The sequence below is a fragment of the Pinus tabuliformis genome, chromosome 7 (genome assembly GCF_031772625.1).
Source record: "Pinus tabuliformis cultivar Carrire ecotype Pingquan chromosome 7, CPIR1, whole genome shotgun sequence".
Lineage (NCBI taxonomy): Eukaryota > Viridiplantae > Streptophyta > Pinopsida > Pinales > Pinaceae > Pinus > Pinus tabuliformis.
Window position 1 is genome coordinate 2,037,238,595 of NC_142293.1, and position 72,089 is coordinate 2,037,310,683.

Here is a 72,089-nt window from a genome sequence, read left to right on the forward strand (position 1 = left end):
GACATAATTGCCATTTGAAGGCATATTGGGATCTAAAACTTCTTAAGAAAGAAATTTTTTGAAAATTAATAATTATAATAAATTTGTCACACCACCACTATGAAACACCTCACTGTGTTGCATCGTATCATCATGTTGCACCTGTCACTGTGTTGCACCCATTCACTGAGCTACACCAAATCACGGTTGTGCCCATCATTGTGCACTATGTTGCCCCATTCCATCATTGTGGACTATGTTGCACCATCATATTGTTGTACCCATCATTGTGCACTATGTTGCACCATCATACTATTGTGCCCATCATTGTGCACTATGCTACACCATTCCATCACTGTGAACTCTGTTGCACCACTCACTAATGTCTCTAACACCATGTTGCATCCCACTGTTGCATCTAAACATGTTGCTCCATGCACCTTACTGCACCATGTTGTTGCATCCATCACATCATGTTGTACCCCTTTACATTATGTTGCAGCATTCATCATCATGATGTCTTCAAACTAAGATAGCAGCACCAAGATAGTCCTAGCTATGGTGCTATGGCCTACGGCCTAGCACATAGCAATGTTGAAGAGAATGTCTTCGAAACTTTACTTTCATCAAACCATGAAAGAGTACACACACACACACACATATATATCACCGATATACATTGCAAGAAGGCAAGATTCATATAATGTCATCATCTAAAGTCATTCCTTCGAGAGATCACAAGGATATTGTTCCTTGTTGTCACACGGAATCAGTCAAAAGTGCGGACACAACCGACCTTCCTAGAAGTCTAAGACATTCTAATGACAAACAAAACAAACTGGAGCTATCCTTCTCTAAACATGCATTATGATATGAGAAATCAAGTGTTTCGTTCTTACCTTTGTCCAAACGCTGTTGTAGAAGTCCAAGCTTTGTTGATCTGGATGAGTTCCTCCTTTTCTCCAAAACCTGCAATCACCAACAGTCAAACAATTAAATAGCACCTGATTATAACATAAAACAAAGCATATTCAACATATAGACCAAGGAGTACATGAAATAACCCATAAACAACAAGTTATTGAGAAGAATGGACCAATTTGCATTAAAGGTAATCAAAAGGAACCATTACAACCCGAGCCTTGGTGTTGTGCAAGCTCCTTCCAGGGTCCACAAGAGTCTTCCTCTACTTTGACAAAGCTCACCCACTTCCAAATAGAACAAGCAAAGATGGCAATCTCTCCTCACAAGCTTCTAAATGGGAGTCCTAATTCCTGCAGCATTTACCCTTAGAAATGTATAGCTTTCAACCTCCCCTCCTTCTGGCCCAATGCCTGTATTTATAGTGCTCAAGAGGAGGTTAATCAGGTCCACCATCAATGGGATAATCCCCTCTTTGGGTGGGATAGCTCCCTTATTGATGGGATAAGTTCCTCTTTGATAGGAGTGCATGAACCATCTGGAGGTGCCCAATACACGTCGAACAACCTTCTAGAATGCTCTAGAAATGACCACAAGTAACTTTTTAAAGATGAAACTTGCGCATTCTAACCTTTACAGGGGGACGCACCTGTCCCTTTACATACAGAGCGTCTTTGGACGCAGCTTTTGTGAACATTGGGAGCGTCCCCTTGCGCATTCTAACCTTTACAGGGGGACGCACCTGTCCCTTTACATACAGAGCGTCTTTGGACGCAGCTTTTGTGAACATTGGGAGCGTCCCCGCAGGTAAGGTTGAGAGAACCTGCGTCCCCAGAGATAAATACATTTATACAAGACTTTCTCTCTTTTTTGGAGTTTGACATGGAGAGCAGAGGCATAAGACTTGCCTAAGAGGGTAGCATGACTGTTGATTGAGCCATACTAACTGTAAATAGTCATGGTGACATTTTTTAGTGTAACACTTGTCATGCAAATAACAAGAAGACATATCCATTCCAGGAATGTATGAGTCCAGACTTTACATCTTGTTGCGGCTAGGTGTCTTCAAAATTGTATATAGGATTGTTGTAGATAACATCCTTAGGACATCGAATAGCCTTCCTTTTGACAGCGTCTTAAGGTCTCTTATTAGACCTGTTTTTAGGGCACATGGACAGCGTTGGATAGGATGTATATATGTCTCCTCTTTCTGCTAATAAATCTTCTCACAACCCTGCGGCTAGGGCACATTGACAGCGGATTTAGGTCTCATAGACCAGCGTCATAGGGTCTCTTAGACCTACGTTTAGGACAGCTTAGGGTCTCGTCTAGACCAACGATATAGATGCCTTCTCTTCTGTGTTAAAGCCTACTTCACCATCACTGTGTTAAGAGTCTAGGGCATCCTTATATGACAGTGTATGGTAGCGTCTTAGGGTCTATGTTTAGGGCATGAACTCTCTTCTAAGACAGTGTTGATACTTCCTCCTTTAACTGTGTTTATTAGGGTAGTGTTAGAAGCTAGGTCATCTTCTTTTAGGGTTGCGTAGATTCTTCTTTCCCATGGCGACACTCAGATCTAGAGCATCTCTTCATTAGGGCAGCGTTGTCTCTTAGAATCTCTCCTCCCACCAAAACCCAAGACAAGTGGAGAGGAAGAGATCACAAGAAGAGTGTGTGAGCAAATGATTAGCAACCCACCTCTTTTTATATTAAAACATTGAGCACATGTGGGGGAAATTTGGTCACTCACTGACCTTGACGAATTGTCCCATAACACAAATAAATTCATATCTCCATGAATACATGTCGGAATCAGATGATCTTTAGATCAATCATACACCTCTCGATGAGAAATCCAAGAAAAATAACAACTACCATGAATAAGTAGACGCACATGAAGTTTGGCCCTAGTTGCCAATTTTAACACTCCCTCTCAACTAGGGAGAACTCCATTTGCTAATCCATCTACCAGACTGTACTATCTCTGCCATCAGTGCCCTGCACTACTTTGCTCTGTTGAACTAAAAAGAAGAAGTGATTGAGAATGTATCATACCATCCTCTATTGACTCGAAATCAGTCCCATATAAAAGAGAGTGTCTTATATCACTCCTACTAACCGAAAGTCAGTCCCAATGAAGAGAGTGTCATACCACTCTTACTGATCCGAAATCAGTGCCAAATAAAGGGAGAGCTATATCACTCTTACTGATCCGAAGTCGGTTCCAATTGGTACCAGATCAATATCATCCAAGCATAGGGAGTCACTATCCATCATACTATTGTGCCCATCATTGTGCACTATGCTACACCATTCCATCACTGTGAACTTTGTTGCACCACTCACTGATGTCTCTAACACCATGTTGCATCCAACTGTTGCATCTAAACATGTTGCTCCATGCACCTTACTGCACCATGTTGTTGCATCCATCACATCATGTTGTACTCCTTTACATTATGTTGCAGCGTTCATCATCATGATGTCTTCAAACTAAGATAGCAGCACCAAGATAGTCCTAGCTATGGCGCTATGGCCTACGGCCTAGCACATAGCAATGTTGAAGAGAATGTCTTCGAAACTTTACTTTCATCAAAACATGAAAGAGTACACACACACACACACACACACATATATCACCGATATACATTGCAAGAAGGCAAGATTCATATAATGTCCTCATCTAAAGTCATTCCTCCGAGAGATCACAAGGATATTGTTCCTTGTCATGCGAATAACAAGAAGATAGATCCATTCCAGGAATGTATGAGTCTAGACTTTACTTCTTGTTGCGGCTAGGTGTCTTCTAAATTGTATATAGGATTGTTGTATATAACATCCTTAGGACATCGAATAGCCTTCCTTTTGACAGCGTCTTAAGGTCTCTTATTAGACCTGTTTTTAGGGCACATGGACAACGTTGGATAGGATGTATATATGTCTCCTCTTTCTACTAATAAATCTTCTCACAACCCTGCGGCTAGAGCACATTGACAACAGATTTAAGGTCTCATTGACCAGCGTCATAGGGTCTCTTAGACCTACGTTTAGGACAGCGTAGGGTCTCGTCTAGACCAACGATATAGATGCCTTCTCTTCTGTGTTAAAACCTACTTCACCATCACTGTGTTAAGAGTCTAGGGCATCCTTATATGACAGTGTATGGTAGCGTCTTAAGGTCTATGTTTAGGGCATGAACTCTCTTCTAAGACAATGTTGAGACTTCCTTCTTTAACTGTGTTTATTAGGGTAGTGTTAGAAGCTAGGTCATCTTCTTTTAGGGTTGCGTAGATTCTTCTTTCCCATGGTGACATTCAGATCTAGGGCATCTCTTCATTAAGGCAGCGTTGTCTCTTAGAATCTCTCCTCCCACCAAAACCCAAGACAAGTGGCAAGGAAGAGATCACAAGAAGAGTGTGTGAGCAAATGATTAGCAAGCCACCTCTTTTTATATTAAAACGTTGAGCACATGTGGGGGAAATTTGGTCACTCACTGACCTTGACGAACTGTCCCATAACACAAATAAATTCATATCTCCATGAATACATGTTGGAATCAGATGATCTTTAGATCAATCCTATGCCTCTCGATGAGGAATCCAAGAAAAATAACAGCTAACATGAATAAGTAGACGCACATGAAGTTTGGCCCTAGTTGCCAATTTTAACACTCCCTCTCAACTAGGGAGAACACCATCTACTAATCCTTCTCCCAGACTGTACTATCTCTGCCATCAGTGCCCTGCACTACTCTGCCCTGTTGAACTAAGAAGAAGAAGTGATTGAGAATGTATCATACCATCCTTTATTGACTCTAAGTCAGCCCCATATAAAAGAGAGTGTCTCATATCACTCCTACTGACCCAAAGTCAGTACCAATGAAGAGAGTGTCATACCACTCTTACTGATCCGAAATCAGTTCCAAATAAAGGGAGAGCTATATCACTCTTACTGATCTGAAGTCGGTTCCAATTGATACCAGATCAATATCATCCTAGCATAGCGAGTACGGTACTAACACTGTCATACCACTCTTACTGATCCGAAATCAATTCCAAATAAAGGGAGAGCTATATCACTCTTACTGATCCGAAGTCGATTCCAATTGATACCAGATCAATATCATCCTAGCATAGGGAGTACGGTACTAACACGATGCGTCCATCAGTACTACTATGATCCCTATCCTCATTTCCCTACTCATTGGCCATATGAGAGGTACTTCCCATGAGTCCTAGAATGCATGGGTAGGATGTCTCAATAGGATAAGGATGTACCACTCATCTTGCCTACATCTCGCCAGGGGTATCCTAGGGAAGGTTGAACCACTCACCCTGTACACAATAAATCACTAGGGGAAAGTTGAATGCCTCACCCTATCACTGTGTCTCTGCAAGAGAAGGATGAACCACTCATCCTGCGTACATAGCAGACCACTAGGGGAAGGTTGAACCACTCACCCTATGGTTTCTAATCACTCCAAGATGTACCCCCAAGCCCCCCGTAGCTCCCAGAGCTCAATGTCCATATCATAGAGGACCCTTAAGAGAGGGTCTCTCCATGACTCCTAGTCATTCTTGAAAAGTCAAGAATTTGACCTTTCCCAAGGGCTTCGATAGAATATCAGTGACCTGCACATCAATCCCAATGCGATGGAGCCTTCTTGCTCCTCGATGTACCATATCCCAGATAAAGTGGTACTTGATGTCTATATGCTTTGCAGCGATCATAAAACATGGGATTCCTCAACAATCGAATCCCCCTCTAGTTGTCACATAAGATCATGATAGTATCCAGCACATGTCCAAACTTCTCACTGAAGGGCTTCCACAACCAGAGAACTTCATAGGAGGCCATACTCACAGCTATGTATCTGTCGTCATTGGTGCTCAAAGCAGTCGACTTCTACTTCCTGCTCATTCAGGATATCGAAGCAAAACCCAACTAGAACCAACACCCATAAGTGCTCTTGCGATCCTCCACACTGTCGACCTAATCAGCATCATAACAATCATGTAGCTTCACATTTCCAGTAGTGTATCTCGATCAAATGAGAGATTGTGCCCTGAAGATATCTCAAATGATTCTTGACACCAATCCAGTGAGGCTCAACCATATATGAGCTCAACCTGCTAACTGTAAAACATATATACGGACAGGATTCACCAAGAACATCAATGCTAGTATGAGTTTATGAAACTCAGAGACATTTCCCAAATCATGTCCGACATCACTACTTTATAACTTCTTAAAGTTAGGCTTCATCGAGGTAGTCACGGGCTTGCAATTCACCATTCGAAATCCGGAATCCAACTCCCTCTTACTTTTGCAAATGATAGGGTTTGCACCTGTCAGAAAAAAAGTCGTCCTCATAAGGTACAAGTATGAGAGGTCTAACATCCACAACCTTCAAGCAATGGTTTGGAACAGCTTCACTCCCAGTGAATCTCAGCTGAATCAGATAGTTGTTTATCCTTTCATACCAAGCTTGAGGTGCTTGCTTCAAGCCATAGAGGGATTTCTTCCACCTGCTTACATGAGATTCCTCATCATGAATCTCAAACCCCTCGGGTTGTTCCAAACCTGTGGACTTCCTACACGAGGGGAATGGTCCCCTTGTAAGATTTTCCTCCGATACATCTTGGACATGCACCTCCATGCTCTTCTTGAATTCAAGCTTCCCTTTCACCATCTGACTCACATCGGGTAGGGCCTTATAATGAAGATGGGCAAACCTCTGGTGCCATTGAAGAGATGTGTCACACGACATGGTCCCCAATGGACTTCTTGCAACTTGATACAAATTTCCAACCTGAATCCATGCGTAAAATCATCCTTGAAAATTCCATTTCCAAAAATGTACCTTTCCATCGATGAAAGCCACCTTAAAACCTTTAACTTCCATCGTCGAAATGGAAACCAAGTTCTTCTTGAGATCAAATACATACAGAACTTCTTGTAAATGAATCATGTTACCCTCATTCAATTGAGGGGTAACATTTCCTACACCCTTTCCAGGATAGGTGGCATTGACTCCAAGTATAATCCCCACGATTGTTTCCAACTCTACCAAATTAGAGAGAGCTTCCTTCTATCTGATGAAGTGCCTTGAAGCACTACAATCAATAAGCCATATTTCCCAAAGACTCTGGAGGAGTAGTAGTGGAGAGGGCCAATATAAGATAATACTTCTTTAGCTTATCAGAAACAACATTTGATTCTTCATCCTTGCAGTTCCTTGCTTTCTTTGAAGAGTCGTCCATTTCCTTGATGCCCTGTATTACCTGTCATTCCTTCGATCATTGAAGACCTCCAAGGAATGATTGTTATCATCATCAAGTGATGTGTCTCTATCATTCAGACACTCCTTCGCACACTGGCCAAACTTATTGCAAAAAAGGCATCTGTCTTTCCTTCCACCCTTAGATCTAGACTTCCCATTGAAGTGATCTTTAGGTAGGCCATCAGATGCTTCCGATGCATCAGTCGGATATTATTCTCTGCTTCGACTTCACCCTTGGTGAATTTGAAGAGGGATGAGGAACCCATTGAGTCTTTTTTCCTTTCCAACTATCTTCGATGATTGCTCTTTCACTCTTGCTTGGGCTTTGTCTTCACCTCAACTCTGATACCATGTTAATTTTAAGTATGTTCTATGTTGAGAACAATTTACTTCATTTGTTCACATTAACTCAATTTCAACTCCAAATTAGCAATCACATTTAGCATTATAGTAAAATGAAAATAGAACATAAACATAAATCATAGAAAACAAGCCAAGACAAGTGGACACAAGATGTGGCGCTAGCCAGGGAAAAAACCCCAATGTGGGGAAACCCTTGATCAATTCTTCTTATATATTCTTCAATAGTTCAGCAAAGAGAGAGAGATAGTACATATACATCTGAAGTCAGCGTCTTGACTTATCAAAATAAAAGCAGAAATCTTCTCTAAGAAGATGTCACATGAGGTAGTTGATCTGGACACAGGTGAAGGCATAATGCTTCAATTGATCCTCCAAAGTGACTCCATCACTATGCAACACCTCATTGTGTTGCACCGCATCATCATGTTGCACCTGTCATTATGTTGCACCCATTCACTGCGCTGCTCTTATCACTGAGCTACACCCAATCACGGTTGTGCCCATCACTGTGCACTATGTTGCACCATTCCATCATTGTGGACTATGCTACACCATCACACTGTTGTACCCATCATTGTGCACTACGCTGCACCATTCCATCATTGTGCACTATGTTGCACCATCATACTATTGTACCCATCATTGTGCACTATGCTGCACCATTTCTTCATTGTGCACTATGATGCACCACCCACTGATGTCTCTAACACCATGCTGCATCCAATTGTTGCATCTAAACATGTTGCTCCATGCACCTTACTGCACCATGTTGTTGCATCCATCACATCATGTTGCACCCCTTTACATTATTCTGCAGCATTCATCATTGTGATGTCTTCAAACTAAGATAGCAGCACCAAGATAGTCCTAGCTATGGTGCTATGGCCTACGGCCTAGCACATAGCAATGTTAAAGAGAATGTCTTCGAAACTTTACTTTCATCAAACCATGAAAAAGTACACACACACATACATATATATATCATTGATATACAATGCAAGAAGGCAGATCCATATATTGTCCTCGTCTAAAGTCATTCCTCCGAGAGATCACAGGGATATTGTTCCTTGTCATGCGAATAACAAGAAGACAAATGTATGAGTCCAAACTTTACTTCTTGTTGTGGCTAGGTGTCTTCTGAACTGTATATAGGATTGTTGTAGATAACATCCTTAGGACAATGAATAGCCTTCCTTTTGACAGCGTCTTAAGGTCTCTTATTAGACCGGCTTTTAGGGCACATGGATAGCGTTACATAGGTGGTATATATGTCTCCTTTCTGCTAATAAATCTTCTCACAAGCCTGCGGCTAGGGCACATTGACAACAGATTTAGGGTCTCATAGACCAACGTCATAGGGTCTCATAGACCAACGTCATAGGGTCTCTTAGACCTACATTTGGGACAGCTTAGGGTCTCTTCTAGACCAACGATATAGATGCCTTCTCTTCTGTGTTAAAGCCTACTTCACCATCACTGTGTTAAGAGTTTAAGGCATCCTTATATGACAGTGTATGACAGCGTCTTAGGGTCTGCGTTTAGGGCATGAACCCTCTCACCATCACTGTGTTAGAGTTTAAGGCATCCTTATATGATAGCGTATGACAGCGTCTTAGGGTCTGCGTTTAGGGCATGAACCCTCTTCTAAGACAGCGTTGAGACTTCCTTATTTAACTTCGTTTATTAGGGTGGCATTGGAAGCTAGGTCATCTTCTTTTAGGGCTGCGTAGATCATTCTTTCCCATGGCAACATTCAGATCTAGGGCATCTCTTCATTCCCCTAATGACAGCACCCTATTGCCGCTAGGAAAATGCATAAAACATGCCTCAAGAAGAGAACCCTCACATCGTCCAAACATACAGTGTTGTGGCTAACCTTCATGCCTCAAGAAGAGAACCCTCACATCGTCCAAACATACAGTGTTGTTGCTAACCTGCATGCTTCAAGAAGAGAACCCTCACATCGTCCAAACATACAGTGTTGTGGCTAACCTTGCTGACTAGAAAAGCATGCCAGACTGTTGCCCAAATGTGCCCAAAGGTGCGCATTTCTGAAAAACCTCCATAAAATCTGATCTGAGATTCTGGTTTGCTGGGTGGAGATTTGGAGGTTGACACTGAATAAATGGAAGAACGTGCAAATGAGATGTGCGCTCATGACAGTTTGGAGAACGACAGTGTTTGTGAACCATTAGCTGGCCAGATATAGGGCTTGTCAGATATATATACATCCTCAGTAACTGTGTAGAGCTTGTCAGATATATATAGCCTCAATAACAGTGTAGGTCTTGTCAGATATAGATGGCCTCAATAAGAAATGTTGATTGCATTAGATAGGAGGTGTTATAACGCAAACCTTGCTTCTATATGTGATTAAAGCGATATATCAGCAAATCGTTTTCCCTATATGTGTGTTGAGTGTGAGGAATTATGTTGATATTTTTTGGCCTATGAATTTCTTGGTTATAATGTTGTATAATAATGTGTTGGTGTAAGCGTTAAAGTCTTACTATTTTGTTGTAGCTAAATAGTTATAGGGGAAAGTTTCTACATTCCTACCTAGGTAAATCCCTTGAAGAATCTAGAATTTATGGGGAGTACCATCGTCAAAATGAGGGAAAGGGAAAGTGCTCAAGAAGTTTTCTCCACTACTATATAGCCAGGAAAAAAATTTGTAGTAAATAGAAGCCAATTGCAGTAGATAGAGGAAGAGCGTTGCCGCACAAACCTTGTTATATATGTGATAAAATTAAAAGACAAGCAAACTGTTTTCCCTGTACGTCCGTGTTCGAGTGCGACGATGCTATGTTGATATTGTCATGCCCTCCGAGTCCTTGGTTATACAGGCTGTATGCTACATTTAAATCAATGTTAATCTAAATATTAATTATATGATATCTGTGTCACAATTTCCAAGAACGTAGAATATACGATTTCAAGAACAAAGAATGAGAGGACTTTCTCTTACTGCTACATAGATGAGAGAATATTATGGGGAAAGGAATGCACCCTTGTGTATCTGCGGGCCTGAGATATGCTAAGGTGAAAGCAAAATGTGCCCATAAACTCGCAGATTGCCAAGATGGAAGTTTAGTGCCCAGTAATTGTCTCTTAGCAATCATTGTTATGGCCATGCTTCTGCCGAAGAGATTGCATTGAAATGCAGAGTTGGAGAAGGAGAATCTAGAAAATGCTGGCAGCTCAAGAGATTCCTCGTCTTAATGGTTATAAACTAACCCTGGAGATCGAGTTAACTCACCAGAAGTTAGGTTGGCTTTCGAGTCTGAACCCACAGATGCCAAGATGAAATAATACCACTAAGACATTTTTGACAGCAGACTGTGCCGAGCCTGCTTGGTTGCGTGTGAAAGAATCAGAATGTGAGTCTTCACATCATAAGAGAATCAGAGTGAGAGTCCGCATGTCATGTTATTCGATATTTAGAGGAAAGGAACCCCTTGAGAAAAACCACCCGGGATGAAAATGAAAGAAAATTTACCCGTGGTCCCCAGCTGCATATTTGGTCATTACAAATATCACCCGGTCCTGTGAGCTACCATTATTTTTTCAGCTAAAATGATGAAAAACAGAAACAAAAGGGGCGTGTATGGCAATTTGCCAAAGTAGATAACGGGAATAGATATTTGCTAATTTATTTTGTTATTACCAGAGTTGTTTATCGTTATATTTTACACATCATACCTTATCCTAATTGCATAAATACTATTTTCTGGATGCAACTAAAAAAACGAAGCAGCCGCATTATCTGATTGCGCTGATTGGATTTACAATGAGCCAATACCAATAACGATTGGTTCATCAGCAAGCTATAATATAATAATAAACCTTTTCTTTCGTACCAAGAGCATCCGTTATCATGAGTATATAGTTTACTGTCATATTGAAGAGCTTAAGCTCCATGTCTATGCATGGTGCACAAGTATCAACAGACTATTTGGTAGAAAAATGTGTATGTAGCAAGATGTTGCTATAGGGAATCATAAAATCATTGGTAGATTAATTTCACATAAGTCAAGTGGATATACTGATAAATGACTGCACTAGAACATCTCATGAAAAAAAAGCCCATTCATAAGAGTGCATTTATTGTGAAACACTGGCCATAGATTTGATCATAATAAACATGTAAACAATGATCATAACATTACAAGGAGATGAAACAAAAGTTTAAACAATGAATTCCAACAACATTTACCCACTAGATTAATAGTATAAACATTAGAATTTACCCACTAGAATTGAGGTATAAATAACAAAAAGAACCAATCTTTTGCGTGTGTATAGTTTGTTAAAAACATGCCCGAAATTTCATAATAATGCTAATACCTCGCATACTATTTCAGGAAAGGAAATCAGTAAACATCAGAATTTTCAAATAAATTTTGTCTCTACAAATCCGAAGGTAGCAAAACCTCTCAAAGCCCACTTTGTGGAACAAAAGTTGCAAAACGCATAGTAGTTCCGCTGAAAAAATAGTTGCAACTAACAGTTTAATAAAAACAAAGGTTTCTTTATCAAAATCGTGCATTTGCTTCTCTGAATCTTTATTGCAAAGATATAATCATACTCCAGCCCTATAATGGTATAATTTACCAATCACATGCAAAGCAGTGACAAAGCCAATGAATCCAAGGCTCATCACTAACACCACAGTTGGTGTGATTTTAACTCCGGGAGCATCATCAGTATAAAATCTCAGCATATTGCTGCCACTGCTATTGCTAGATCCAGCTGCAGCTCCTGACAATCTCCTTCGCCGCATGCCTGCAGCTGCAGCACTGCCTCTAGGTGGATCACCTGTTCTTGCCACCATTTTGGACCTGAAAGGCTATCACGTGCAATTAACACCAACAATCAGAGCAGACACAAAAATACTTGAGATAGTAGTTCTCCAGAGATGAAATCAATTAAAGGTCTATTTCCCCTTTTTTGTTGGAACACATGATAAGGAAAGCATGGGATAAAACACAGCATCGAGGAAAAAAATAAAATTTAACATGGTCCCGTGTCTCTATTAATTCCCAGAAACCATTATAAACAAGTCAACAAAAATATAGACCCTTTGAGATATTTCTTGATTAAAGTACTTCCCTGATTCTAGGACAATTTCTCACCCGTTTCAACCATATCATTCAATTACTGATTCTGATTCTTAGAGTTTTGTTAGAATCGCTTTTTAATTCTAAAACAGAATTTGATTGGGAGCTCGTAGTGACTAGTTTCTTTGCATTCAGTCCAGTGATATAAGAAGACCATTTTAAGAATTCGTAACATTAGTCCCGGTATTATTACTAACGGAGCTTTGACCATCCAGACAAGTAATGAACGGGCCTTTGAGATGCATACTACAATATAGAAGCCTCACTTATGCATGGAATCACAGTTACCAGAATCACCTGTCTGCACCCTATGATGGCACCTCGCTGCACCCAGTACAGGTCGGAACAACAGAATTGGGGATCCGAATTGGATTCACCAAAAATCGCCAAAACATTTTGGAACCGTCTCCAGCTACCGGAAAAGTTTTTGCAGAAGTATTTATGCGGTGACTTTACTATACACCTCAAAGTGATTTTCTGTGTTTATAACCTGTAGGTTCCAGATACATAATAAGGTCGTAACAAAAAAGATAAGTAGAGGCCACTTCTCAGACACAATGGAAGTGGGCATGCCATGCAATTTGAAGATCTGGTCAATGAAAGATTGAGCCACAAAAGCTGGTGTAAAAGGGTGGGGTAGGGCGCAAAAATGAGCATACTTAGAAAGCATGTCCACAACCACCATGATGACTGACTTGTTCCCGGATTTCGGAAGACCCGTAATGAAATCCATAGAAACCTCTGTCCAGATTGAGGCCAGGATGGGCAATGGTTGTAATGGGCCTAGGGATTTGACTGTTTCTCCTTTGTGGCGCTGACACACATCACACTCAGCTACAAAAGTAAGAATGTCCTTTTTCATGCCTGTCCAAAAGAATGAACGTCGAGTGCGAGCATAAGTCTTCTGAGAGCCGAATGGCCTGCAGTGGGAGATGAGTGCAACTCTGCCAAAATGCGACTTTTGAGGGTGGATGTTGGTGATATCACTACTTTGTCCTTGTAGCAAAGAATCTCATCCTGCCAAGAGTATCCCGCTGTGGAATTTGGATCCTCCTGCAATTTATTAATGAGTTGGGAGAGCACAGGATGTGAAAACCATTCCTTGCGAGCCTCTTCAATCCACTCTGGAATGGGAAGAGAGATTGCTAGCAGGGTGCTTTCCTCTTCAAATTGGCGTGATAAAGCATCCACTGCGACATTTTCACGCACTTTCTTGTAAATTATCTCATAATCATATCCCAACATTTTGGCTAGCCATTTATTTTGTTGTGGCGAGGATAGGCATTGCTCCAAAAAATATTTAAGGCTTTGATGGTCTGTGCGGATTTCTAAACGCCGCCCCAATAAGTATGGTCGTCAGGTATCCACTGCATTTAAGATAGCCATCATCTCCTTCTCATAGGTAGATTGTCCCAGATTTGTCCCACTTAGTTGTTGGCTAGTGAAGGCCATGGGTCGACCTTCCTGCATTAAGACAACCCCAAAACCCGTACCTGAAGCATCACATTCAATCACAAAAGATTTGGTGAAGTCTGGTAGTGCCTAAAAGAATGTTGAATGAATTAATTCCCAAAGAGCAAACAGCTCAATGATAATACAAAGATATTTACAATAATAGAAACATCAGGTTTCTATGTACAAACAGTTTCATCTAAGAAACTGCTAAAAGAATAAAATTAGCAACAGCTAGAAGACTGAGCATTAAATACTAAATAGACATATTCTAATACCCTCCCTTAATGCTCAATCTATTTACAACACCAATAGACCCTCGGAATTTTACAAATTTATCAGGACCAAGCGGCTTGGTGAAAATGTCGGCGAGCTGCTCTGTTGTGGGAACATATTGCAACTGAACTGAGCCGTCTTCAACCAACTGGCAAATGTAGTGGCAATGAGTTTCCACATGCTTTGTTCGTTCATGAAAGACTGGATTCTTGGCAAGTTTGAGTACGCCCTGATTATCACAAAACAAAGAAGTAGGCCCTATCTGAAAAACATGCATATCTGCAAGCATACGGCGAAGCCAAACTGCCTCACAGGATGCCTTAACTGCTCCCCGATACTCTGCTTCTGTTGAGGAGAGAGCCACTGCCTGTTGCTTCTTACTAGTCCAAGTAACAGCACCAGATCTTAGACTAAACACATACCCAGCTGTAGATTTACGGTCATCAACCGAACCGGCCTAGTCAGAATCAGTGTAGCCACTGAGAATAGGATTGGAGCTGCGAGTATATAAGAGGCCATAATCAGAAGTACCACGCACATATCGTAGCACCCGCTTTGCAGCTATCCAATGATCAGCTTTAGGAGCTGACATAAAGCAAGAAATGTAGCTTACTGCAAAACTGATATCAGGTCTGGTAGCAGTAAGATAGATGAGACTGCCCACTAATTGCCTGAATAAAGTTTCATCCACAAGAGGAGAGGATGATTGTGCTGAAAGTTTGAGCCCTGGTTCCATAGGAGTCGTCGCTGGTTTGCAATCCTGCATTCTGAACCGTTCCACAAGATTGTTGGCATACTTGGACTGAGAGAGAAAAATCTGATTTTCAGTCTGCCAAACTTCAACCCCCAGACAGTGATGAAGAAGTCCCAAGTCTGTCATCTCAAAAGTTCTGCATAGATCTTGTTTGATCCCATGGATCAAATGTGCAGAGCTGCCAGTAATGATGAGATCGTCCACATAGACAACAACAAATAAGATATCAGCACCAGTATGCTTGATGTACATGTTTGCATCAGATGGGCTCCGCTAAAAACCCTGATCTGTCAGATACTGATCAATTTTCATGTACCAAGCCCGAGGAGCTTGTTTCAATCCATAGAGTGCTTTAGCTAACCGGCACACTTTCTGTTCTTGACCAGCAACCTTGAATCTTGGAGGCTGCGTCATGTAGACTTCTTCCTGAAGATCACCATTTAGGAAAGCACTCTTTACATCCATCTGATGAACTTTCCAATTGAACTGAGCTGCTAGGGCAAGAACAAGCCTTATGGTACTCATCTTCGTTGTAGGAGCAAAAGTCTCCTCATAATCGATGCCTTCCTTCTGTGAGAACCCTCGAGCCACAAGACGAGCTTTATACTTGTCTATGGTTCCATCAGCTTTGTATTTTACTTTATACACCCATTTGCAACCTATGGGCTTTTTTTTGGCAGGAAGATCAGAAAGAGTCCAGGTGTGATTCTTCTGAAGACTCTGGAATTCGGCTTCCATAGCCTGTTCCCACTCAGATGTACCCTTAGCCTCTGAATAGGTTTGAGGCTCAAAAATACTGTGAAGGTTAGCCATAAGAGCAAAATTGACTGTAGACTGTTGTCTGTTCTTATGCCTAGAAGTTCTACCTTCAAGGAGCTCATCATCCCGGAGATCACCTATGGTTTTAGCCCACCATTTAGGCCGAAGAGAAGAAGAGCCAATATCAGGATTAGAGGAACCAATATCAGGAGGAAGAGAAGAAGGCTCAAGAGCAATAGGAACAGCAAGAGGAGGATTAGCTTCTGGAGGAAGCTCAGATAGAGTAGTATCAAATCCTGATGCTACATCATCCCTCCCATCAGGTGGACTGACTGGGAGAAGAACACTGTGAGGCGGATCCTCAGAACGCTGCTCAGAAGAAGAAGACTGAAAGAATCCTCTGTCTTCATCAAATACTACATCTCGACTGAAGCTAAGTCGACCAGTGGCTATATCTATCAGCCTATAGGCCTTGTGATGATCACTGTAACCTGTCATCATGAGTTTCTGACTTTTGGAATCCAACTTAGAGCGCTTAGCAGATGGAATCCAGACATATGCAACTGAGCCAAAAACTTTGAGATGACTGATCTTAGGCTTACGACCAGACCACACTTCTTCAGGAGTCTTCCCTTTAACAGCCTGAGTAGGGGATCTGTTAAGAAGGTAAACAGCAGTAAATACTGCTTCAGCCTAGAATTTGTTTGGAACACTCCGGTGTTGTAACATGCAACGAGCCATTTCAACAACCGTGTGGTTGCTACGCTCGACAACATTGTTCTGCTGGGGAGTGTAAGGTGTGGTTAATTGACGTTTGATGCCATGAATATCACAGAAGTTGGCAAAAGCTGAGGAACAAAATTCCCCCCCATTGTCGGTCCTAAGGGTCATGATATTACAACCAAATTCGTTTTCAACTAATGTTTTAAACTTCTGAAAGGTACTAAGAGCATCAGATTTATATTTTTTAAAAATACACCCACATCTTTCTACTGAAGTCATCTACAATAAGTAAAAAATATTTGCAAGCAGTGATAGAAGCTGTATTCATAGGACCACAAATATCAGCATGAAGTAACTGAAGTACCTTGGATGCGCGCCAAGATTCTCCATTTTTGAATGAAGACCGATGTTGCTTTCCCGCTTGACAGGCGCTGCATACCCCCAACTGCTGAGTCTGAATATCAGGTAATCCTGACACAAGTCCCTCCCGAGAGAGCTGAGAGAGATACTGCATATTGAGATGCCCATATCGCTGATGTCATAGAGTACTGATGGGAGAGACACGTGCTGCTAGAGCCACTTCTGGAAAGTCACCGGTGTCAAGTAGCCTGTATAGACCATGGTCCTCTAGGCCAACAGCAACTGTTAGACTGGTCTCCCTGTCAATGATGGAACACTTGTGTGCACTGAACACAACATCAAGCTGAGGAGAATTCCTCATAATCTGACTGACAGAGAGCAGATTAATCTCCATACCAGGAACATAGTATACATTTAGAAATATGAGCGTGCGTCCACCAGACTGAATTTGAACTGTACCCCTGCCAGCTACATTGTACTTTTCACCTCCACCAAATACCACTGAATCACTGAAAGGTGAGAAGTCAATAAACCAGTCACGCCTGTGAGAGAAGTGGCGTGATGCACCAGAATCAATGTACCATGCAGAGGAAGGAACATGTTCTGAAGACCTTTTAGCCATAAAGGCGTAAAAGGCAGAATCTGTCTGCTCGGAATGTTCTGCAACATTCGCTGTCTGATGTGGCCCTCCCTGTTTCTTTTGTTCAGAAGCAATCCTCTGTCGGGAATCTTTCTTCATGTGACCGAACCTGTGACAGTAATTACACTGTACACTTTTCTTCCTGGCAGGATCAAAAGACTGAGGCGAGCCTTTCTGCTGAAACGACTGAGAGGACTGATATTTTGCAGCAAATGCATTTTCCAAGGGCACTGATGAAGTACCACTACCAAACTGCTGTTTCCACCTATCTTGCTGCAGAAGTTTGGTACATAAATCTGGAAACTTCAGATCAACATTTGTGGTTGTAATGTTGAGAGTTTCGATGAAGTGTTCATAAGATTTCGGTAGACTTTTCAGAGTAATGACTACCATATCTTCTTCCTCCATGGTCCGACCAATAGCTTCGAGCTGATCTCGAATGTCTTTAATTTTGTTGAGATGTTCCTGTAAAGACATATGGTCATCCATCATGATGGAGAACAACTGATTTTTGAGAAAAAATGCTCTGCTTTTGTCAGATGTCTCATGCAGTTCTTTCAACTGTTGCCAGATTTCGGCAGCGGTCTTGCCAGAAGGAATCTGTGGTAACTGATCATCAGCGACAGAGAGCTTGAGAAGCATAACAGCCTCTCGATTTCGATCATCAAATTTATCTTGATCGGTCCCAGCTGTATCGGGACGAAGCTCTTTGCCCAAAATGAGCTGATCAAGACGCCTGTATTCAAAAATGGTCAACATTCTTTGTTTCCAAATGTTATAGTTGCTGCCATTAAAGCGTTGATTTCCTTCTAACATCAGATTGGTGAGCGTGGCCATTTTCTTAAAGAAAATACAGAAGTCTGATACACAAAAAGAATGTAGCTGCCTGTTTATCCTGATGTAAATCAAAACAGATTTTGTTCTGAAAAAAAATTACCCAGCAAAAATATCTCTCCCTGTCTAAAAAATAGCAATACGGCTGTAGCTGTACCCTTCTTTAGGCAAATACCACAGGACAGAATTTTAATGAATGTAACAGGTCCAAATCATAAGATAAGGTAAGCACAAGTCTGACTGCTGCAATGCCCAGGCTATAAACAGGTAATTTTCCTTCAAATCTGAGTTGTAATGGAGGCTGTCAGGATCACTATGGAGAAAAAAATTCGCTGACTGGAAAACCACTGCCGGCAGACAAGACTGTTTGAAAATTAAATACGTAGATTGAAAAAAAGGAAATGGACCCACGTCTTCTTCACGACTTCACGTCCACAGTTCTACGGTATATCAGCTACGATTTTAATTTTTCACGGCTCACAAAACAACAACAAAAAAAAATGGACCCACGTCTTCACGTCTCAGCTACGGTTTAATTTTTCACGGCTCATAACAAAAAATGAACCCACGTCTTCACTTCTGAACCCACGTTTAATTTGTGTTACGGCTTCACGTCCACAGTGCCGCGGTATATTAAATCGACAAGCAATTTCCTCTAAATCGAAGATCGAACAGCATAGACATGTGAAGTATATACTTACTTAAGATAGTTTGACCATGAAAATTGATGGGTTTGAGCATACCGAGGCGAGAATTGAAGCACTCGAAGCCGAGAACGCAGAGGTAAGAGCAAACGCTAGAAGCCGTGAGGGTTCAAATATCAATATACGAGAGCTTGATTGAATACCCGAGGTGTATCCACAGGTTCCACAACTTCGAAGAAAATAACCGGATTCGCCAGCCAAAAAAAAAACCCGCTCCCACGAAGAAAATAACCGGATATGCGTGCGATTTCCAGATATCGTGACAGAAGAACACTGAGATGCCATGTTCCCGTGGTTATCGTCTCAGCTGAGGATTCACCGTGAAAACGCTGGTACGAGACTAGGGTTGAATACTGAGAATTCACGGGCCACAAAAATAAACAAGACTTCAAAACAGATAAACTGTTCAACCGACAAATCGACTGCTGCCCCCGGATTCACAATGCCGGATTTAATTTCAAGAGAATTTCACGATCCCGAGTACCGCCACAAAGTTAATTCCTCATAATAAAGATAATGCAGGAGAAGAATCCCTTTCTGTATCGAGATTGACGACTGTAAGCTTTTATCACAATGAGCAAAGCCGAAGCTAAGACTCAGTGAAGGCTACCTGGCTTACAGAGGGCTCGACCTTAGAAAGAAATGAAGAGGATAGCTGATCAAGAAATCTACAGACCCTGAGAGCAGTTTCGAAATGAACTCCTGAATTTTTCAAACTATGAAAAATTATTTCGAAAAAAATCCCTGTGCTCTGATACCATAAAAGAATGTTGAATGAATTAATTCCCAAAGAGCAAACAGCTCAATGATAATACAAAGATATTTACAATAATAGAAACATCAGGTTTCTATGTACAAACAGTTTCATCTAAGAAACTGCTAAAAGAATAAAATTAGCAACAGCTAGAAGACTGAGCATTAAATACTAAATAGACATATTCTAATAGTGCCAATACTGGAGTGGAACACATGGCATGTTTGAGAGCTATAAATCCCAGTTGCACTTCATCATTCTAGAGGAATGAATTTTTCTTGAGAAGGTGAGTGAGAGGTCATGCAATGCGACCATAATAGCGGACAAATTTGCGATAGTAGCCGGTGAGACCCAAAAATCCTCTCAAGCTCTTCAAGGTCTTTGGTTGAGGCCAATCCTACATTGCCTGGATCTTTTTGGGGTCCACCCTGACACCTTCACGCCCCACAATGTGGGCCAAATACTCAACTTCTTCCATGCCAAAAGAGCACTTGGACATCTTGACAAACAATTTATGCTTCCAAAGTAGTTGCAAGAGCAGATCTACATGCTGAAGATGTTTTTCCCAAGTGAGGCTATAGACGAGGATGTCATCAGAGAAAACAAGGACAGATTTTTCGAGATATGGTTTGAGCAAGTGATTCACGAGGCTCTGAAAAGTGGATGAGGCATTACAGAGACCAAATGGCATGACCAGGAATTCATAATGGCCTTCATGAGTTCGGAAAGCAGTCTTTGGAATATCTACTTCTTTCATGCGAATTTGGTGATAGCCCCAGCGAAGGTAAAGAATTGAGCACCATTTAGTTCATCCATCAAATCATCAACAACCGAGATGGGAAATTTATCTTTGACTATCAGCTTGTTGAGGGCCCTAAAGTTAGGGCACATACGCCATAGCCCATCTTTCTTGATCACCATGACCACAGGCGATGAATAAGGACTAATGTTAGGACGAATGACACCTGCTTCCAGGAGTTCCTTGATGATTTTTTCAATTTCATTCTTTTGGGCGAAAGGATATGTATGGGCGCACATTTGGTGGTTGTGCCCCTAGGACCAAAGTAATGCTATGATCATGTTCCCCTCTCGAGGGTGGAAGCTCATGAGGCTTGTTAAAGACTAGCAGATGGTTGTTTAAGACCTGTTGCATCTCAAGATGAATATGCAGAGAAGTGGGTTCGAAGGCCTAGATGGCATTAAATTGGGCTATAACACCCTGGTGGCCCTTTTTTAACAATTTTTGCATTCTATGCGAGTTAATGATAGAGAGAGCACCTTCTTGGAGTCCGCAGAGGGTATGTGTGTGGTCACTATGCTTAAAGCTCATATAAAACTCTTGGAAATCCATTGTGATTGGGCAGAGTGTAAGGAGCCATTCAACACCCAAGAGAATGTCACACCCACCCATGTTGATGGAAAACATGTGGGTCTTTAGGTGATAATCCCCCATTTGAAGTTTGACATTTTCATAGCGGCCTTCACATTTCATTGTCCCCCCCATCAGTAATCTAGCCCTGGAAATTAGAGACGACTCTGACAAAACAATGCACTGCTTCAGCGACTCTTTGATGGAATAAGTTATGCGTACTGCCACTACCAATCAAGACTACTACAAGGCGATGCTTGATAAAACCTATGATTTTGAGAATCTAGGGAGAAGAAATCCCTGCCAAGCATGAAGCGAGATAACTGGTTCTTCAGGTGTAGCTAGGAGCTCATTGTCCGGCTGGTTGTCCTCATATTCCTCCTCTAGTCCCTCAAATGGTGGGGCTTCCTCAGATGAACTGTGATTAGTAGCATCAATTTGAAAGAATTTGGGTTCCTTGCATTTATGCCCCGAGGAGTATTTCTCATCACAATTGTAACAGAATCCTTGCTTTCTTCTTTCCGCCATTTCCACTGGTGACACCTTTTGAACCTTAAGTGTTTGGGTAGTGCTCGAAGCCTGGGTGGGCCTCTAACGCGCATTCTACTTCACGAGCTATCGTGCAAGCTTCCAGCCATGAGATTGAAGGTTGCAATCGGACGTGGGCTTGTATGGCATCTTTGATGCCACTGACAAAACATTCCAAGTAGAATTCATCTCCTAGACCTCCTATGCGAAAGGCTAATGCTTCAAAGGCTTTAATATATTCTTGCACTGAGCCTGTCTGTTGGAGCTTAGAAAGACGACCCAAAAAGTTAGATTCATGGTCAAAGCGATCAGAAAGGGCTTTTGAGAATATCGACCAAGTCACTGGCCTTCCATAACAATGTTGATGCCACAGCCACCATTGCCATCTTTCTTGGTCCAAGTACAAGCTTCCCACACTTAGCTTATAGTCGCATCATCTCTGATGTGATTCAATGTGAAATATTGCTCCATTTGTGCTAGCCATGTGGCCAGATGAGAGCCATCAAATTTATACATGTCCAGCTTGGGTGGTCGAGGCTGGGACTGTTGGTGGTTTCCATAGAAGTGAAGAGAATGGCTAGACTCGCCTCAAGGTTTTCATTATAATCATATGCCTCTGATTGTTCCCCCGATTTGCCCTTTGTGAGTGTGTCATGTAAGTTTTGGATCTACTTCGTTAATGCCTCCAATTTGTGTTCAAGGGTGTCTATCTTCTCATTGGCCATCACTTGAGCTCTAGTTTCTACCATGCACAGATCCGGTGTACTCTGTCGTTACTGAAAAAATATTTGGGACCACACAAAATTTTTGACGCTTACAAGTGAATGGTGCCATGGTACCACCTTGCTCAGCTCGTCGACCTGATTCTTATGGTTTAAGTCTCCTATAAGCGTCCCGGGAGGATCTCAGACTCTTTTTTTTACACTCCAAAAGGAGTTTTACTCCTCGCTTAAGAATACTGCAGTAGTCGATTCCCAAAAAAGTTAATTCTGCCCAATGTCCTGCAAGAATCACGCCTAGGTATAGGAGCCACACAAATAGTCAGATCTGTAGGCGAAACCCTGACCTGCAGAGTATGAGTAGGAATGCGGCAGTGATCGAACCCTGGCTGCTAGATCTGAATGGTTGATCTGATTGTTGCGACTATTACAGAGCCCAAACTGCTAGATCTAAATGGTGAATCTAATAGATCTGATTGTCGAATCTGATAGATCTGAATGGCGAATCTAATAGATTTGAATGGCGGATTTGATTGTTGCAGTTGCGACTGAACCCAACCTTCTAGATCTAATCTGAAAAAGTGAAGCGTGATCTAGAGAGAGACAATGGAACTATGGTCTCAAGGAGTGTCAGGTGCTACAGATCGCAATATACATAAGGGTCCGACAATAGTACTCGGCCCAATCTTTCAAGCCACTAACCAAGGAGGATCAACCGTACCCTTAGCCGTACAACTCGACTACCCTATCGTACGCATGAGTAATCTCCCCGAGTGTTGTTCTCGGTGTACTATAGCAGCAAGATGGCCGACAGTTTATCTATGGCAAGGTTTCAAGAGAACTTAGGGGGCTTCCGAAATACCCAGAGGGTACTTGGAAGACAGTCTGTGCGCAGTTTTGTCTAATGTGCTACTACTCGAAGGGGTGCCCACAAGGGTTACAAGGGAGTCCAACAAGCGTGACCACCTCTTGTATTTCCTGCGTGCATGCCTCCTCATATCCGCAGGTTTGTGCTCAAGGACAGATCCCGTGGTTTAAAGACGTCGGAACACGTCTCTAGCCAAAAAAAATTCTGCTAAAAATGGAGATCCCACCGGCCCTAGAAAGTGCTCTGATACCACTTGTTATGCTCTTAACCTGCGAGAAGATACCAAAATACCAAATATGCGAAGAAATATACCCAGAACACAAAACAATAAGAAATAACATGTATTTTATTATTTAGGCAAGAAAGCAATGTTCACTTGCCTCTTCGAGGGGGCAACCTCCAATAGAGTTGGGCTCAATTACAAAATAAGACACAATGCTCCTCGAGGGGAGTCTCTATCCTTTATATAGGATTCGTACATGTAATACCATGGGTCAGTACCATGGTTCTTATTAATACCATCTACTAATACCACGGCCCATTTGCAACTAACTGTGGTCCCTTCTCTAAATGCGAGTCAACCACTTACAATTATTAATATGGGCTTTATTGACTCTTTAACTAACTATAACTATGACTCAACCCTATTACATAAATACGGGGGTTAGGGTTGGACCTTAACAAGCCCCCAACACAAATCTGGTGACTCGCCCCAAGTCACTTGGCTAGTGCAGAGATCTTGTCACGAAGACCTCCCAACTCCACCTAGACGACTTCAACCTCGGCGATACACTACGTCGCAGCCTGCTTAACCTACTTGACCAGTTGCTCCGTCGCTAGTCCAGCCAAGGCCCCAATCTGGCCTTCAGTACTACCCCCTTGCGTTGAGTTGCATCCACCTGTTCCTTTAAGGCCTTCACTTCCTGCAGCTGTGCCAACCTTTGCGTGATGGCGACAGAGCGCGTTGTTGCTTTAACCTCATCATACTTCTGTTGCAACTCTCATGCCTCAATTTCTAGTCTTTGCAGGTTCGGATCTTCCTGCAGATTGGTCACTACTTCGAGTGCTTACTCGAAGAGCGCAATGCAATCCTTCACAGCAGTGTCAATAGCTGCAACGACATATTTTACAGCGATGGCGCGCTACTCTCTAACTTCTGGTCAGTGTTTTACAACCAGGCCGAGTTGACTCGGAAACGGCCTGGTCATACCGAGTCGGAAAAAAAAAATGCGACCAGGCCAAGTAATCGGCCAGTTTGGCCGAGTCAGCTATGACTCGACCTAGTCATCTAATGACCAGGCCGAGTCATAGCTGACTCGGTCAACCAGGCCGAGTCCGCATTGACCAGGCCGGGTCAATAAAAAGCGGCTGGGCAGCGTTAAACATGTGAATTTAATTCAACACTTTATAATTGGAGGCATGTGAATTTAATTCAATGACATGTATTTGATTGTGAATACAAAATCTCAACTGTAATTTACAGAGAGGACACAGTGGGTTGATCTGATTGTTTGTTGTTTCTTGTACAGGTATTAATCACTGTATTTGAAGTCAGTAAAAATAAACTGCAGAAATTCTACCTTATGTATGCTGATCTCACTTCTGATGCTTCAGTGCAATCGATGAATTTTGATTTTCAGCTGTAGCCAGTACAAAAATTTAGGACCTTGTGAAAGAGATGAATGCTGATATTGGATTGTCTTGTTCTTGATGATGTCAATGTCAAAAAATTGGCATAATGCTGAAAATGGCTCACCATTCAGTGATGATAGAACTCTGATGTAGTTATTGTGCAAGTTGTCCTGGCTAGCAGTGATTTTTTGGTTGTGTGCATGTCTGGAAGGGCAGATAAGTGTTACTACTAAATTTATGGTATCCGTGCTGGGCTGGATAATTTTGTGCACAGAACATGAGGTTTAGTTTATCCAATTTGTCCTTTGCCATTTTTGACATTCTTGGTTTCTCATTTAACGATTAGAAATTAAAGAGAATTTATTGCATTTGCTATGTAATAGAGTAGGGAAGAAGGTATCTGAGGATAATATGGAGTAGAGTAAGGGGAATATTGCCTAATTCTGGTAAATTTCTTTAATGTTCAACACAGAATTGAAAACTTGACCTTTGGAAAGATCCAGAGGTTGAGCATCGTAAAAGCAGAGTCTTTTTCCCACATTTTCTTATGTGAAGCATCATAACCATAATCAATTATTGAATCTCGAGAGTTAAGCACATAAGTATACAGACATACATAATTGTATGGCAGTTTGTTCTTGTGGGAACTTTGTGGGTTAAGATTATGCTAATTGATGTTATGGATAACTCTGATAGATTAAACATAGTTATAACTTATAAGTTGTCTAATGGGGTTCAGCTAATTTACGCTAGAAATGCATAGAGAAAGAGAGAAGGAAAACACAGATTTAACTAATCAGATAGTGTTGATCTAATTGACAGCCCTTGGGGTAACTGCCAATCCTCCTCTTAGTTGTTTGACTTATTAGTATTGTCCCTGTTATCACCCAAACTTGCAGCCCTTAGTGCAAAGCCTTCACATGGTACCACGTTCAAGTTTAACTCACAGGAGTTGTCATTGTCACCTCAACAACTACCTACCCTTACTTTAGGTTGGGTAATCCAACACAAGGGGTTACTAATCTCAAGTGTAACTCATAGGAGTTGTCATTGTCACCTCAACAGCTACTTCCCCTCACTTTAGGTTGGGTAATCCAACACAAGGGGGTACTAATCTCAAGTGTAACTCACAGGAGTTGTCATTGTCACCTCAATAACTATTGCCCCTCACTTTAGGTTGGGGAATCCAACACAAAGGGACCTTCTCTAACAGCAACCAGGTTCCCTAAGTCTAGAATACAAGGTTTCATAAGTTACTACCCACTTGCATCGACTTCATATATTAGTGATTAGCACTTGAGTTGATTCTTTAAGTATAAGCTCAGATCATGAGCCTACTTTGATCATATGTTGTCTTCCATCTATATTATAATGCTATGTGTTTGGAAACATGAATGAAAATCTTTAAAATTATGTTTAAAATATTTAAAATTATGTTTTTTTATAAAAAAAATAAATATTTAATGTATTTTTTACAACGACCGAGTCATTGAAATCGACTAGGCCGAGTCATTACCGAATCCTGGTCGGAGTCGGAGTCGATCCTCGGCCTGGTCGGAGTCCTGGTCCTGGTTGTAAAACACTGGAGAAGGGAGGTGAAGGTTGGGCCCTCAACTCAAGTTCCATGATCTTAAGGTTTAGTTCAAACTGAACCTTAGCCAGCTTTATTCGTGCCTCGCGGGCACCTACAGCAAGCTTCCGGAGCCTTGTGTCGACTGGCGCATCTTCGAGGATGTTCAACTCTGGAACAGTCTGGCATGCCTCAGCCACCACAGCGGTTGTGCGCATATTCTTTATGTGATCTTCTTAAGAAGATCAATTGCGAACGATTTTTCAGCGAACATATGTGCATTGTTCACCTTATGCTCGCTGATAAGGTTCAAGGCGCGTTGTTCCCAAGCCCGTATTTCTGCGATCACACCATCAAGCAGGGTGTGAAGAGCTTCACTTGGAACCGCAGCCAAGTTTAAACCGACTTGCTTGATGGGGCTGACAGTGGCCCTGTCAGCCTCTACTTTTGCAATCATTGCTAAATCCGGTAGTGCGACAGCCCAAGGACCCATTGTACGAACCATCTCTGTTGTGTTTGAGGTTCTCGATGCCAAACTGCTCGACAACGAGCTGCCCCACCCTACTGTGGTCTGCACTTGAGTAGCCTGGATTTGCAGCTCGTGTAGACCTATTTGAATGGCGACCAAGGCTTGTTTTTGTTGCTGCTCGAACTGTCACAGCAGTTTTGCGGTCGCGTCCCTCACTCCATCACCGATATCGTTCAAATCAACATCTGTCAAGCTGATTGGGTCCAGGGATGATTTGATGGCCTTGGACTTCTTCTGCAGCCCTACTTTCTCTTGCTCCCGTGTGCGCTTAACCCGGAATCGAGTAGTCTCTGGGTTTGCTCCTCCCTGCTTTGAGCGCGGCTCCTCCTTGTCTATCTATGGAGAAGGCGACTTTTGACTCCTATCAAAGTCACGATCGTCCTCTTCCTCCTCCCCTTCTGCCTGCGTTTTCGCCGCACGCTCTGCTTTAGCTTTGTCCTCAACTTACTTCCTTCATTTTTCGGCCAACTGCTCCATCTTTAACCTAGCCTCTTCCTTCTACTTTGTGGTAGACTGACTAGTCCCAGCTGATAAGTCTAAGGCCTTGCGCCACTCTGCAGGCCAGCTCTCCAGAACCGTGACGATTGCATCATCTGTCGCCAGGTATGGAAGATCATACCATTTCTGTGTGAGGTCCTTTCGCACTCTAATGGACACACAGTGGAAGTTCACCTTGAACTCCACATACTCTAACAATTGCTCAAAGACAGTATGCAAGAGTTTCGCTTGCGGTTGATGGCAGCGCAGATGCTTGATTCCATGAGAATCCGCAATATCTTGTTGTCCTTGATCCTTTGGGGATCCTTCATGGCCCAGAGCGAAGTGAACTTCGCTGCTTCTAGCATCTCCGGTGCAATTGGAGGAAACTAACTGTCCTTTGGTAACGACTCAACCAGTACAATCGACAGCAACAGTCATGCGTAGTGGAAAGTCTTGCTTTGATCGTGCACTTTTCTGCAGTTCGCGGGGAAATCGCTGCAGAGGTAGCACGCCCAGTTAAATTGTACGCCCTCCGCGCACTAGGCTGCTAAAGAAACCACCGGCGCCGGCACTTCATCTACGTGACACTTCATCATAATCTTCCCCGCCAAAATTTGAGTGGCTACTTTAACTGCGGGATCGGTTATGTTGGAGATGGAGTAGCTGCGCGGCTTCGTGGAAAGCTTGAACTTGTCCTTCACTCGTTCAGCTAGGTCACCCTCACCTGAATTTCTGCAAAATGCCATGGATGGATTCAAGTCTGAGTGTGGGAGCAAGGTGATCTTGTGGATCAGCATGTTAGCGATTGGGATCGGATCTCCTAACCACAAGCACCCATCGCGCACCAAGCATAATAGTTGCTTGATCACTATCAAAGTTATGGGCGCGCAGTTGTAATGCAGCACCCAGAGAAGGTTCAACAATACTGCCTTCTCCACCCCTTTTATCCACTTTCTTGGCTCTAGCGTAGTCACACCAGAGTCTTTATAGAAGACACGGTGCATGAATGTATTAGTCGCCATGTGGGGAAATGCTTTGTATCTGCTAAATCACAATCCTCCACCTTCAAAAGGGGGATACACGCCAAGCGCGCTCCTTCAAATGTGATTCTGTGTGGCAGCAATAGGGTGAAAAGTGATTTTGTTCTCATCGATGTCCTTTGGTACTTTCGCCTTGCCTCGGTGCGGAGGGATATATGGTGGCAGTTTGGAGATAGGGTCTGCCCCCTCAATGTCAATGTCCCCATGTCAACATCTTCTATGCCCACACTAATGTCCTCGATGTCCTCGTCGAGTCCAGGTCTACTACCTTGGCCTTCTCCTGTGCAGTAGCCTTTTCTTTCTTATGGTGTTTCCTCAGCGACTCACGCACCAATTGCGTTGCTTTCTACTTATCTTTCTTCATCTTGGGTCCTTCTTCGGGCAGCGTAGGCCTCAGCCTGGGCAACCTTCGCGATTTGTGTACTTCTGCATGCACCTCTACACTCACTACCTCCAGGGCAGCTCCTTCAGATGCCATTGCTTCTCCAACACTTGCAGTCTCCACGGGTGCCGACATAATGCCTGTTAACAGCTCCTGAGTTTCTTTTGGCAATTTCTCAAACACTGAACACGCTACCAGAGCCTCGAAATAATAAACGTTCATGTGCACATGACAGCTCAACACATCAATTCTCAAAATGCCAAGTGTTTTTCGTTGGTCGGCCATTTGTAATTTATAGGCAATTTCGAATTTGAATCTGATCATTCCCCCCAAAATCAGTTCATATATGCTAGAGTGGCGACAGATTTTCAAAGATCTTGCTCTTAAATTCCAACTTAATTTTCGCCCCCTGCTCCATTTAGCCATTTTCCCACTGTCAAGTCATGAATAGCGACCATAACAATCACTTTCCGGCTGCCCTACACGGTCTCTCCTTTAATAGCGCAGCTCCCCTCGCACTTCTGCTAACACTATGACAATCCTCTATTCTGTGCAATAACCCAATCACCCAACTCTACAACCAGCCCTACGCCTCCTTTTAGCTACCTGGAGCACTAAGATTGTGCTTCCACCATGTAGTCATCTGGTCGGACCCCCGGTGTATGGCTTCAATCGGCTACCATTCACCCTTCCTGGGAATGGCTCTCCATTCAACTTTACCAACTGAACTGCTCCACCATCGGTAATCTCCTTGACGACATAAGGCCGCAGCCAATGCATCCTAAATTTTCCTGGAAATTTATCAAACTTGTTGTCATATAATAACACTAAATCATTTACCTTGAAGGTGCGCAGTTTGATGTGCCAATCGTGCCATGCCTTTTCGCGTTCCTTTTGAACTTGTTCATGGAATCCAGCCAAAAACCTATCTTCTTCTAGTCTGCCAGCTGCGCAAGCCTTTCTTCCATGGCTTCACGATCAACCATTCCTGTGAACGTCATTATGTGCAGACTACGTACAGTGTATTCCATTGGCATCACAACTTCAATGCCATAAACCAACCTGAAAGGCGTTTGTCCGGTCAGCTTCTTACAAGTTGTTTTATAAGCCCATAGCACTGCGAGTACGCGCACAACCGAGTCATTTCTTTATGTATTTCAAATCTTCGTTACTGCGTTTTCCAATATCTTATTAAACGCTTCTACCATTACATTAGCTTGAGGGTGATATGGCGTGCTCTTTAGATGGTAAACATGAAATTCCTCCATCATTGCGTTGAACGTCTCATTAAGAAAATGCGTACTGCAATTGCTCATTAAAATTTTTGGACAACCAAACCTTGTCAGCACGTACCCAAAGATGAATTTTGTTGTTGTCGCGCTTGTACAGTCCTTCATAGGCTGCACCTCCACCCATCTGGTTAAATACTCAGTCGCGTTGATGACGTATCGCGCACCCATCTTCTTTACTAGAGGTTGAATTGGTCCCACAAAGTCAATCACCCAATTCTCAAAAGATTGCAACACTATCTACAGATGCAGCAGCAACTCATCCCTTCGTGATGGTTTGCTAGTCCTTCGGCATGCATCGCATGCCCTACAATACGCTTTTGAATCCTTATGCAGTGTCGGCCACCACAACCCAGCACGTAGAATCTTTTGCGTTGTTGCCTTGCCCGCATAATTTCCTCCCGCGGCTCCTCCATGAGCTTCAGTGAGTGTTGTTTCGTTCAAATTCTGGGACATAATGTCGTAGTGTTTCATCTGATCCCATTTTATACAAGTGTCCTGCAATGACAGAAAAGTCTACCGCGTGCACCACCAATTCCTTCTTTTGATGGCTAGTATTATCCTTCTAGAGCCTTCCCGTCGTCAGGTAGTGTATAATATCTTCAAAGTGACTGTTCGCGACGCGCACCGCAGATAGTTGCACGTCAGGTAGTCCTTCCTCCAAATTAGTAGGCTCCTCTCCTGTTTCAATGCGCGACGGATGATCCGACCCAGCATTCAATCGTCCTGGTTTCACAATAACTTCAAAATCATATTTTTGAAACAACAACATCCATCTACATATTCCCCCCCCCCGACAACACAGGCTTGTTCACCAAGTACTTCAATGTACAATGGTTTGTATACATCTTAAAGTGTCCGCCTAGCAAGTAGTGCCTAAACTTCTGGAGCACATATACTATGGCCAAACCTTCGTGCTCTGGTGTTGAATAATTCTTCTCAACTTTAGATAGCTTCCTACTTGGAAATGCTATGGGATGATCCAATTCTCCCTCACCAGCCTGTGTCAGCACTGCTCCTAGCGCAATACATGACGCGTCCACATGCACACGAAATTCCCTCTTCCAATCTGGGAAGTCTAGGATCAACGCAGTGACCATTTTCTCTTTGAGTACATCCAAGCTCTTCTAACATTCCTCATTCTAGCAAAATGTAGCATCCTTTTTTAACAGTTTCTCCATCGGTGTGGTGATCTAGGCATAGCTTTTGATGAACTTTCTATAGTACCATGTATGCCCCAACATTGCACGCAACTGTTTCACACTTCTTTGTGCCTCCAAATTGATTATAACTGCGATCTTCATCGGGTCTACCATCAAGCCTTGTGTGCATACTACGTGACCCAGCAAGATCCCAAAAGGGACACAGAACAAACATTTCTTTAAATTGAGTGCAATCCGGTACCTACAACATGTATCTAGCATCAAGCGCAGACTTGTTATGTGGCGCTTTACCAGTCCAAACATTGTCCAATCGTCAAAGTATACCTCCAGAAATTTGTGAATGAAATCTTTGAGCGCTACGATGACTACGTGCGAAAAGATCATCAGCACGTTCTTCAGCCCAAATGAGTTTCTTTTGGCTCTCACTATCAACAATGAATTGTAGCGGGGAACCCTTTACCCACATCTGAGAGTGGATGAGGGACTCCTCCTCTGGATCTTCAGGTTCCCCATTCTGGATCTTCGTGGTGGCAACGGTGGCGTTGAGCTCCGCATCAATAATATGCTTCCCTTTGTCATTCCCCTTGTCGAGTTCTAACTCAGAGTCGTAACATGCATCTGATTCTGAGACCTTCATCTCAGCGACCAGTGACTGCTTGGCCCAACACTCACTTGTGTTGTGAGTGGAGCTCTTATGGAACTCACCACTTTCTCGTGTCCTCCTTCAACTTCATGGTGTTTTTTTCTTGCTGATTTGACCGGCTATCCTGGGCCGCCCCACCTTGGCTTTGTCCTTTGTTCTACAGTTTGGAGCCACCTTTCCCTTGCTTCAGATTCGCAGATCCAAAGTCTCGCTTCCTCTGTTTAAACTTTTTCTCGATATTGACGGCATATCAATACGTTGTGCTAAGCAAGGAGATGTCCAGGAACTCTATCTCATCCTGCATGTACCTAGGTAGGCAGTTGTGGTACTTGAGTACCAAATGTTCCTCAGAATCCTTGATACCCAACTTCATGCGAAGGGTATGAAAAACATTGGTAAACTCCAGCACAACTTGGATAAGCGATTAAATGAAAAATTAAATGCCTCAAAATCAGCCGTTGGTTGTTTCAGAAAACGGTACAAATTGTTCATTCACTACGAGAGAATGTTAATGGTGAAACAAAAAGTGGTAGGATGGCATCCGCGCAGAAGGAAAGAAACTGGAGAAACTGGAAAATCAGAGTGGAATAAGAAAGTTTATAATTTTCCAACTTTATTATTGTTGTTATGGGTTAAAAAGCCAGCAAAATAGGAAAAGGAAGAATCTGTTACACAATAGTTTGTTAATTTGTAATACATGTTAATTTTGCAATCACTGTTTTTATGGGTTAAAAAGCCAACAAAATAGGAAAAGGAAGAATCTATTACACAACAGTTTGTTAATTTGTAAAGGATGGCAATTCTCACCGCCAGCTTCAAAGGACGAAGAATCAGAAGCAGAGGAGGAAGAGATCCCTGCAGAGAAGACCGAGGCAACTCAAGAAATGGAGAAACAGAAAGGAACCACATCAGACAACAAGGCAGAGATGACAAGCGTGGACCACAGCATAGGTGGCACCAAGCGACATCACCACTCAGATACCTCAGATTCAGACAAAGAAATTGGCTCACAGAAAGCAGAAACACAGTTAGTCATTGCTTCGATCGAGCCCACTCAAGGAGAGTGGCGTAAGGTCGAAAAGAAAAAGGGGCGAAAAACTTGAACTGTCGGAATTTTCAGTTTTCTGCCTCTTTTCATACTCTCTTCCCTTTTCTCTTTTTCTTATTTCTTTTTGCACGTTAGTCTTCTAACGTTGCGTGGGGTGCGAAAGCACCCGAGCCCTTGTGGCAGCTCACAACATGCTTCATTGTATCAGCAGATGTAACTTTTCATTATCTTTTTAATAAAAAGTTACGGTTTTTTCTTCGGAAAAAAACAGTTTGTTAATTTGTAATATACATGTTAATTTTGCCATGACTCATTTTATGGAATTTTAGATATTTTTAAAAATGTTTATATTTATTATGAAAGATTTTAGATAAATTAGTTTTAAAATTAGAAAAAATATGTTAGATTTAAATTTAGAAATTATTGAAGGGAAGTGAAGTTTTTATATTATCTAGTTTATTGGATGTTATTCAAAATTCAAAATAAATTTAAAAAAATGGGCTGAAAATATCCCCAACACAATAAGAAATTTTTTAAAATGATAGTTTTTAAGATGTATAGTATCGAATTTTTTTCGAATTAAAAATTTCTTATTCGAATTTTTATCGAATTCGAACTTGGTAACTATGGTCACAAACTCTCTCGCCATGTTGCAGACCAACCACAGCAACATCGCTTCAATAAAACAAAGAGATAACCGAAGCATCGTACAACGCAAAGATTAAGGAATATGCATAGTTACCAAGTTTGAATTCAAATTTGATACGATACAATAAAAATTCGAATAAGAAATTTTTAATTCGAAAAAAAATTCGATACTATACATCTTAAAAACTATCATTTTAAAAAATTTCTTATTGTGTTGGGGATATTTTCAGCCCATTTTTTAAAATTTATTTTGAATTTTGAATAACATCCAATAAACCAGATAATATAAAAACTTCACTTCCCTTCAATAATTTCTAAATTTAAATCTAACATATTTTTCTAATTTTAAAACTAATTTATCTAAAATCTTTCATAATAAATATAAACATTTTTAAAAATATCTAAAATTCCATAAAATCAGTCATGGCAAAATTAACATGTATTACAAATTAACAAACTGTTGTGTAACAGATTCTTCCTTTTCCTATTTTGCTGGCTTTTTAACCCATAAAAACAGTGATTGCAAAATTAACATGTATTACAAATTAACAAACTATTGTGTAACAGATTCTTCCTTTTCCTATTTTGCTAGCTTTTTAACCCATAACAACAATAATAAAGTTGGAAAATTATAAACTTTCTTATTCCACTCTGATTTTCCAGTTTCTCCAGTTTCTTTCCTTTTCTGCACAGATGCCATCCTACCACTTTTTGTTTCACCATTAACACTCTCGTAGTGAATGGACAATCTGTACCGTTTACCGAAACAACCAACGGCCGATTTTGAGGCATTTAATTTTTCATTTAATCGCTTATCCAACAACTTATCCTTGAAACCCGAATCGAATCTCGTCGAATAATACAGTATTCATATCGAATTGGCGAATTTTCGAATTTTTTAGCCCAATTCGGACGAATTTGGTAACTATGGTTACAAGCATACCTCTTTTCTCAAATAGAAAAGTGATAAAACAGTAAGATATGAATCCCAGGAATAAAACTGGTCACTGCTACAATAAGTGTTGAAAAAATGCTGCCATTAAACAGGGCTTTAAGGGGGTGAAAAAAACCCTCCCATCAAAGGCACCCTCACAATGTTCTGTAAATGCCCTTAAAAGCTGTCATAATGACTATTAGACCTGCTATTAACAAATTTGCAGGATTAGTGAGTACGCTGCTAGCTACTATTGTGCCTCCCATGAGTACTAATTACTACCATAACAGTGTCTCCTGCCCACAATGCTGTTAGGACTCTCAGGAATAAGGCACACAACATTGCTGTCTCTCCAATCATAATTATTGGTTTTAATTTCACCAATAATAGAGCATGTAACTGTGTCATTGAAATTTATCAGATTTACCTATGATAGTGTGCTTATCATACTGTTAACTGTTGTCAGAAAAACAGTCATTACTCCCTAATGACAGCACCCTATTGCCCCCTAATGACGGCACCCTATTGCTGCTATGAAAATGCATAAAACATGCCTCAAGAAGAGAACCCTCACATCGTCCAAACAAACAGTGTTGTGCCTAACCTTGCTAACTAGAAAAGCATGCCAGACTGCTGCCCAAATGTGCCCAAAGGTGCGCATTTCTGAAAAACCTCCCTAAAATCTGATCTGAGTTTCTGGTTTGCTGGTTGGAGATTTAGAGGTTGACACTGAATAAATGGAAGAACGTGCAAGTGAAATGTGCACTCATGACAGTTTGGAGAACGACAGTATTTGTGAACCATTAGATGGCCAGATATAGGGCTTGTCAGATATATATATATATATATCCTCAATAACAGTGTAGGGCTTGTCAGATATATATAGCCTCAATAACAGTGTAGGTCTTGTTAGATATAGATGGCCTCAATAAGAAATGTTGATTGCATTAGATAGGAGAGTGTTATTGCGCAAACCTTGCTTCTATATGTGATTAAAGCAATATATCAGCAAATCGTTTTCCCTATATATGTATGTTGAGTGTGAGGAATGTATGTTGATATTTTTTGGCCTATGAATTTCTTGGTTATAATGTTGTATAACAGTTAAATTCACAATTCAATCTTTGGACCTATAACAGTTTAATTGTGTGTGTGTAATATTGTAGTTATTAAAGAAAATTTATGTATTGATTCTATAAAACTTTTGCAAATCTGGTATATGCCCGAGAACTGTAACCCTTGAAAGAAGGGACAGTATGGGGGAGGTTCCAGTAATGAAACAGGAGGGAAAAGAAAATTGCCTCTGAAGCAGTGATAAGAAAATATCACACACTGGAAGCAGAATGAAAACCAGTCCCGTATCACCTACAGGAAAGTGTGCCTGTGCTAGAGAAGACCGGGCAAAATTGGTACTGCCAGAACAAGATTGGAGGCCTAGAACCTCTCTACCCAAACCTGTTTCCATGACTCAACGAGGTGGTATTTTTCGTGGCTACAACCTGCGGAACCTCCACCGAGTCCTTGACACGGATAAATATTAGGCCGATAGGTAATAGGAAGGGAAACAGACCTTATGGCCGAGAGGGTTAACCGTGAACCACAAGTTCTTGAAATCATAACTGTTGTTACAAAGATAACTCAATAAAAACAAAATAAGACCTTGAATGCGAAATATTATATGAATACAGTAAGAGTTAATTGACTATAACTAGTTTCGGAAAATAAATTTTCTGTTATGTATAGGAGAAAAACCCTTGTTAGGTGAACTGGGTTGTCGAAGGGGTCGAGACCAGGCTGCCGAGTGCACAGCTACCGAGTCCAATCCCCTTCGAACCTCTGTTCAACTGAACCAGACTAAACCACAATTTCCATTCTTAAAATTGTCGTTCCATTCTTAAAATTGTCTAAATTCAGGAACTGAATACATTCAACAAAACATCAAGAATTTAAAGCATAAAATTCTGTAAGCATATATATATATATATATATATATATATATATAAAGCATTCAATGAAATACCATAAACCCACAGGACATCCAGTTTCAAAGTTAACAAGTAGGAAACCCTCTTTGTCTGAACAAAAGTTTAGCAAAACTCACCAAAAGGACGCCCACAATTCTTAACCTATAAACTACCCAACCTCAAGCAAATAAACACTTGTTTATAGTCAGGATATAGTTACAGCAGTGCTATCGGTGACCAAATTGCCTGAGGAGCAATACCTATCACATACAAAACAAATAGACAGTGGGAACCAATTTCACAGTTAACGAGTAAGAAACCCTCTTCTGGGTCAAAATTTCCAAGAAGCTATACATTTGTCTAAATAACAGTTCAGAAAAACTCACAAAAGAGAAATCCACAATTCTTAACCTATAAACTACACGGCTGGAAGCAAATCAACACCTGTTTATAGTCGGGATATGGTCGCAGCAGTGCTACTGGTGCCCAAATTGTCTGAGGAGCAATGACTGTCACATACAAATTGGGGTGAGAATCGTAAGGAAACTAAATTAAGGGATAAGCTGTAATTTAAAAAGCAGGAACAAAATCGTAAGTAGCTCACTGCCTGTAATAGGAAACTATGTCATTTGCACCTGAAAATCGTGTAGGTTACCTTCTATTAACCCTGACGTAAAACCGAAGACCACTCACCTGTATGCTTCCTGCAATCCAATCGAGGGTTCAGAGCGAGCCCAGAAAAATAAACCACAATCGAGGGTTCAGAGAAAGCCTAGAAAAATATACCATAGACCAGTCACCTGTATGCTTCCTGCAATCCAATCGAGGGTTCAGAGAGAGCCTAGAAAAATAAACCGCAATCGAGAGTTCAGAGAGAGCCCAGCAAAATAAACCATAGCCGGAATTGCCAATCGTAAAGATTGAGACCTGTCTAACCAAATGGGTGAAAGGACCTACGTTGGTTCACCTAGTTAACGTGGGGAAATGCCAAAACAACAGAGCCGCCGACGCCAAGTTGCAGAGCTCGGCCATGACGAGTAGCCGAGAGCAAATGAGCCAAACTGAGGCACGACCTCCCGCGTGTGGAAGAAGGTGGACCGTCGGATTAGATCCGGAAAAGACAACGGTTTAGATGTACCCAGTTGTTCACCAAGATGATCGACAGATGTCACCCTCACCTCCTTGGCGAACCTTCGGGCAAACCTTTTGGTGCAACTTAAAACCTTCCGGCAAACCTTATGGTGCATAGTTCAGTTGCAATGTTTTCAATAGCATTTCAAGCATGGTATGCCATCCCTTAACCAAAGTATCGGATTACCATAATAATTATTGAAAGAAAGCATATACTCCTAAGTGTTTAAGCATATGGTAATAATTAAAAAAAATTATTACTTATTTTTTATTGGGTTAAACTTTTAAGTTTTACATGTTATGGGTGGATACAAACAATACCATCAATTATGTGCATATTTATATTTTTATTGGGTTGCTTTTAGCATTTTACTAATTATAAAACACCCCAGGTAAGTTGAATAGAAATGCTTCCATAACCAAGAAAGGGGATGCATTTGTAAAATCCCAAAAACCACAATGCATCACCAATTCATTTGCCTACTTAGTTTTCGGAAAGAAATGGGAAATGAAATCATTATATAGGTTAATAAGGTTATATAAATTAAATAATTGATAAATATAAATAGATATTAGTTTATGACTATATTTAATTAAGTTTATTATATTATTAACTAGATCAATTATTTAAATTTATAATTTTTTTAAGAGTTTAGTATAAAAAAATATCTATATATTGAAATTCTTCATTTGCATATTGAAATTCTCCTTTTTATATGAATTTAACTAAGCTCAAATTTGGTTTTTTCAATTTTTATGTTTTGGTTTTTAAATTAAATGTACATTACTATTTTTACTTCAATTCTTGTACATTTCTTTCCTATAAAATTAAAAAGAATTTAATATCTAATATTTCAAATCAAATGGATAAATGAGTTAAATAAATAAAACTTAACAAATTACTTGAAGTTATAATTAAATAATATATATATAATTACTAAAGATATTTATTTCACTCTCAAAGAAAAATGGTTGATTGTGTTAAGAATCTCAACGAATTTCAAGACATTTTTCCAAAAAATATAAAATTAACATTGAAAAATATAGAAAGTAAAGTAAATACATGAATTTAAGTAATCTTATACATTATATTTTTTTTTAAAAACAGCATTCCATTTTAAAAAATTAAAATTTTTATAAAGTAAATACATGAATTTAAATAATCTTATACATTATATTTTAAAAAGAAAGCAACATTCCACTTTAAAAAATTAAATTTTTTATCAACTAATTTTGCATGAATTAACATTATATATTATGAAATATAAACTAATTTCCTATATTTAATATTTTTACAACATCTTCTATTGAATGAGCATGAACCTTTAATAATTCCTCCTCATCAACCAACTCTTGCATTGGCTTAAATACTATCAAAACATTACTTAACTTTCAAGGATAAGATAGTGAAACATGGATGAATTTAACTAATCTCAATTTTGGTTTTTTCAATTTTTATGTTTTTGTTTTTTAGTTAAATTTACATTACTATTTTTACTTCAATTCTTGCACCTTTCTTTCCTATAAAATAAAAAATTTCTAATATCTAATATTTCAAATCAATTGGATAAATGAGTTAAGGAAATAAAACTTAAAATGTTAGTTGAAGTTATAATTAAATAATATATATAATTATTAAAGATATTTATTTGACTAAAGATGGGGATTGAAATATTTAAGATATTTCTAATATCTAATATTTCAAATCCATTAGATAATTGAGTTAAAGAAATAGAACTTAAAATTTTAGTTAAAGTTATAATTAAATAATATATATATAATTATTAAAGATATTCATTTGACTAAAGATAGGGATTGAAATATTTAAAATAGCATATATAATTATTAAAGATATTTATTTCATTAAAGATAGAGATTGAAATATTTAATTTGTATAATTTATTAATAAAATCAAATTAAATGGATAAATAAGTTAAATAAATAGAAATTAAAAAGATAATTGAAGTTATAATTAAATAATATATATAATTATTAAGGGTCTAATTGAGCTAAAGTAAATTGAAAAGAAATGATGAGATAATAACTTTATTCAATTGGTCAAAATTTTTTTATTTTTTATTTTATTAGATTGGTAAAAAAATATTTTCTAAAAAAGGTTTCAAACATAATTAAGATTAAAAGTAAAATCAAAACGTAAATGTTCTAGTTCATGAATTAGGATATTTAAAATACAAATTCATTTTTTTGAGGACGAAAAAGCAAGATTGTATTATATAAGGTATATAAAGAGTCGCAGTATTACATTTGCATATAATTCTGAAAAAGATCCAAATAGGTCTATCAAGAGTTGCATGAGCGAGGAGCATAAACTCAAAAAATGCAAGACAGACTTGCCAGAAAAAACTACAGCTCATAAACTGTCATCCGGCCACCAGCATTATGATGACCATAGCATTGGCATAGGGGGATTAAGAGTTCATTTTTTATTCTATTAGCAAGGGGATCCTTTTTCTTGTTGATGCCCCATATTTTATTCATATTTAAAGTGACATTAAGATCCCCTGCAATCAGCAAAAATTCAATGTCAAAAATTTATGAAGCGAACAGTTGCTCCCAGAAAGGCAATCAGCAAAAATTCAATGTCAAAAATTTCTGAAGCGAACAGTTGCTCCCAGAAAGGCAATATGTTCTTGTAGGGCGCATATATATTCAAAATGTTTATTGGACATTTACGCCCCCTAATTTGCGCGGAGATGAGGATGCCTGCCAGACATCTATATGCTTTTGCTTTGATCCAATCAGGATCCCATAACACCGCTAAGCCTCCAGAAAGGCCATTAGCTTCCAAAGCAGTTATGTGCCATGATGGAAACATCTTCCTGAAATAGGAAATTGCAACAGAAGAGGCATGCATGGTCTCTTGAATTAAAATGATTTTGGGACTTGCTGAGAGGAAAAGATTCTTTAAAGCCAAAAAAAATTGGTCTGCCCCAGACCTCTTATAATTTGAGAAAGAGTATAATTTGAGAAAGAGACGAAGTGAGTAAGAATTACGAAGGTCCAAAAATTATTAATTAAATTCCTTGAACATGCTAATTATGTTAGATGGATAAAATGGAGGGGTGATTAATAATTAGAAAAACAAAATTAAAATAAATTTAATGTGTAAAACCTTGTAAAAAAATAAGAAAATTTAGGAAGTGGGAGAAGATTAAATGGATGGTGGGTTTTTTATTAAATGGATAAATGAGTTAAAGAAATAGAACTTAAAAATTTAGTTGAAGTTATAATTAAACAAGGAGCCACTGCCATGGCAGTAGTCCCTGCCGAGGTCTGCAAGGACAACACAAATGGATTGTATACTATCTGATTTGAAATGGGATTTGAAATGGAACTGAAATAGTTCACGTAGAGCTGTCAAATCCGGTGATGTGCGGAATTTGATATGCAATTGGGTTTTATTCGAAACCTATGGATTTTGTTTTAGTTAGACCTACTGATTAGCTTAAACAGAGCTTATGAAGGGTGCAATTTTTCCTTTTCCTTTTGCTTTTGCGGTCACAGATTGTATTTCCATTAACTTATTTACATGGTGTTAGGGTAGGGTTGCTTATTGAAAAGACGGAAACATAGGTAAAATAATACCAAATACAACACAAACCTATTGTCATGTAAATTTATTCTGAATTAAATTAAATACAGGACAGAAACAGAAACATTTCAAGCCATGTAAAAAACTAAAAATTCTTTTATTGTAAATGTTGAAAAAAAAAAGATGTAACATAGCATCCACAAGTACTGTAGACTTTAAGTGTTACATTATTATTTCTTATAACATATTAGTAGAATAATTGAATACACACACACACACACACACACACACATATATATATATATATATATATATATATAAGTAATATCAAATTTCAAATACAATTATGTAATGATGCATAACATAAATACTAAAATTTATTGACAATTTATAATAAAAAAATAAAAATAAATTAGTTAAGACAATTATTTGGTAAAATTGAATACACATTAAAAATAAACTAGTTAAGACAATTATTTGGTAAAATTGAATACACATTTTCACTCGGAAATTTAATTAATTTATAAAAAATAATAAAATTTATTAAAAATTTATAATAATAAAATAAAATAAACTGGTTAAGACAATTATGTGGTAGAATTAAATAGACATTTTCACTCCAATCCAAACAACAAATATTACTAAAGTGAAAATACTAAAACATGGTCTTACTTTTCTCATCTACTTTTCTATTCATTCATTAACTTTATAACTTTATATACCTATGGCACTTAATCAGTAACATAATTGCGTTGCCAACTTGAGACGGAACTCTCATTATATTATTATATACTTGCATATATTATATTATATTATAGATACTTGCCCCATTGGCACAGTTATATATACAACACGCGGCACCATAAGCTCTATCCCATTTTCACTGAGGTAGGGAATTTCAATGTTTTAAGCCGAAGTGAATTTGAAAGATGGAGATTTTCACTTCGAAAGATGGAGATTACAATCTTGAACCATAGGTTTTATATGATAAAGACTTTCCAGCCTTCTTTCCTGAACCCTTACCCACATTATCCAAAAAACAAAAACTAACAAAACAAGATGGCTTACAACAAGCTCATTATGACTAAAATTTGAAGCGACAACAGAAATTTCAATTTCCATAAACATTTCAGCTTAATATATTAATAATACATTAATATGTAATATTTAGAAAAATAAAAAATATCAATAATAAATAAATATTTCAGCTTAATAACTAATATAAATTCAATTTCCATAAACATTTCAGCTTAATATATTAAAAATACATTAATATGTGATATTTAGGAAAATAAAAAATATCAATAATAAATAAACATTTCAGCTTAATATATTAAAAATACATTAATATGTGATATTTAGGAAAATAAAAAATATCAATAATAAATAAATATTTCAGCTTCAACGTGAAGCAAGTTAAACATTGAAATGCATAAATAAATATTTCCTCTTCAACGTGAACCAGGTAAAACACTGAAAACATAAATACATGTTTCTATTTGAACGTGAACAAGGTAGAAAACTGAAATAAATATGTAAAAATTGGTTTGAAGTAGCAATGGAGTTTAAAATATTGAAAGTACATTTTCTTGGTAAATGAGTGGAAATTGCAAGTTAAATAGTTCTATTACAGTAAGACCATAATCTGAAGAATTACTTGCGAAGTGCAGAACTTTCGCAGGGGAAAAACCAGAATGAGTGCTCATGTACACATGCGTACGAGTAAGTTACTCTTCCAAATTTCATGTTTTATAAAATATTTTAAGCAATGCTAAAAATTTTAACAAAAGCATTTCAGTATTTTTTCATGATAAAAATATGAAAATTACATATTCAAGTGAATTCTACCTGCAGTCAGACGTGGTTGGAGATGAAATATTTTGAATGGTTATTTGGCCATTCGGACCCGTCTCTGCCTTTTAAATATTGGCCATGTCAAACTATCCTCCAAAGGAAAGGTCGGGCTCTGCTTGTCGTGTGGGAGTATGCGGCCACTTGCATGGACGATCCCCATATCGCGGCTGATGGTTTCACATATGAGTACAGCACCATCAACACTTGGCTTGAAAACAAGATCAATACGTCCCCAATGACTAATAACCAGACCCTAGACAATAAGTTCCTCATTCCAAATCATGCACTTAGGTCTGCAATCCTAGAGTGGAAAATTAAATCTGGATTCAACAATGCAGATTATGACACTAAACAATACTTGGAAAGACATAAAACTTCAAATGAAACCACCAAATTTCAGAATAAAAGAGATTTTCCATTCATAGTCAGGCTTGCAAAGGTTAATAATGCATATTTTCAATAATAATAATGCATATTTTCAATAATAACTCTTTTCAAAATAGAAAGATGATACTATTTACCGCAAAAGGCTCGGGATTTTGGAATGTTTGACACATTGTCTGCTATGATAGAAGGTTAGAAACAGAAGCATATGGACAAACCTTAAATATGAAATCGGAAAAACCACCTCCGAAGCATATATCAAAGAAATAATAATGAAATGAGAGTGAAATTAATTCCTGATGAATTAAGAAAACACTTTATATAGTGAAAGCTTGAGTGATAGAAGCAAAACTATTACCATGAATAGACGAAGGGAACAGTGCAAAGAGTTACATGCCATCAAATAACCATGTTAAATGTTTGTAGAAATTCAACATTTTTTTATGGTGAATATTACATTAGATGGGGAATGCTTCGTTCGGTCTGGGAACTTACAAGTTGTAAAGGTGAAGCTCCGCGCTCTCTGCTCCTCTGCTCCTCAAGTTGTAAAGGTGAAGCTCCGCTCTATGCTCCTCTGCTCCTCAAACTAGCTGCTCCACACTCTCTGCTCTGAACTTACTCCGGAGAATTAGCTGCTCGATGCTCGACACTCTATGCTCTGAACTTATTCCGCACTCCTGACAAGGCATTTGTAGACCACCATGGACGCCTCTGCATATGCAAACAGCTGGCACTTGCAAGATGCAGGACACTGCATGCATGCCACGGAGAATAGGTAGCAAAAACTTAGGACAAACTAATAATGAATGATATTTTAATTTATTTTAAGACTTGATTTGCAATGAAACATTATATAATAACATGACATATATGTTAAACTACGCTATCTTAAAATATAAATATATGTAATTATGAAATTTAATTTTTGCATCCTTGTATGCCATTTAAAATATGCTTGGTTATTTATAATTATTTATTTCACATATTCACATTGATGTTAAAATAGGAAATAAATTTCCTAAACCTTAAGGATCAACCATATTTCTTCCGCTTACTAATGGTAAAAATAATGGATAGAAAAATATCAACTATTATTATCAAATGTATACATATACAATAAATTCTCATTTTGCATAATAATTGAGAGATATATTAAAAGAAGTAATTTTTTAAAAAAGAAAGCATAATAATTTTTTAGTTTGGCCCTATAGCACCAAAAATAAATATATTGAGATTTAAGTGATTCTTGAAAATCACCACAATTTATAAAAGTGATGCTCCAAACATAAAGTTATGTCAATTAGAGAAGGACAACACCTAAAAATAAAATAATAATGAATGGTATTTTAATTTACTTCAAGACTTGATTTGCAATTAAACACTATAGAATAACATGGCGTATATGTTAAATCACACTATCTTAAAATATATGTAATTATTATAGAATTTAATTTTTGTATCTTTACATGCCATTTAAAGCACGTTTGGTTATTTATAATTGTTTATTTCACATATACACATCAATATTAAATAAGAAAAAAAATTCTAAACCTTAAGAATTTAATCTACCATCAACCATACTTCTTTCCCTTACTAATAGGAAAGTTTATTACTAAAGAAATAATGAATAAGAAAAATTCAACTATTATCATCAAATATACTTATATACAATAAATTCTCATTTTTAATAAAAATGAATAAAACACATTTTTCAAAATTTTATAATTATTAAAGACATAGTTTAACAAATATATAACAACAATGTAAAACTAGAACCTGACACTACGAATTTTCTTACGTTTATATAATTTCCATTATCTTCGTCTATAAATTACTTATTAGCAAACTACTTATACAAATTACTCAATCTTTATCTGTAAATTACTTATTGGTAAACTACTCATTTATGACGCGCACCCTAAATAATTGGACCTCAAATTTAAAGTAATTTTTGTTCACCCTCAAATACGTTTGAGAATAAAAAATTGTTCCACAAAACGTCAAATTTCCGCGACCCACACTCCAATTTTCACATTCCACCGGGTATTCCGGTCCACCGATATGGCTCTGATGTACATTGCCTGAATAAGTGTGTACCCGTATATGATTTTCATGGAAAATATTTTTGCATTTAATTAATGATTTGAAAGATGTTTTCTTTGTTACAGTTTACTATACACAGATGTAGAAAACAGACTTTTCTACAATATATATTTTTTTGTCAGTTACAAATTTGATAAGAATTGGGTAGAATCCCAACTATGGTCGAAATATAATCAATTTTTTGAGCACCCAATTGTTTTGTTCCATTTAAATAAACTTAAATTATAATAAAATATGAAATTGTAATTCAATAAAAACTCTGCTTTTCGAGTTTTGCAGAATATTTCGGCTCATTCTCTCGAATGCACCAGAACACGTTAAAGATCTTGAGAATACTAAATGAGAATACTAAATTAGGCATTTACCGTTATTTACGGTTGAGTTTTTGAGTAAGTTTTTCATGTTCAATATCATTAATATCGCCGGCAGTAAATAAAAACAGTTAAAGAAAAAAAAAATGATGCATTTAAAGCAGAGGAAATTAAAGCACAAAATGGATGCATTTCTCGTTGAGTTTTTTATTAAGGTTTTGGTAATTTCACCTTGAAGCCACGGTGCTAAATTTATGCTTTAAATTAACAGGTTCTCCATGATCCTCTGCAGGTAGATCCCTTGCAGCGAGCGTAATAACACAAAATAACAAGTAAAGTACTTCTCCGAGTTAGCTGCATCTGAAGTTTGCCCAAATACATAAAGATAGTCTGAACTACAATGCCATTGCCTTCCACAATGCCATCTTGCAGACTCAAGAGACTCAAGCTTGTAGATAACAGAGCACGTCCAAAGACTGCAATTGTAATCTTGCAGACTCTTCTGAGCACGTCCAAAGACTGCAATTGTAATCTTGCAGACTCTTCTAGGCACGGGGCGACTATCTTTTACCATACCATACCAGAGTTGCATGCTAATAGCCATATGGAAGGGCCTTGCATGCTAATAGCCATGTGGAAGGAGCCTTGATATACATGTGGAAAGGACCTCGAAAGGGCTACTAAAGGGCTACTAGCTTCGAAGTATATTGGCTCTCTCTCTGAACTTTGGATAAAATTGTATTGCCTCAGTATTCACATTTTTCCCTATCATTTATTAAATTTAATTAATTATTTTATAAATTGTCATAGGCCCTTTTTTCATTTCCATAGTTCTAAAAATATTCTTTTAATAAAATAGTCATACTTTTTAATTATTTAAAATTAAGAAAAAACTATAAATTTAAAAAGCAACATTGTAGGTTGTTATATATCCTTTTTTTATATAGTTAAACATTAAGGGTATGATTGTTTTTTAAGATGTAAAATATATTAAAAATATATCAAGGTCAAAGAGGGAAAAATAAAAATATAATATTTTAATTAATTAAAATTAAAAAATTCTTTAATAAAAAAATAAAATAAATTATATATTATTTAATTTTAGAAAACGTACAGTAGAAGAGTCAATTTGATGATCTTTACAAAATAAAAAGTAAAATTAATATTATACTTTTACCATTTACTATTTAAAATTTAAAAAATAAAATTAATTATATATTTTTACGATTTAAAATTGGAAAAAAATAACTAATTATTCTCTAAACATGAAAGTTTTCCATACCTATCTATAACTCAAATTTGCCCCTATGATTTTTTTCTACCATGCAAAAGGGTGCAAAATCAAATAAACTTTTTACATCAAAATCCATTGAACAAGTGATATGGATAAAATAACCACAGCGTACTTTGGATAAGATGAGATTGTCTCAATATTTTTGCATCGGGCAACGTGAAGGCTACAATAAGACCTCAATAATTTGCCGAACCAAAAACTTTGGATAAAATTTTGTTGAATAAAATTGGGAGCATCAAACTTAGGTTAAAATGTGAAAACACGGAAAATAAAACCGGTCAAAGTATCAAATAATGGTAGGTCAACGATCGATCGATCGCTATTAGTCCCAGGCAGGGACTAATAATATATATAATTATTAAAGGTCTAATTAAGGTAAAGTAAATTGAAAAGAAATGAGGAGATAATAATTTTATTTCATTGGTCAGTACCAATAAACCCCAATAAAGAAACAAAATTGCATAAAATTTGACTTCTTTCTTCTATGTTATTGTTTCTTATGCCATCTTATGCCATTGCCTTACGGTGTTTCTTTTGCAACATGTGGTGAAAGATTGTAAAGGAGCCTAAACCATTCCTGATGCCTAACCTTGATGGGTTTTCTTCCTTCAATTCAAAAACAAAAAACCTACATAACACATATCAAACAATTGTGTTTATATAAAAAGACACAGAGAAGTAGCAATTAAAATGGGTACCTTGAACTGAAGATTGACAACCAGCGAACTGAACTGAGGGCGATGTACAGATATTTTCTGGACAACGATCTCAATCTATGAACAGGCCTATGAGATGCATACTACAATATAGAAGCCTCACTTATGCATGGAATCGCAGCTACTAGAATCACTTGTCTGCACCCTACGATGGCAGCCCGCTACACCCAGTACAGGTTGAAACCACAGAATTGGGGATCCGAATTGGATTCACCAAAAATCGCCAAAACGTTTTGGAACCGTCTCCAGCTACCCTAAAAAGTTTTTGCAGAAGTATTTATGTAGTGACTTTACTATACACCTCAAAGTGATTTTCTGTATTTATAACCTTTAGGTTCCAGATACATAATAAGATCGTAACAAAAAATACAAGTAGAGGCCACTTCTCAGAACTAGAAAATTAGGATATATTTCCGACACCTGATTGGGTCATTTCAAAAATTCACAATTTTGTAAAGGTAATTTTTTGTGAGACGATTGTATATTTTTTCCTTTGATTTTACTAATATGGGGAAAGAAACAAAAGGGATACAAAAGCAAGGGAGGTTAAGATGCAAAATGTATACTTGTGAGTAATGTGGGAAATTATAATTTCTAAGCAAATAATTTGCAGGATAGGAATCTAGGGCTTTTTTACAAACCATAGCTCTCCTAAAATAACACATACCAAGGGAGTAAAGAGCTACAGATATCAAAATCTGGAACCTAGAAGCGCTTGGATATGTACAAATGTTCAACATTTTCATTATTCTCTAAATCTTACACTGGTTTGATTCCCAACCGCTGAAGTTAAGGGCTCAAATATAGTTGCACGCTTATCAGGGACCTATGTTATCAGTTTTTTGAATATGCAGGTGCATGGTAAAGGGGGTACACAATTTTTTCAGAGATAAATTGAAAAAAAAAAAAAAAACACATAAAATTGGCTACGACGATTTACGTAACATAAGTTAATTCTCAAAAGAAAACCTACATAATACATTTCAAAACATTTTCCTCCTACAAATCTGCACAATAATTGGAATTCTTCTTCCTCCCCACACCACAAAAAACAAAGATGTGAAAGATTGTAAAGGAGCCCAAACAATTCTTGATGCCTAACCTTGATGGGTTTTCTTCCTTCAATTCAAAAACAAAAAAACCACAAATGCAAATCAAACAATTGTGTTTATATAAAAAGACACAAAGAAGCAACAATTAAAATGGGTACCTTGAACTGAAGATTGACAACCAGCGAACTAAACTGAGGGCGATGTATAGATATTTTCCAGACAATGATCTCAATCTATGTTGTGATATGATCGATTAATGATTCACGTTCGTTATATACAAAGTTTCTTACCGTGGTATTGCCTCCAAACCCTCGCTTGGGTTTATTTTCACACCAATTTAGTTTGGTCAACGCTAACCAATGTTAGTTCTTGAGGTTAGCTTAAAGAATCCTTTGCGTCATAGGAGTAAGCCTATTGGCCCAATGTAATGTCAGCTATCCAACTTGTCATGGTTCTTGATTAACACGTGGACATTTGTGGAACCACTATATCTAGATGAACTATTTGATTAGGTTAAGAGTAGCAATTGCCCCAAAAGGTGCAAAGAGAGGCCAATAGGATTGTTAATTTGGAATTGTTAAATTGTAAAAATTATACTTTGGTTTGAAATAATAATTATTGTATTAAATTTAGTTGTTTAAATTTACATATACTCTTGGTATGGATATCATTTGGAAATCATTTATCTAGGTCTTATTCTTCATCGTTATTTAATAGTAAACCAAAAAAAGATAGTCCATGACCCAAAAACAAAAAGACCAAATTAAATATTTTTAATATTCAACTAAAAAATCTAGCCCATAACCCATTTTTTAATCCAAATTAAATACTTTTGGAAGATCTTTGCCACAAATCAAAGAGTGTTTTTTGGTAGAGTTAGGATAGTTGGGATTGGAAAAACATTTAATTCATTAGAAATATAATTAATATTATAATAATAATTTTTACAAACATGTTTCTTTCCAATTTTTACGTAATATAATAAAATATTAAACCATAGAAACATGTCAGTAAAGTGTACCCTGATGGCTTGTTCACTCTCACATATTAAACCATAGAAAAAAAATGATATTCTGTCATAAAAACATGTCAGTAAAGTGTATCGTGATGGCTTGTCCTTCACGTTCTCTTCCTCACTCTGACAGCCTAAGCCATGGCTGACTTGGTCATCTTGTAGAAGCTACTTGATCCCTCTTATGGTGCTTGTGCTCATGATTCACACTATTAATTTTATACACAGGTCTTAGGATAGAGACCCAACAACATCTTTTTATTTACCTCTTATTCTTGTCTTTAGAGATTTTAATTTTAAATGATTTAAAAATAATAATAATAAAATTGCTACACCTATTTAAAAATCATGCATGAATATAGCAACAATATCTAGCAATAATAACATAAAATATGCCAAGCAATTATTGTTATTTAAAATTGTTATTACAACATTGTTTTATTAACATTTAATGAAATGAATGATTTTATCAACAATGTTGATGTGTGAGTTTGTTGTGTTGTTGGTACATACAACAACAACCATTGAACATTTAATGAAATGATTGATTTTATCAAATAATGCGGATGTGTGAGTTTGCTATGTTGTTGGTAGATACAACAACCACCATTGAACTTTTTAAATGTGATACTTATTCATGTGTTTAGTAGCCCTTGAGTAAATCTTATTCATGTGTCTGGTAGCCCTTGAGCAAATCTTATTCATGTGTTGGTAGCCCTTGAGCAAATCTTAGCATTTTTAGCTTGTGGAAAAAACAAAAAAGAATTGTTGAGGATTCCACCACATATTGAAAATATTAAAAGAAAAATATTATTTATATTTTCAAGTTTTAATTTATGTTGTAATCATCGCTGTTATCTAAAGTTTTAATATCACTTTAATGACTAGACAAGAAAACCATACAATAACATAATAGATCAAAGTGTTACTTTGTAAATCAAATTAAGTAAATTAATTATTGGAAATGAATCATTAGATAAACTCAAAATTATTATTATTAATATTAATATTGTTTATATTTTTTAAAGTGCTTTAATTATAAAAAATATTAAATGGGTCTAGTTCACATGTAGAATTACACTTCTATAATTTATATTTTAAAATTGTCTTTATAAATCACCTTGAGAGATTTGACAAAATGATTTCACTTTATTTTGCTATATGACTTTAAAGGATGGTAGTAATGGCAAGGGTGCTTTAAAAAAAATATTATATTGATATGAAAACATATTTATCAATTGCTTTGCAGAAAAAGGCACCACCATCAAATATTCCAAAAATCTCATTTTCAATAATAATTTAATAGTAATCCTATTTCCAAAAAATAATTTTAAATATTAAAAAAAAGAGCCACCTTCGTGTAACGTGCGAAGAGTCTCATTTTCAATAATAATTTTATAATAAATCTTATTTCCCAAAAATAATTTTATAATAGAATTTCATATGAGAGCTAGTTTTTGGGATTTTTCGTTGTGGGTTTTTAGCCATGATGAATGTTACAAATATTACACATGTTGGACTTCGGAGATGGACACCATCGATGAGACATATGTTCATTATGAGCAGAATAAGTAAAGTATTGTCGGTTGTTTTATTACCTCTGCTATGGCTTTCATATGTTTTATATTGGATCTCTGTTCTGTTGTTTGTTTTCATGCATTGATTATTATAGTTAGTGGATTAATTGTCATAGACACATACATATAGATGGGTGGGCGAGCTCCTTATGAGGAGAATGTAAGGCCATTTGATGAAAAGATGAATGTTGGATCGACTACTAGAGCGATTAGTCTTAAAGTGCATTTTGTTGTAATGCTATGAATTGATTTTATATACCGAAGTGGCGAGGTTGAATTGTGATTCTTTTGATTTGTTTTTGCCTTTGATTTGCAATGGTTTGTTTGGTTTTTTTTTTTAATATCTCTTAAAAAATATGATGGATTACGCTTTTGAAAGTTTGTTTTTGGGAAGTTAGTTGGGTTGTAATTATAAATAAGTGAATGAATAATAGTGTTCTTTTCGGTTAAAAGCTTAGATTTGACACTTGTTTTATTTTGGGTAATGTTTGGATTCAATGCGTGTGGATGATGAGTAATGTTTGGATTCAACACGTGTGGCTCATCTCCATTATCTAGGGCAAATGATGAGATGAGAAATCTAAATTTGTTCAGATTATTCAATCATTTCTTTCGTGTCTTGAAGATGAGCCATTACTATGATTTGATTAGTTCCCCATTAAGATGTTGGCAATTTCTATTAATTTAAAATTTAAAAAACATAAAACCTTCACTTTTTGGTAAGTCTAGTAGGTACCTGTGGTCCATGCAAGCCGTTTGTTTAAGGACAGGTTGACCTCGTCATCGGATCGAAAGTCGAGAATCATATGCAACACCACCTTTATCGAATTGGTCAAGGAAGGTCACTTGTTGTTCCATAAATAAGGGTGACAGAGAACAAAATCCACACCAAAATTTGATCAATTCATTACTAAACACTGCAATTTATAGAGGTTTTCAGCCACAGAGGAGCAATAACTGCGTCGAATGTCTTTACTACCTAACAGTGATTAGCGTCGTCTGAACAATGAGCGGCGCCGTTCGTGATTACTACCTGACACCTCCCCTTAATCACGATATACTTGTTAACTTGCCTGCTAGTCTAAGTCTCAGCTAGGCTTACAACATAATTTGGCTTTTCTACAACCCACAAATTACTTCTACACATTTCAAATTTAGCCTTTCCAAGAGGCTTGGTGAATATGTCAGCCACATTTTCATTTGTATTACAATATGATAAGTCAGTTTCTTTTGATTGCAATTTTTCTCTTACAAAATGATGTTGTGTGTCAATGTGTTTAGTCCTTGCATGATATATAGGATTGTTTACCAATTTGATAGTGCTTTGATTGTCACATCTGATTATTGTAGGTGCTTGTTGTGTTTCTCCAACATCTTCAAGTATCCTTCTAAGCCATACTGCTTCACAGTTAGCACTGCATAATGCTTTATACTTAGTTTCAGTGGATGACAATGAAACAGTTGGTTGTTTCTTACTGCTCCATGATATTGGTCCTGAACCAATATTGAACACATATCCAGTAGTAGATTTCCTATCATCTAGATTTCCAGCCCAGTCAGAATCAGAATAACCTGCCAATTCAACATCAAATTTGTCAGTATACATAATACCAAAATTAAGTGTTCCTTTCAGATATCGAATGACTTTCTTTGCTGCCTTCCAATGGCTTTCACAAGGCTTAGCCATGAACTGAGTAAGTATACTGACAGAATATGCTATATCTGGCCTGGTAGTGGTGAGATAATTTAGACTTCCCACCAGTTGACGGTACATAGTTCCATTCACCTCTTTGGTTCCATCGTCACTACACAATTTGACATTCTGTTCTAAAGGAGTAGATGTTGCCTTGCATTCAGTCGTATTGGATCTTTTAAGGATTTCCCTTATATATTTGCTTTGTGTGATTAGTGTCTTACCAAATTCCCTCCAAACTTCAAGACCTAAACAATAATGCAATTCACCAAGATCCTTCATCTCAAATACATGTGACAACTGATTTTTAATTTCTTCAATCAACTTGCATGCATTTCCTGTTATGATACGATCTTCAACATATATAAATATTAAAGCAACATTCTTCCTTCTTCTTCCTTGATGTACAAGTTAGGATCATTTTTGCTTCTCATAAAAGAAAGAATCAATTTTCACATACCATGATCTTGGTGCTTGTTTCAAACCATATAAAGCTTTCTTTAACCTGCAAACCAGATGCTCCTGTCCCTGTTTTACAAACCCTTCAGGCTGAACCAAAAAAACTTCTTCTTTTAACTCACCATTCAAAAATGCAGATTTGACATCTAACTGATGCATTTTCCAATTATATTTTGTAGCTAGTGCAATCATGATTCTAATTGTGTTCAACTTAGCTACAAGTGCAAAAATATCTTCATAATCAATTCCCTCCTTTTGTGAATATCCTTTTGCAACCAATCTAGCTTTATGTTTATCAATACTTCCATCAACATTAAACTTGGATTTATAAAGCCATTTGCATCCTATGGGAACTTTGTTTTTAGGTAATTCTTTTAGTTCCCATGTGTCATTCTTCATTATAGAGTTATATTCTTCATTCATTGCATCTCTCCATTCTTCATATTCTTTAGCTTCATCATAGCTTGAAGGTTCTACAACATTCATAACAAGAGACATTAATGCATAATCTTTATACCCTATAGGTACTTGACTTTGACGTGATGACCTTCTTCGAGTTTTACTTCTTTCATCTTTCTTTCGGCTTTGTGGAGTCTCCTCTCCTCCCCTTGGAGTGTCATCACTGCTTGATGCTACTTGCTCTTGAACTTGTAACTGTTCCTGTGCTTGTTCCTGTTCTTGTTCAACACTTGTATCTAATTTGACATAATCATCAATATCATGCCATACACTAGTATTATTCGTTTTATCACCTTCATTTGCATTCTCATGAAACATCACATCCCTACTTGCAAGAAGTCTATGAGTACTGGGATCAAACAACTTGTATGCTTTCTGATCATCACAATAACCAATAAATATGCACTTAATTGACTTTGCATAAAGTTTTCTTCTTTCATCTTTTGGAATATGAGCAAATGCCTTGCAACCAAAAACTCTTAAATGACTCACTTTTGGTTTGTACCCATAAAATGCTTCAAAAGGTGTTTTAAGCTCTAAACTTTTGGTTGGACTCCTATTTTTCAAATAAACAACAGTATTAATAGCTTCAGCCCAAAAACCATTAGAGATATTTTTACCTTGAAGCATACTATGTGCACATTCAACTAGTGTTCTATTTTTCCTCTCAGCAACTCCATTTTGCTGAGGTGTATGTGGCACTATAAATTGTTGTAGAATCCCATTGTTTTTACAATATTGATTAAATTCTCTTGATTTGTATTCTCCCCCCTGATCGGACCTCAAAATTTTGATGCAATTACCAGTTTGTTTTTCCACCATACTCTTAAACTCTTTAAAGTACCCAAAAACATCACTCTTCTTTCTTATGAAGTAAACCCATGTATACTTAGATCTATCATCCACAAAAATAAGAAAATACCATGCTCCACCAATAGATCTAGTTTGCATAGGTCCACACACATCAGTATGAATTAATTCAAGTATTTCCCTTTGCCTTTTTTTTTATGTATAGGAAATTACTCCCTATGTTGTTTGCCAAGTACACATGCTTCACATTCAACATGATCATTCTTCAAGATAGGAAGACCTTCAACCATTGTGTTCTTTTGAAGTAGCATTAAATCTTTGTGATTTAGATGTCCATACCTTTGATGCCATAAATCTACTGTTGATATTGTTGTAGATGCCAATGCTTTATGACTTTTCTTGGTCACATCCAACTTATACAAGCCTCCAACTCTGGTACCTGTGGCAATAACCTTGTACTGATCTTGAATGTCTTTCACTACACACTGTGATTTAGCATATTCCACCTTCAAATCTTGGTCAGCAATAGTAGAAACAATATTAAATTCTTTTTGATATCAGGAACATACATCACATTTTGGATCTGTCTCTCTTGTCCATTAGGCAAATTCATGTTAGGATATTCCGACACATAGGAAATAGTTAAGTACAACTTGGTCTAGTATAGAGTTAGGTATAGAGTTATTTAAAGTGTGTTCCTTTACTATGTACATTTTGTAACTTACAATCTGACGGTCACGATATGTAGTGATCCGACGGTTCATTCTCTCCTCTGTATTACTGACACTTGATCTGTGGCTTAACACCCGATTGGTCCATGATCTCTATTTAAAGAGCATGGAGGGTCATTTGTAGGGTAATCCGTCTATGAGAGAAGCATATGTAAATTTTCATTATTTTATTAATAAATTGCCTGAAGTGGCTACGTTGGCTCAGGCCGTGGACTGTTTCCCTCTTTGAGGGTTTTAACCACGTCAAAATACTGGTGTATTGATCTGTGATCTGTTTGTGAGCGGTGTCCTTTGGTGTTCTGTCTGAGGAACTTACCCTGTAAATTCCTACATGGTATCAGAGCTATTTGAGGGCCGCGTCCGTTGGTGATCCAAATCTGAAGCCGGTAGAACTGCATCCGACTACGGTTTCCTAGATCTACTGTTTCTGACTGCTTTCAGGCTGAGAGGACTGCTCTGTTGTGTTGAGAGCATCTGTTCCAGTGAGGAACCCCTTTCGTTTCACGCGAAAAGGTTTCCGGTAGCCCTAGTTGCGTCATTTTTAAGATCTGGAGGTATACAGTGTTTATTTGCAGTTTACAGTTATTTTCTCTCTGTTTATTTCGGTTTTCGGTTTATTTAGCTTTTTTATTACCGGATCTATACCTTTCATTTCTGCGTGTGCTCTTTGCCCTACGACTCTGTGCGATCTAGGCAAATCAGAAACAGAAAGGAAGGATTTTTCTCATGCATATGTTCTTTTTAGCTGCGCCTTAGTGTGATCTCGAAAAATCAGAAACATTGAGGAAAATATTTAGTTTCCGGCTAAAGCTAACTTCGAGCCGCAAGGTTCGTTTTTGAAAATATTTAGTTTCCGGCTAAAGCTAACTTCGAGCGGTAAGGTTCATTTTTTTGTATGTCCGTGTTGGGTTTTGTGTTTTTTGTTTTGTAGGGAAAAAGAGTTTTCTTAAAGCAAGCACGCAACCCAAAGCATCAACCCCCCTCTCTCTCTCTCTCTCTCTCAAACTTTTTGTATAGCTCCCTAATTTTTTGAGATATTTCCATTGCAACACTTAGTTTCAGCATCTATAGCTTCAGTTTTTTTTAAATGGAAAGTCCATGCCAAGTTATTCTTGACAGCACCAACTACTTCCAATGGTGGTCCTACATTGTGGATTTACTTAGAAGTAAAGGTCTTTACAGAATAGCCACATGCCAAGAGACCAAATCGAAAGATGAAGACAAGGCAGCTAAATGGGAAAATAGACAAAACCAAGCACGTGGGTTGATAGGGATGTCTATTTCTCCAGATCTTAGATTCCATATTGCAGAACTTGATACTCCTGATGAAGCAATGAAACAGATTACTAAAGTCTTTGGAATTAAAAATGAACTTAAAGCCCATCAACTTGAAAATGAATTTCTTACATTGGACCCCAATAAAATTTCTTGCATTGAAGATTTTTTGTCCAAGTTCAAGACCCTTAGACTTCTCTTGGAAGGTGTTAAGGTTAAGAAAGAAGATAGTAGCCTTATCTACTCCATTCTTACTAAGTTGGGACCAGTCTATTCTGTGTTTGTTTCCACCTTCCATTCTACAAGAGAAGCCTTCATTTCTCAAGGACAAACCTACAAGTCCCCTTCCTTTGATTCCTTTTGTGATTCTTTAATAAGAGAACAAGAAAAACTCTTACACCTTGGTCTTCTTCATCTTGGAAACTCTTTTAAGAAAGCGTTAGCCACCCAGCAGCAACCAAATTCAAAGAATCCTAAGAAGTCGTATCCTAAAAGGAATGGTCCTAAACCAAACAAGGGTCCTAAGCAATTTCTGCCTCAAAATGAAAAATCATTTCAACAAAATGATAAGACAAATAAAAACAAATGGAAGAAGACTGATAGACATTGCAACTTTTGTAATCGAGATGGCCACTTAGAATCCAAATACTTTAAGAAGATGGAAGCCTTGGAAGCAGCAATGAAGAAGCATAACATCCATTTGGAGCAATCTTCAACTTCAATTTCATCTTTAGGAATGGCACTTTCTGCATGTGGTTGTCAAGCATCTCGGTCTGGCTATGCACTAAATGTATCTTCTTCTTCTCATTCTCATGAGTGGCTCATTGATTCTGGAGCTTCTTATCACATGGCCAAAAACAAAGCCATGTTTTCTTCTTTAAATGATTGTAACACCAAAAATATATATGTTGGTGATGATAGATCTCTTAGTGTTGTAGGGATTGGAACTGTTCATCTAGACAATGGTCAGTTTAATGATGTATTATGTGTTCCAACCTTATCCTGCAACCTTCTATCTGTATATCAGATAACCCATTCAGGTGAAGGTAAAATCGTTAAATTTCAACCTCACGATGTTGTAATTAAGGACCTAAGACATCCTAGACAGATTTTAGCTACTGGCATTGCTGATGATTCTACAAGGTTGTATAAGTTTCACAACTTTGGGTCATCAAATCTTCCCTCAGTATTTGTTGCTCATAATGATGAAGTGAGCAAACTTTGGCATGAGCAATTTGGTCACTTAAACTATCGCTCTCTTCAGAATCTATGTAAAGAAAATATGGTGACAGGTCTTCCAATGGTATCTTGCAGAGATGGTGTTTGTTCCAGATGTGTACTCAGAAAACATCACCAGGACAGTTTTGAAAAACGTGCCTCTTGGCACGCCTCAGCCCCTTTACAGCTCGTGCATAGTGATTTATGTGGTCCACTTCCAGTTGCTTCATTCTCTGGCTACAAGTATTTCTTAACTTTCATTGATGATTTCTCCAAACGCACTTGGGTATACTTCTTAAAACTCAAGAGTGAAGTATTTAACATGTTCTTGGGCTTTAAGGTCTTTGTTGAAAAACAATCTAGTTATCAAATTCTTAAGCTAAGATCTGATAATGGCGGAGAATATGTTAAAAACACATTCATCAACTTTTGCACTGAGAATGGAATTCAAATGCAACATATTGTTCCATATACTCCACAACAAAATGGTGTAGCTGAAAGGAAGAATCACACCTTAAAGGAAATGGCTAATTGTATGCTTCAATCTAAAGGACTTAGTCTTAATTATTGGGCAGAAGCAATTAACTGTGCAAATTACATAATAAATCGCACTCCTACTAAGGTTTTAAAGAATATCACTCCAGAAGAAGCATGGAGCTCAATCAAACCAGATGTAAGTCACTTTCGTGTTTTTGGAAGTGAAGCATGGGCCCATATTCCAAATGAGAAACATAAAGCTTTAGAACCTAAGAGTGAAAAATGTATTTTTTTGGATATTCTGAAGATGTCAAAGGATATAGACTTATTCCACTTAAGTCCAAAAATGTTATCATTAGAAGAGATGTAAAGTTTGCTGAAAATATATCGGCCTGCGAGCCTAGTCCGACGGATATGCCACCTCTCCCTATCTCTTCTACTTTTGAAAATATTTCTTCTTCAGATGATGAAAGCGAGGATGAAACTCCTCCCCCACCTTCTCAGGATCCTCCTTCAGCTCCTCAGCTTCCAAAATGGGTCCGTGGTACTCGGGATGCAGCAGGTGATCTTGCCGGTGATCCTATAAATCAGCGACGTACACGTTCTCAGTTCGAGAGAGCCTCTTCTTTACTGGCTCAGGCTTCAGTGAATTATGATCTTGACACCTTTGTAGAAGCTTCAGGCCATCCAGATTGGGAAGCAGCTATGAATGAAGAATATCATTCATTATTGGCAAATGATACATGGGATATTGTTCCTCTACCAAAGGGACGAAAACTTGTTAGATGCAAATGGGTTTACAGAACCCAGTATGGATCAGATGGGAAAGTTGATAAACATAAAGCTCGTCTTGTTGCTAATGCTTTTTCACAAGTTGAAGGCATTGACTATACTGAAACCTTCTCCCCTGTTGCCAAAATGAACTCTATCCACCTTGTTCTTTCCCTTGCTGCCTCTTTCAAATGGGAAGTCCATCAGATGGATGTTAAATCTGCCTTCTTGCATGGGGACTTGCATGAAGAAATCTATATGGAACAACCTATTGGCTTTATACAAACAAACTCCAGCCTTGTATGTTGGCTTAAGAAATCCCTTTATGGTCTCAAGCAAGCTCCTCGAGCTTGGTATGCCAAAATGGATAACTTTCTTTTAGAAAATGGCTTTTCTAGGTGTCATTCTGACAATACTATCTACACCAAGAAAGTGGGCAAGTCTCTTATCATTCTTGTTCTTTATGTTGATGATCTTATCCTGACTGGTAGTGATCCCAACCTTATAAACCATGTGGAGTCTAGCCTTAAAAGGAAGTTTGAAGTGACAGACTTAGGACACTTACATTATTTTCTTGGTCTTCAAGTCTTGCAATCCAAGGAAGGTATTTCCCTTTCTCAGTCCAAGTATGCCTGTGATATTCTACGCCATTTTCACATGGAAAACTATAAGCTAGCCCCTTCTTCCTTTCAGTCTGGAGTCAAACTTTCAGTCACTTGTACTTCTCCTGAAGTTGATGCTACCTTATACCGTAAACTTGTAGGAAATGTTTTGTATCTAACCCATACTCGTCCTGACCTTTCCTTTGCCGTTGGCTTTGTTGCTCGGTTTATGCAAAACCCACATGAAAGTCATTGGAAAGCAGCTAAAAGAATACTTCGTTATGTTCGAGGTATAGTTCAGTTTGGGATTCATTACAGTGCCGAAGCAGCTCCTCTATTGGTTGGTTTCACTGATTCCGATTGGGCTGGTGACCCCAATGATCGGAAGTCTACTGCAGGTTATGTGTTCACTCTTGGTTCAGGACCTATTACATGGGCTTGCAAGAAACAAGGTGCCATTTCTCTTTCTTCAGCAAAAGCAGAGTATCATGGTGCCGTAGAAGCTAGTAAGGAAGCCTTGTGGCTTCGTCAGATCCTGTCAGAGTTTGGCTTTCAGCAGTAGCATCCGACTACACTTTGGTGTGATAATCAAAGTGCCATTCAGCTATGCAAAGATCCAGTCCAACATCAGCGCAGCAAACAAATTGAACTGCACATGCACTTCATCAGAAAGCTCATTCACGACCATGTTCTTGAAGTGCAATATTGTTCAACAGATGATCAAGTTGCAGACATCTTTACAAAGGCTCTCACAGAGGCGAAGTTCACTAAACTTCGATTTATGGTTGGAGTTCAGGAAGTTGTCACTAAGGGGGGATAGGCTCTAGTGCCTCCTTCCTTCTCCTATTGTGTCATATTTGTAAATCCTTCAATCCTATCCCAAGTTGTTCTTAAGGGGGGATGTTAGGATATTCCGACACATAGGAAATAGTTAAGTACAACTTGGTCTAGTATAGAGTTAGGTAAAGTGTGTTTCTTTACTATGTACATTTTGTAACCTACAATCCGACGGTCATGATATGTAGTGATCTGACGGTTCATTCTCTCCTCGGTATTACCGACACTTGATCCGTGGCTTAACACCCAATTGGTCCATGATCTCTATTTAAAGAGCATGGAGGGTCATTTGTAGGGTAATTCGTCTATGAGAGAAGCATATGTAAATTTTCATTCTTTTATTAATAAATTGCCTGAAGTGGCCGCGTTGGCTCAGGCCATGGACTGTTTCCCTCTTTGAGGATTTTAACCACGTCAAAATACTGGTGTATTGATCTGTGATCTGTTTGTGACCGGTGTCCTTTGGTGTTTTGTCTGAGGAACTTACCCTGTAAATTCCTACAATTCACACCTATTACTCCATAACCTTGAACATTAAGTGATCTATTATCTCCTAGATAAACATATGTTCCATCAATGTTTTCATAATATTCATCAAACCACTCCTTATTACAAGACATATGGAGTGATGCACCAGAATCAATGAACCAAGCATTCACATTATCATTTTCCACAGACAATGTAGCATCAGAAACAAACAATTTAAGATTTTTAAATCCATCACTGATTGAGGTATCTTTGTCCACAAAATTCCATTATGCCTTCTGTTTCTTTGCCTAGACTCTTTATATTTCCTTTTATAGCAATCTTTAGAATGATGCCCAGGTTTGCCACAATAATAACAATCATCATTTCTCTTATCATGGATTGGAAATTTAAACTGTGTCATACCTTTCTGTTTTGCTTGAAACTTGCCTCCTTTGTTCTTTTCCCATGGCTTGCCTCTGTATGGATATTTGCCCTTGGCTACCAATGCCAAATCTGAACTACTAGAGCCCAAATTAAAGCTCTTCATCCTCTCCTCCTCTTGTAGAAGAATTCCTGTCAATTCATCAAATGTAGGGGGTTTCTCTCTAGCTGAAAGACTTGAAACAAAAAATTGATAATCTTGCACTAAGCCATTTAATGTGATGGTGACTAAGTCAATACTAGACACCTTTTCACCAATATCTCCTAACTTATCACTTAAATCTTTGACATGAGATATGAAATTGCTTATATTTTCATTTGCTTCCATTTTTAGAGATAAAAGCTTAGTCTTCAAAACAAGATCTGGTTTGTATTTGTTGTTTCATACAAACCCTTCAACGTATCCCATGTTTCTTTTGATGTCTTGCAATCTCTGATGTGAGGAATAATGTTGTCCTTTATGGACATACGCAACAACACCTTTGCTTTCGTCTCCCTTCTCTCCCAATCTGGAATAGAAGCTGCAACAGTGGGTTTGGGCTCATCCCCACTCACAATGGACCACAAATTATAACCTTCTAAAATAGTCAGCAACTTGAATTTCCAATTCACATAATTTCCTCCATCAAATTTGGTGGATCCATTCAAATAAGTATTAGGCAACAAATTTGCCATGATGAAAAAAAACTTTCTCCAATCACCAAAATGCCACCAAATCTAAATCCAAAAGCACCAAATTTCACTAAATCCCAGAAAACTTTCACCACACATGCACCATAAAAATCTTTACTAACTCCTTTTTACTATTAAAAAATTCCAATTTTATTTTATTTATTTATTTATTTTTATTTTTATTTTTTTTAACCACATTAAACAAATACTAAATACCTTATCACTCCATGATAGTCTTCTCGTTAGAAACAAACACCCTTTTTAGTCTCAACACTTAAAATAAAGCGAATCTCTTAAAAACTTCTCCTAATAAAACACAAACCAAACTTGATTTGCTTTGTTTCAAAATAGGTAAAAAATGGCTGAAACGTTTTAACTCAAATTACTTTCACGATTTTCAAGCAACATGAAAATTCTCTGCGTCAATGCTGCTGCCACTACGATATTTGCAACATAGCAAATATTAGAAACAACACCATTTACTTACAACAAGCCTGACACTTGCAGCTTTCACCTCAGGCAGCAAAACTTCACAGGATTAGCATCCGCAGCACACACCAGCCATCACCAGCAGCCAACACCAACATGAAAACAACACTTCTATACAACGCTCAAGGCAACAGCTCAACAGCTCCTCTAACCAGTCAATCACAACACATTACGCACTCCACACTGCTGCTTGATTCACACAGTGCATTCACACTTAGCTGCACCAATCTTCACACGCACACCACGGGCAAACTCTACCTGCCCTTCACACCACGGAGCACTGGCGACCTTGGCCAAACACAGCTCACCTGAGCTTCGATACCATGACAGAGAACAAAATCCACACCAAAACTTGATCAATTCATTATTAAACATTGCAATTTATAGAGGTTTTCAGCCACAGAGGAGCAATAACTGCGCCTAATGTCTTTACTGCCTAATAGTGATCAGCGATGTCTGTACAATGAGTGGTGTCGTTTGTGATTACTACCTGACAAAGGGCTCTTATATGTTAATTTGGCGTCTCGTTTGATTGTGACCTAAAAATTAAATAATTAAAATAATTAAAATCTGGAACCTAGAAGCACTTAAATATGTACAGACGTTCAACATTTTCATTATTCTCTGAATTTTGCACTGGTTTGATTCCCAACCACTAAAGTTAAGGGCTCAAATATAGTTGCATGTTTATTAGGGACCTATGTTCTTAGTTTTTTGAATATGCAAGTGCATGGTAAAGGGGGTACACAACTTTTTCAGAGATAAATTGAAGAAAACATAAAATTGGTTACGACGATCTACGTAGCAAAAGCTAATTCTCAAAAGGAAACCTACATAATACATTTCAAAACATTTTCCTCCTGCAGATCTGCACAATAATTGGAATTCTTCTTCCTCCCCACACCACGAAAAAAAAGGTGTGAAAGATTGTAAAGGAGCCCAAACAATTCCTGATGCCTAAACTTGATGGGTTTCCTTCCTTCAATTCAAAAAAAAACCTACATAATGCAAATCAAACAATTGTGTTTATACAAAAAGACACAAAGAAGTAGGAATTAAAATGGGTACCTTGAACTGAAGATTGACAACCAGCGAACTGAACTAAGGGCAATTTACAGATATTTTCCGGACAACGATCTCAATCTATGTTGTGATATGATCGATTAACGATTTACATTCATTATATACAAAGTTTCTTACCATGGTGTTGCCTCCAAACCCTCGCTTGGGTTTGTTTGCACACCAATTTAGTTTGGCTGACGCTAACCAAGGTTAGTTCTCGAGGTTAGCTTAAAGAATCCTTCGTGTCATAGGAGTAAGCCTATTGGCCCAATGTAATGCCAACTATCCAACTTGTCATGGTTCTCGATTGACACATAGACATTCGTGGAACCACTGTATATAGACATACTATTTGATTAGCTTAGGAATATGATTTGATCAGTTCCCCATTAAGATGTTGGAAATTTCTATTAATTTAAAATTTAAAAAACATAAAACCTTGACTTTTTGGTAAGTATAGTAGGTACGTGTGATCCATGCAACATGTTTGTTTAAGGACGGGTTGACCTCGCCATCGGATCGGAAGTTGGGAATCATATGCAACACCACATTTGTTGAATTGGTCCAGGAAAGTCACTTGTTGTTTCATAAATAAGGGCTCTTATATGTTAATTTGGTGTCTTGTTTGATTGTGACCTAAAAATTAAATAACAATAATAATAATTAACTTGGGTTAGTTCAAATTGGTCATGGAGATGGAAAGTTAGGAATCATCCATTTTAATTCTAAATTTTATCAAAGGTTAAAAGAGAGATTAGGTCTCTCAATGCAAAATTGTTTTAGTGCAAAACTTGAGAAAAAGTTTGCACTCTTTGAAAAAAATTGATTTAATTATTAATTATAAATATTAATTATTATTATTACTATTATTATTATGTAATTTGACTAAGTCAAAACTTTTTGATAATATAACATTACAACATCTCTTTAGCACAATGAGGATGGATGTGGTTCATTAATCATGACCAATGTTTGTTTTTTTATCCAACATTTAATAATTAAAATTATTTATATTTTCGTTGGTTCTCTTGTATTTAAGTATTGCTCAAGTAATCATATTATAACCTTAATGTGTCTATCATTTCAAATGTCACTTAATGTAGCTTCCTAAAGAAGTTTGGACACCTCGTCTTTTTGAATACATAATGAAATTAATGTTCTATGAGCACTAATGATCCTTGTTGATATGAGAATTGGCATTACATTTATTGTTCATGCTTAATGCATTCAAATCTCACTCTCTTCCTAATTCAATTTCTTTTATTAACTTCGCCTCCACTCTTAGCTTTATAAAACAACAAAATAATTAGCCATGGGTTAAGGATATGAATTAACAATAATAATCTAATTTTAAGGTCATGGTCAAGTCATACACCAAATTGGTTTAGACCCCTTTGTTTGTGGGATAAGGGACCCATTTCTGCATAGTGATTTCACTGCTAAAGTCTACGAAGGTGTGTCTCCTCATGGGGCGACTGAGTAGTTGGCACAGTGGGATGTTATACCATCCATTTGGTTTCAAATCCCACTAGGGGGCATCTTTGGTCCATTGTGATAACATTCTAGTAGAGTCCCCCACCCTTGTGGAGTCTTGGATCTTGCTAAGTCATAAATTCCTAGTATATCTAACTTAGAGGTTGTTGGATATACTCTTGGTGTTATAGTGGCAGTTGCTAGGTTTGATCTTGAGAAATGGTACATTCTTCCAATTAAGAAAAATATTATATACAAATAAAATATATAGAAAAACTAATCAAAACAAATCTATTAGTTGATTCCATAAACAAGAACAAGTATCATATCCCATATTTAGATGTTTAACATCTGTCAACCATAACTAGGACATAGGAATCTCTCACACATCTATAACCACCTATAAATTGGGAATAGAGAGAACCTACATGTGTGGGATTGAAGTGTTGGCTTGATGGGCCTTGACCCAGGTTCAATGTTAATTAGCCAAGCAAATCCCTACACTATTGACCCTTTCGGCATCAATCCGCAGAGCACAGACTTAAGTCTCACATGAAGCAGTATGGCGGGATGCAGGAACCACGTTTTCGCACCCTGAGATGGTTGTGATGTCGTTTTATAACCTAACCCTTCCTTCGCACAGACCTATAAGCCCTTTAGGGCTTATCAAAGTACTTCTCTTATCCGGCTTTGAAACCTTCGTGAAAGTCTCTGATCATCCTTCACGAACCCTAAATAGTCAATTCCGATGCTTATGTGCCTCTGTAATTACCATTACTTCTGTGTCTACCCAGATTAACTTAAGTATTGGTTAACTTCAACATGCATTGTGATTATCTTTGTGTAAACATATATTCTTACTTGCGTTTATATGACAAAGTAAAACATATAGATTCACACATCAATATAGCAATAAATCCTAAACCCAGTATTCTCTTTATTAATGGTTCAAACCTCCAATACAGACTCTAACTTCCCTGCGCACACAACTACAAGGTTTCGCGCACTCCGCTGCAGAATTCTATCCTAGGCCTCTGCGCACTCAGCAGTAGAGCCTCTTCCTACGCTAATACTCTTTGCTCTTAGCTCTCATTTGCCTAAAAACTTACTTAGAACTCTACTAAAAACTACCTTAGACTCTTCTAAGTCTCCCTTTTTATACATTCCCATGCCTCGCAGACTAAGGGTGAATCTCATCAAGCTGACACAAGCTATCTAAACTAAGGGCGGAAATCCTTTTTGATTGTTTACATCTTCGCGCTCCACGACCACAAAATGCGGAGACTTTACATTCTTTATAAAAAACTTGGGCCTTTAGCCCCAAAACTTGGGCTTTTAACCCCAAAATTGACCCTAGGGGACTCGTTCCCAACAAGCCCTGTTATGCTCTTAACCTGCGAGAAGATACCAAAATAGAAAATATGCGAAGAAATATACCCAGAACACAAAACAATAAGAAATAACAACATGTATTTTATTATTCAGACAGGAAAGTAATGTTCACTTGCCTCTTCAAGGGGGCAACCTCCAATAGAGTCGGGCTCAGTTACAAAATAAGACATGATGCTCTTCGAGGGGAGTCTCTATCCTTTATATAGGATTCGTACATGCAATACCATGGGTCAGTACCATGGTTCTTATCAATACCATCTATCTAATACCATGGTCCATTTGCAACTAACTATGGTCCCTTCTTTAAATGCGGGTCAACCACTTACAATTATTAATATGGGCTTTATTGACTCTTTAACTAACTATAACTATGACTCAACCCTATTACATAAATAAGGGGGTTAGGGTTGGACCCTAACATGCCCTCCCCCATAAAAATAGCCCTGTCCTCAAGGCTGAAACTGCTGAATAATAGTAGCTGGTTCCCAGGTCGCATCTTCTGGAGAGGTGTCTTTCCACTTGACAAGGACTTCCTTGATCGTGTGGCCGTGTAGGTGCCTTTCTCACGTGTCAAAAACCTGTTCCGCTTGGAGCCAGATTGAACCTTCTTCATCCAATTCTGGTAGACTGGTTTGAATTCTGCAATGGTTCCCCACCACTTTCTTGAGGCATGAGACATGGAAGACGGGATGGATTTTTGTAGTGGGTGGCAAGGCTAGATTGTAGGCTACTTCTCTGATGCGCTGAAGTCTTTGATACAGTCTGTAGAATTTTGGAGATAATTTCCGACAACCCTTGTCTTTGAGCGATGTTTGCTTATATGGTTGCAGCCTCAAGAATACCTGATCCCCTTCTTGAAATTTGTGCTCTAAATGATGTTGGTCTGCCTATTGCTTCATGCGATTTTGAGCTTGATGGAGATTCTCTTTGAGGTGGGCCAGCATGGTTGCACAGTTTTGTAGGAGTTGATCCATTATGTGTACCTTCGAGCATCCCTGGATATAAGAAGTAATTGAAGAAGGGAGTTGACCATAAATTGCTTCATATGGAGTCATTTTGGTGGTGGCATGATAGTTAGTATTATACCACCATTCGGTTAGAGGTAACCACTGTACCCATAGATGTTGCTTTTCTGAAGTGAAACACGTGAGGTAGGTCTCCGGACATTTGTTGACTGCTTCAATTTGACCATCAGTTTGGGGATGATAGGAAGTACTGAGTTGTTGTTGGGTACCTTGTAGCCTAAAGAGTTCCAGCCAAAAGTTACTAGTGAAGATCGGGTCACGATCAGACACAATGGAAGTGGGCATGCCATGCAACTTGAAGATCTGGTCCATGAAAGTTTGAGCCACAAAAGCTGGTGTAAAAGGGTGGGGTATGGCGCAAAAATGAGCATACTTAGAAAGTATGTCCACAACCACCATGATGACTGACTTGTTGCCTGACTTCGGAAGACCCGTAATGAAATCCATAGAAACCTCCGTCCAGATTGAGGCCAGGATAGGCAATGGCTGTAATGGGCCTGGGGATTTGACTGTTTCTCGTTTGTGGTGCTGACGCACATCACACTCAGCTACAAAAGTAAGAATGTCCTTTTTCATGCCTGTCCAAAAGAATGACCATCGAGTGCGAGCATAAGTCTTCTAAAAGTCGGAATGGCCTGCAATGGGAGATGAGTGCAACTCTGCCAAAATGCGACTTTTAAGGGTGGATGTTGGTGATATCACTACTTTGTCCTTGTAGCGAAAAATCTCATCCTTCCAAGAGTAGCCCGCAGTGGAATTTGGATCCTCCTGCAACTTATTAATGAGTTGGGAGAGCACAGGATGTGAAAACCATTCCTTGCGAGCCTCTTCAATCCACTTTGGAATGGGAAGAGAGATTGCTAGCAGGGTGCTTTCCTCCTCAAATTGGCGTGATAAAGCATCTGCTACGACATTTTCGCGCCCTTTCTTGTAAATTATCTCATAATCATATCCCAACATTTTGACTAGCCATTTATTTTGTTGTGGCGAGGATAGGCGTTGCTCCAAAAACTATTTAAGGCTTTGATGGTCTGTGCGGATTTGGAAACGCCGCCCCAATAAATATGGTCACTAGGTATCCACTGCATGTAAGACAACCATCATCTCCTTATAATAGGTAGATTGTCCCAGATTTGTCCCACTTAGTTGTTGGCTAGTGAATGCCAAGGGCCGACCTTCCTGCATTAATACAACCCTAATACCAGTACCTGAAGCATGACATTCAATCACAAAAGATTTGGTGAATTCTGGTAGTGCCAATACTGGAGTGGAACACATGGAATGTTTGAGAGCTATAAATGCCTGTTGCGCTTCATCATTCCAGAGGAATGAATTTTTCTTGAGAAGGTGAGTGAGGGGTCTAGCAATGCGACCATAATTGCGGACAAATTTGATAGTCGCCGGTGAGACCCAAAAATCCTCTCAAGCTCTTCAAGGTCTTTGGTTGAGGCCAATCCTGCATTGCTTGGATCTTTTTGGGGTCCACCCTAACACCTTCATGCCCCACAATGTGGCCCAAATACTCAACTTCTTCCATGCCAAATGAGCACTTGGACATCTTGACAAATAATTTATGCTTCCGAAGCAATTGCAAGAGCAGATCTACATGCTGAAGATGTTTTTCCCAGGTGAGGCTATAGATGAGGATGTTGTCAAAGAAAACAAGGACAAATTTTCTAAGATATGGTTTGAGCAAGTGATTCATGAGGCTCTGAAAAGTGGATGGGGATTACAGAGACCATATGGCATGAATAGGAATTCATAATGGCCTTCATGAGTTCGGAAAGCAGTCTTTGGAATGTCTACTTCTTTCATACGAATTTGGTGATAGCCCAAGCGAAGGTCGAGCTTAGTAAAGAATTGAGCCCCATTTAGCTCATCCATCAAATCATCAAAAACGAGGATGGGAAATTTATCTTTGATGTCAGCTTGTTGAGGGCCCTGAAGTCAGGACACATACGCCATTCCCCATCTTTCTTGAGCACCATGACCACTGGCAATGAATAAGGATGAATGTTAGGACGAATGACACCTGTTTCTAGGAGTTCCTTGATGATTTTTTCAATTTCATTCTTTTGGGCGAAAGGATATCTATATGGGCGCACATTTGGTGGTTGTGCCCCTGGGACCAAAGTAATGCTATGATCATGTTCCCCTATCGAGGGTGGAAGCTCATGAGGCTTGTCAAAGACTGGAAGATGGTTGTTTAAGACTTGTTGCATCTCAAGATGAATATGAAGAGAAGTGGGTTTGAAGGCCTAGATGGCATTAAATTGGGCTATAACTCCATGGTGGCCCTTTTTTAACAATTTTTCTGTTCTATGTGAGCTGATGATAGAGGGAGTACCTGCCTGGAGTTCGCAGAGGGTATGTGTGTGGTCACTCTACTTAAAGCTCATATAGAACTCCTGGAAATCCATCATGATTGGGCCGAGTGTAAGGAGCCATTCAACACCCAAGTCAATGTCACACCCACCCATGTTGATGGAAAATATGTGGGTCTTTAGGTGATAATCCCCCATTTGAAGTTTGACATTTTCACAGCGGCCTTCACATTTCATTGTCCCCCCATCAGCAATCTGGACCTGGAAATTAGAGACGACTTTGAAAAAACAATGCACTGCTTCAGCGACTCTTTGATGGATAAAGTTACGCGTACTACCACTATCAATCAAGAATACTACAGGGCGATGCTTAATAAAACCTCTGATTTTGATTATGGGGAGAAGAAATCCTTGCCAAAGCATGAAACGAGATAAATGGTTCTTTAGGTGTAGCTGGGAGCTCATTGTCCGGCTGGTTGTCCTCATCTTCCTCCTCTGGTCCCTCAAACGGTGGGGCTTCCTCAGATGAACTCTGATTAGTAGCATCAATTTGAAAGAATTTTGGTTCCTTGCATTTATACCCCGGGGAGTATTTCTCATCACAATAGTAACACAATCCTTGCTTTCTTCTTTCCGCCATTTATGCTGGTGACACCTTTTGAACCTTAAGTGTTTGGGCAGTGCTCAAATCCTGGATGGGGCAACCCTTGGCTATGAAATTTGGACGAGTCGACTGGTCCGCTAATGCGCGTTCTACTTCAGGAGCTATCATGCAAGCTGCCAGCCATGAGATTGGGTGTTGTAGTCGGACGTGGGCTTGTATGGAATCTTTGAGGACACTGACAAAACATTCCAAGTAGAATTCATCTCCTATACCTCCTATGCGAAAGGCTAATGCTTCAAAGGCTTTAATATATTTTTGCACTGTGCCTATCTGTCGGAGCTTAGTAAGACGACCAAATAAGTTAGATTCATGGTCAAAGCGATCAGAAAGGGCTTTTGAGAATATTGACCAAGTCACTGGCCTTCCATAGCAGCGTTGATTCCACTGCCACCATTACCATCTATCTTGGTCCAAGTACAAGCTTCCCACACTTAGCTTAGTCGCATCATCTCTGATGTGATTCAATGTGAAATATTGCTCCATTTGTGCTAGCCATGTGGCCGGATGAGAGCCATCAAATTTATACATGTCCAGCTTGGGTGGTTGAGGTTGGGACTGTTGGTGGTTTCCATAGAAGTGAAGAGAATGGTTAGACTCGCCTAAAGGTTTTCATTAAAATCATATGCCTCTAATTGTTCCCCCAATTTGCCCTTTGTGAGTGTGTCCTGTAAGTTTTGGATTTGCTTCGTTAATGCCTCCAATTTGTGTTCAAGGGTGTCTATCTTCTCATTGGCCATCGCTCGAGCTCTAGTTTCTACCATGCACATATCCAATGCACTTTGTTGTTACTAAAAAAATATTTGGGACCACCCAATTTTTTTTACGCTTACAAGTGAATGGTACCACCTTTCTCAACTCATCGACCTGATTCTTATGGGCTAAGTCTCCTATAAGCGTCCCGGGAGTTTTACTCCTCGCTTAGGAATACTGCAGTAGCCGATTACCAAAAAAGTTAATTATGCCCAATGTCCTACGAGAATCACGCCCAGGTATAGGAGCCACACAAATAGTCAAATCTATTGGCAAAAC

At 38.3% G+C, this 72,089-nt stretch overlaps 1 protein-coding gene and 1 non-coding gene across 14 annotated transcripts; one reads left to right on the forward strand and one right to left on the reverse strand.

The window, feature by feature from the left end:
* Positions 1-11,922: 11,922 nt before the first annotated feature.
* On the reverse strand, positions 11,923-38,011 carry LOC149256684 (protein transport protein SBH2-like). Of its 13 annotated transcripts, XR_016267284.1 has the most exons (5): positions 37,689-37,973; positions 37,425-37,542; positions 37,176-37,240; positions 36,869-36,991; positions 12,373-12,398 (listed from the first exon to the last, which is right to left on the reverse strand). XR_016267284.1 is itself a non-coding variant. In XM_089460826.1 (4 exons), exon 4 carries the CDS (start codon positions 12,381-12,383, stop codon positions 12,132-12,134), a length of 252 nt encoding a protein of 83 aa, XP_089316952.1. In that variant the 5' UTR covers positions 12,384-12,390; positions 36,869-36,991; positions 37,176-37,240; positions 37,425-37,958; the 3' UTR covers positions 11,923-12,131. The 13 variants fall into 13 exon arrangements, 12 of the variants coding, with proteins under 12 accessions (XP_089316952.1, XP_089316956.1, XP_089316958.1 ...); XM_089460826.1 differs by having other exon boundaries at positions 11,923-12,390; positions 37,425-37,958; XM_089460830.1 differs by lacking the exon at positions 36,869-36,991 and having other exon boundaries at positions 11,923-12,390; positions 37,387-37,435; positions 37,532-37,957.
* A 13,608-nt stretch (positions 38,012-51,619) lies between these two features.
* On the forward strand, positions 51,620-51,710 carry LOC149256685 (small nucleolar RNA R64/Z200 family). The gene has a single exon (XR_016267807.1). It is a non-coding gene; the product is annotated as a small nucleolar RNA R64/Z200 family (small nucleolar RNA).
* Positions 51,711-72,089: the final 20,379 nt, after the last annotated feature.

Coding starts and splice junctions, on each gene's coding strand:
- LOC149256684 (XM_089460826.1), bottom strand. CDS start 12,383: ATGGTGGCAAGAACAGGTGATCCACCTAGAGGCAGTGCTGCAGCTGCA.